The sequence below is a fragment of the Cibotium barometz genome, chromosome 11, assembly GCF_041138505.1.
Source record: "Cibotium barometz isolate CiBa-2024 chromosome 11, ASM4113850v1, whole genome shotgun sequence".
Classification (NCBI taxonomy): domain Eukaryota; kingdom Viridiplantae; phylum Streptophyta; class Polypodiopsida; order Cyatheales; family Cibotiaceae; genus Cibotium; species Cibotium barometz.
In genome coordinates, this window is record NC_141056.1 from 34,506,394 (window position 1) to 34,557,981 (window position 51,588).

At 39.8% G+C, this 51,588-nt stretch overlaps 1 protein-coding gene and 2 pseudogenes across 1 annotated transcript; 1 reads left to right on the forward strand and 2 right to left on the reverse strand.

The window, feature by feature from the left end:
- Positions 1-1,807: 1,807 nt before the first annotated feature.
- On the reverse strand, positions 1,808-2,669 carry LOC147634100 (serine/threonine-protein phosphatase PP1 pseudogene; annotated as a pseudogene).
- Positions 2,670-7,727: 5,058 nt separating this feature from the next.
- Positions 7,728-13,030, reverse strand: LOC147634101 (ABC transporter G family member 11-like). The gene is made up of 10 exons (XM_086805214.1): positions 12,338-13,030; positions 12,002-12,081; positions 11,428-11,889; positions 10,833-10,955; positions 10,535-10,663; positions 10,009-10,203; positions 9,810-9,896; positions 9,176-9,448; positions 8,651-8,758; positions 7,728-8,510 (listed from the first exon to the last, which is right to left on the reverse strand). Exons 1-10 carry the CDS (start codon positions 12,693-12,695, stop codon positions 8,166-8,168), a joined length of 2,160 nt encoding a protein of 719 aa, XP_086661340.1. The 5' UTR covers positions 12,696-13,030; the 3' UTR covers positions 7,728-8,165.
- An 8,600-nt stretch (positions 13,031-21,630) lies between these two features.
- On the forward strand, positions 21,631-29,572 carry LOC147634102 (uncharacterized; annotated as a pseudogene).
- Positions 29,573-51,588: the final 22,016 nt, after the last annotated feature.

Genomic DNA, 51,588 nt, shown 5'->3' on the forward strand with positions numbered 1-51,588 from the left:
AATGGAAATGGGATGGACAAAAGAAGAGCGGCTGCAGCATGGAAAGTGATAAAGATACCACATCTCACTCAACTGATTGATGTTGATCAAATTTTCTTTTTGGATTCTCCTCGCTACTACAGGTATTATCCGGATGTGGATGCTAGCAATGAAGCAAATGAAGAAGATGATGGAAAGCCCGAGTTCAAGAAGCAACCCCATTAATCTTGAAAGTGACGAAGATGTGTTCTTTTATGCAGAGGGTGGTTCCTTGTCTGAAGAAGGGTGGTTCCTTGTCTGAAGAAGGGAATCATGGATCTTTTCTAGATGGCTTCAATTATGTGCCTTTGTTCCATGCTTGCAAGTCAACCAAACATGCTGTTATCATGTAACTTTCAAGAAAAAAACTGTTTGATGTGAATATCAATTTTTAGAATGCAATGTAAATAGTACTTCAGCCTTGTACATACACGAAACAATAAAAGTCCCCTAAAACATATTTTTGATGAATATATGTAATAACTTTTTGAAAAATGTCTACCTTTTCAAATTTTGTGCAAGAGAGATTTTTTTTAGCAAACCATTGAATTTAAAATATTTATTGCAAACCAAGGTTAAACCTATGGAAAAGAATACTAAGGTAAGAACCTTAATAAAACAAAGTGAAATTTTCTTTTTAGCCCTTAATTAATGCCATTTTTTTGAGTCAATAGGCATGCAAAATTTGTGAGTATGTGAAAAATTACTAATGTGAGTATCCGGATCCTAGCGCTTTTCCTTGAAGATAGGATACTTGATTTTTATCACGATTCTGCACCATTCGAAGGGGTGGAAGACAACCTAATATTCCCAAGGGCTTTGACAAGGCGGAGAGGAGAATGCAGAGCTACCAACACTGTAAGACAAGAGGAGTCCATTTCTGTGGATCCACAGATGGAATAATGTCCTTCGGCACAGTGTCAGAAATAAACTTTTTTTCTAACTAGTGAAAAAAAGGATGACCTTCAAGGTCGACCAATTTTTATTGAAAAAACGCATAGATTTAATCGTTTTATAACTAAAACTTCAAAAATTTGAATCTTTAAATTCAAGGCTAAGCAAAATTATGACCGATTTTTCTCAATTTCAACCGTGAAAATTACACTAAAGGATAGTTTTTTTCTGACACTACTCCAACATACCTTTTGAAGGTTGGCTCTCCCAGTGTCGAGAAACTCTGTGAGTCTATAGCATTGGATTATGCATTACCCGTGTCGAGATCGGCCTTTAAAATGTCGGTGATCTCATAGAACTGATCCATCTTGTCATAGTAGGCTGTCGGGCTGCCTCCTCATGCTAGAGTAAATTCTCCTCCCGCGTCCGAGCATGTTGCTCAATGGCCATTCATGACATGACGTGGTTGACCATAATTAGTCAAAAAGTAAAATTGAAAGGGGCAGCCCCAATGACAACCCTATCACCTTGTCGTGACGTGGGCGGTGTCGCTGGGAAAGTGCGAGACTTCTGGCTGTGAGAGTATGTGGTTGAACTTCAAAGGGCACCACATTTCTATAAACATCATCACAATAAAAACCATGAGCAAAGAGAGCTCATAATCCCATAAACACCTTAAACCATAGCCAACAGGCCCACAGAAACCTGTCACCTTCACTATTCACAGGCTTCCTAAAAAGACATAGATGATCATGGTCTTCCTCAGCAACATACTTCCAGATGACGTGAAAAGATAAGGACAATTGACACTGTGTAAGCCACCCTTAGGAGCTCCACAAATACAACCAATCTTCCTCTACTAAAATTTGTCCATGATTACTTCCAGCTCCCTGGACTACTCCACCTGCAGATTTAAGTGGAAAGCTGCTGCTAGTAACGGAATGCACATAAGGGATTCATCCACGCTCATCATGGCCCCAGCATTGTCAAACTCGCCGCAATAATTTGGTACAGAAAAGATGTCACCAGATGCCTCTCTGCAAAGAACTCATATACTCTATCAGTCCCAAAAGTGTAAGAGACCCCTCTGTCATTCTCACCCCAACCTGAGATGTCTTTGTCTGGGTCAGACCATAGTAAATCGCACAACAATTCCTGATCCGGAACATCTGTGGGACGTGGAATACTCTTTATTTGTTCCAAACTACTCAAATCAGGAGAAAGCCCACCATGCATGCACAGTATCTTCTCATCAATGAGAGCTGCTCCACGGGTAGGCAGTTAAAGCATTCAGTGAATGCCTTCCACAGCCTTACATTGAATCGCCTCTTGCATTCATCATAGAAACCATAGATTCGGTTGATTGAAGCACATTCATGGTTACCCCTCAGCAGAAAGAAGTTCTCTGGGTACTTGATTTTATAAGCAAGGAGGAGGCATATTGTTTCAAGGCTTTGCTTGCCTCGATCAACATAATCTCCTAAAAATAGATAATTGGCCTGTGGCGGAAAACCACCATATTCAAAAAGCCTCAACAGATCAGAGTATTGTCCATGAATGTCACCACAAATCTTGATCGGGGCTTCGAGCTCCAGCAGGTTGGGCTGCTGCATGAAGATGGTCTTGGAGGTAGAGCAGAGCTGCCGGATCTCATTCTCTGAGAGTTGCCCCTGCTTGCCGGGGCGGGAGCTTCGCACTTCGAGTAGGCGAGCCATGATGTCGTCCAGGACGGCAGGGTCCATGAAACGCTGCTCCGGCCTGGTTATTTCTGGATCCTGCCGGCAAATCGGGCCTCTCCACACCTTTTTCAGCTGAAAACACGTTTATTCCGTTTTGAAATTCCACACTGTCCTCATTTTTCTCCCATTTTTCTTGGATTGATAAGTATCACATTCTTTATGGCTCCTTTACACCATATCTTTGCTTAGGGGCTGTTCCCATGCATAACATCAAAAAGACTCATTTGGCCTCATTTAACATTTGCTATCCCCGCATTATTTTCACTGCCATCAATACTCATTTAGTCAGGACCATGGCCATGACCTTGACTAATCATACTGCCTTCAAGTGGATCGTCGTGGTTCCTCCTTCCCCTCTCGTGAGCTTGATCCTTCCACTTCCAATACGGTAGGAGCATAAACAAATTCACACTAACCTTCAACATCCACTATGCTGAGAGTAGAACTTGATGGTTCGGCCAGGCATGTTCTCACTCCTCCCAAAGATCCTTTTGTGCTTCGAAATTTGCACGCCGTGAAGCAAAGAGCTTGATCGTCTGGTACTTACTTGATAATCCTTGTTTTTGCTTAATAACCAACATGCTATGACTCCAAAATCTACGACAAAAAATGTTGTGGCTATTCTGCATGCAAATCAAAGGCTTCATTAAGTTCTGTTTGCCATGCAGACTTGCCATGCGCATATGCAGCCACAATTTATAATTGATTCTTACTTTAAACTAAATTAAATTGTGCGCTACAAGATATACACAATCCGATAGAAAAGGGAAGAAGCCCACGACAAATGGAAAAAAAATGCACAATCTGAGCTGTCTATCCACAAGATAGGGCGATTCCTGCCGGAGAAGAAAACCAAACTTTTCGAAGTGTCGACGACGGCGGTAACTGTTGGTATTGCCAATGGAGACATTAAATTGTCATGTTGGGAACCATTAGAAGAATTTATAAGAATGGATTGTTTAATAGGGTTTTTTGCATTAATAAAAGGTGGTACTCTAAACCACTTGCATTTTCAAATGGTCAGTTTAATGGCTCCGTCTCATCATTGATTAGTACAGGCAAAACCATAAAAAGATATTTAGGGTGGGACTTTTTAAAACCAAAGGGTGCTCTGGTGATGTGTAGAGGGCTTAGGCAGATTAAGATGCATACATTAGAAGGAATGATAGGATACTGCATGAAGGATTTACATAAACCGCACTTTAAATTCTTCATGCAAAAATTTCACGCAAAAATCATCATCTTCAACACCTTCTAAGAAATTCAAACCCTCGACATAAAGTGGCCATACAAATCTATTCACTTGCTCTTTGTTGACAACTATGACCCTTATAGACTGAAGGATCATCATCACATGTATAGAAGGATGGTCACAAAGGGACAATATTGGTTTGGGTTTCATTGAAAGGAGGTGCCTTTATGCAAGCTAATTTGATTATCGATGTCCCAATTATGCTTAATATTTCATTGCTTCTTCGTTCATTTATGAGAGTTGATTTGATCGATGACCTAATTATGCGTAATCTTTCCTTGCCTTAACCATAGTTGTCCTGCATCATAAGATATTTGCCAATAATTTCCTCCATCTTCAATTACAAACATTGTGGAGAATTTGCATTTGACAATCTAAACTTTTAATTCTCATACAAGACCCAATGGCTTAACTCACCTTTAATCTACCATTTTGACTCAAAATGCAATGGGTTCCAACTCTTTGATCCCCAATTCCGTCTTCATGGTATCTGAGAGAATGTTTACTTTGCATCTGCCATGCACCAATAGGACTTGGGGAATATGCCATTGCTTTTATTGTTATCATTGCTTTTGGTAGTGCAACATCCCAATAGGGTAGCTGTTGAATCAATAGATTTGGAAACCACATCCACCTTGTTTTAGTGTGCATTAGTTTACCAAGAAGTTGTCCATGATAATTTGACATAAGGTTAAGCAATGGTCCAATGGCACATTAAGCTTCATTGTTTTTAAATCTTCCCACAAATCATACTGTAAGTTTTTTTGGCCATTTGTCTAGCCCTTTGAACGAGTGCTTTGCGCTAAAATTCTACCTTTAATTGGTCATCATGGACCAATATAAATTATTTTTTGATCACCTATATTGTTTTGTTGTGCTGATTTTAACACATAGAGTGGGTTACCTAATGTTTGAATGAATTCCACCTTGTGTGAGGATCAACTTCTTAGACAACTTTATACACTATTTGCTCTAGAACAATTTGAACATTCACCACCAAAGCACATTTTGTCAGATTTAGCAAGCCATTCGGCACTTTTTCAAGCATAACCTCAAGTGGAGAAGGTGTTTGATTCCTTTACAAAGACACTAAAATTATCCAAGAACACTTGTGTGAAAACCTTGCCAAGTATTCATCAGAAATCTTCTACACCATCCATTGTAAGGTGGCTGAAGCAGTCATAAAGTTGAATGTCAATAACATTTGAAGCAAACACTCCCCATTCAATCATAAAAGATGTTTTCTTGTGATCCTCTAAGGCCATGATCACCTCATTATATCTGCTAAAACATTGAGAAATGAATACATCTCATGACCAGCTACAACATTCAGCAGAGAATCTCTGAATGGGAGTGGAATGAATATGTGATCACCATTTAGCTTTTTGTAATCTATACAGACTTGTAAGTTGCCATTCTTTAATTCTTATTGGTGACAGTCAACTAGACTTATCCACTTGATAAATAAATCCAACTTGTTATCGTTTGTCAATCTCTTACTTGACCTGCTTAGCATATAATTCAGGTTCGTTTTATACTGCTACTGCTGGTGGGATCAAAACTGCATCTTCATTCAAATTAATATGATGTTGGTAAAATGTGGATCAATTCTTTTTATGTTGGTGTAGCTCTAAGTGCGCACATATCTATTGAACTTTAGTAATTTGTGGAGCTCTACATTAAGTTTTTCTCCCAGCTTTTAGTGTTCATCCTTTCTTTCCATGGATTATCTATATCTTCTATATATTCATGTCCTCCAATTCATCTACTTTGACTCTACAGATTCTCTGCATTTCTTCCTTACAACTTCTGTAGGTAGATATGATTTATAGTCGTATGGGTCATTACCGGAAGGCTTTTTTCTCCTCATATGTTGTGTCAACATCATAATCCCTTTGTTGCATTGCTGAATCATTCAAGTACTTATGCTGGACCCTCAAAGAAGAGGGATCATACCAGGTGTGACAATCTGATCAAAATCTAGTTCAAAGAGAGATACCAAAGATGGATTTTCATGCAATTTTTTTCTTCCTAATCATCTTCAAGACCTTCTAAGAAATTCAAACCCTCGACATAAAGTGACCGTACGGATTTACTCACTTGCTCTTTGCCAACAGTTATGACCCTTTTGAACTAAAGGATCATCTCATCACACGTATAGAAGGATGGTCACAAAGAGGCAATCACTTTGGGTTTCATCAAAAGGAGGTGCCTTTGCGCAAGCTAATTTGATTGTCAATGACCCAATTATGCTTAATATTTCCTTGCTTCTTTGTTCCTTTGTGCAAGTTGATTTGATCGATGACCCAATTATGCTTAATCTTTCCTTGCCTTAACCATGCTTGTCCTACATCATAAGATATATGTGCCAATGATTTCCTTCATTGTCACGATTACCATCACTGTGGAGAATTTGCATTCGATAATCTAAACTTTTAATTCTCGTACAAGGCCCAATGGCTTAGTGCCATTTTGACTCAAAATGGAGCAAGTTCTAACTCTTTGATCCCCAACTCCATCTTCACGGTATCCGAGAGAATGTTTACTTTGGATCTGATATCCACCAATAGGACTTGGAGAATCTACCGTCCTTTTATTGTTATCATTACTTTTGGTAGTGCAACAATATGGTACCTGTTGAATCAATAGATTTGGAAACCACATCCACCTTGTTGAAGTGTGCACGATTGGATCCATTAGTTTACCAAGAAGTTGTCCATGATAATTTGGCACAAGACAAAGCCAGTGGTCCAGTGTCGTATTAAGCTTCATTTGTTTTAAATCTTTCTATAAATCATACTATAAGTCTTTTTTTACCACTTGTCTATCCCTTTGAATGAGGGCTTTGTGCTGACGATTCTACCTTCATGGACCGGTACTAACTATTTTCCGATCACCTCTACTATTTTCCGATCACCTCTACTGTTATGTTGTGCTCTGTCTGGTCTGAACTAGAACCACGTTCTATGTTTGATCGTTCATGCGATTGGGAGGTCCATCCAAATTGACTATTGTAATAACACTTGGAGTGATTGATAAGATTATAGATAATGTAAAAGCTTAACAACTTACAGTCCTCCTTGGCTTCAGAATTCTGAGTCGTTTTTATCGTGTGCCTTTTTCAGTCTCTAGCGCTAATCTTCATCATATGCATGTTGAAGATCGACTTTGAACGTTGTTCTCTCTCTTCTATACTATCCTTAAGTATGCCTTTGGTTCCTTCTTTAATGATATGCTAGTATGTATAACCAGTCTTCTTTTGTCCAAGTAAATTAAAGACTCTAGCCATGTTGGTTTAAAAGGATTTTGTGGCAAGATGCTTACTTGATTGATAATTCTAGAATATGTTTTCTATTTTCGCCTTGAAAACCCTTCAAATCAACATGGCAAGAGCCTTTTATTTCTTCTTATAATTCATGGATGATGTAGGCATGGATTTTTTTGTGAGTTTTTTTTTTTTGGGGTACATCGATCCTTCGGTATCTAGGCAAGACTATTAATAACATATAACATACAACCCTATATATAGTATATATACATATATAGTGAGAAGGATTCCCTTGCTTATATAAACTCAAAGGATGATGTAGATGTGACAAGGATAATATTAACCCCCAATAAAAGCTCATTGAAAATAGTCAATAAACAAGATCCTTAATCACTAATTTAAAAGATGGATTAAAATACGAGCAATCTTTGACCATGTTCCACTTTGAGAGATCAATGTGAAAGCATGCAAGAAAAACACTAGTGCACTAGTATGTAGTTTTACTCAGATTGATAAACATGAAAATTGCAAAAGCTACCAATCCTCGTGAAGGGGCAGATTAAAACAAATTTATTGGCGAAGGTGTAGATAGTAATGCAAGGTCAAACCTTAGTTATGGTTGCATCACCCAAATCATGCCTCCACACTCTAACATCCCCATCCCAATTTTCCTCGACCCCTCCCGAGAGAGAGAGAGAGAGAGAGAGAGAGAGAGAGAGAGAGATCCTCTATACTGTCATGCATGTTAGTCCCCTTGCATAGACATAGAGGGGAGCCCCACCAATGACTTACAAGGTGGTTATTGAGAGTCCCGAGGTCATGGGTTCTACCCCCTCTCGGAGTGGTGGCATGTATGGGTGTGTTCTCTCTGATAAATAAATAAAAACCCTCTTCTTATATATGGATGCGAAGGGTTGGTTGTATAAATAGTGTCAAGGTATAAGGCTTGCCTATATGGGGTATGTTACATTAATTAATCAAAAGGAGTGGGGAATCATTGCCTTCTGAGATCTTTGAGACTAGGTGGGATCACAGACGTGGGCCCTTGTGATTTGGCACGAGAACTGTGGACGGCAGCGGACGTCTTCAGTAGCCGAGAACGCTGGGCGAGCTTGCCTCTTACCCACGGACTGATTCTCTCCTTTACCTCGATCATCCCCAAGAAGAGGAGGCGGTACATGACCACCATGGCAAATATCACTGTTAGGTCCACCCACTTGTTCACCCTTGTATCTATCTGAAAATAGCTTTCCACTATCTCCTCCCCTGTCAGCTTTGCAGGATAAGCTGATAACCTATTGTCAAACTCCAACCCAAGCAAGTCATTCTGGAACTGACCCTGTATCATATCAATCACATTGACAAGTAATCAGCGCATCAGTACACGATGAATAGATGTTGCTAATCTAGCTCTAGAGAGGTTTTAACGCATGATTTAAGCCCTCCAACCTAGCCAGGATTAGAAGGTAATAACATCACCTGTAGTGCCCAGTAGTCAAAGCTGATGTAGGACACAGGGTACCTCCACACTGGCTTGGGAATGTCTCCTGGCAAGCGGAAGTATCCAGCCACAAGCATAAAAATGCCCTGCATCAACCAGTTTCCAATCAATCAGAATAAACTATCAAATTATACAGCTTAACTTGTGTGTATAATGTACTTGTACATACGCATGCAATCTTTCTTTTACTTAACTCACCATTAGAATATGATTTGCCTCCTTATACATGCATGTACACTTACATGTATACTACTTCTGTGCATGTGTCTTGCATGTTATGAATGTATCTTAAGGATGTCTGTATATGAGAACAACATTTCCTATGCATGTAATCTTTCTTTTGCTTAATTGACCTTCTCACATGAATTAGAATATGGTTTGCCTCCATGTACATGCATGTACACACATATATTGCATGTATGCATGTGTGCAGTATGTCATGTGTATGTATATGAAGGTATGTTTGTATATGGGAACACATAACAAGAAGAGAGATGCCCAACCTGAATTCCAGCGCCAGTGATGATCCCCATCAAGAAATTGGGAACCACGCTCGCTATGGCCATCATCAGACCTTCCACCACCATCACGGATGCGTACAATGTTAGAGTGAAATACAAGAAGTGCTCGAATCCGGCATGCAGACGAATCATGAAGTAGCATATAGAAGAGGAGGCAACAGAGATGATAAGCAAGAAGGGCATGGAAGAAAGGGAGTTTCCCATCACAAATGCTAACACCCCATAGTGCCCATTCATCCTCTCTCGTTGAAACACCTGCCAAATTAGTGAGATGGGTTTAAGCGTGTCAGGTTTAGCCATTCATCTCAACAAGATAATCTTATCTGGCTCAAACTAATCAATTACGTACGATTACCCATTTGAGATTTAATTAACCATCTCAACAATGACACTGTTAATCAGCTCAAGCAAACTACGTCGGCTTAGGCATGAGACCCTGTCTAAATTATGTCAACGCAAAAGAATCCTGATCAAGCTTAAGTTCATATAGTTGTCATTCTAATTAAACAGTTCAGATGCGTTTAAGCATGAGATCTACTCTCATAGAATTTAGTTTAGCTATACAGTAATGATTGCAATGCGAGGTTATGCATATGATAAGGCCTTTTCTATGAACCTTCATGTCTTCAACAAAAGATGGAAAGCCGCCGATTGACATGAATGTGATGAAACCGAATACGAAGGATGCACAAGAGGCTCTTGCCTGCAGTGGACGAATGGAGAGATGACTCGGGTGAGTTTTAGATCACTAATCAGTGGTAATTCAGGTAGAATTAGTATGATGATGAAAGGTCTAGTGCTGGTTTAGAGCTAACCAAAATTGCATTGTAGCTAGTTCCCACGTTGTAGTAGATGGTTCCGACACAGAAGCTGACGACAATGTAGATGACAAGACGAAGCCAGTAATAGCCCACATCTCTTGACATGTTGGTGAAGGAACGTCTTGTGAGAGTCCACATCTGCATCCAGAAACTGGCTTGGCTGCCACTGGACTCCAGGACAGTCCCTTCCTGAGAAATAAAAACATTTGTATGAGAAAGGATTGCCATTAGTAGCTGTCTCTCTCTCTCTCTCACTCTAATCTCACACATACTTTTTTTTAAACACGATCTCTCACACATACACAAGGCAATCTCTCTCTCTCTCTCTCTCTCTCTCTCTCTCTCTCTCTCTCTCTCTCTCACACACACACGTGCTGTGTGTGTGTGTGTGTGTGAGAGAGAGAGAGAGAGAGAGAGAGAGAGAAAGAGAGAGGGGCGGCATTTACTGTTTATAATGTTCAGGAACATTTAAATTATAATCAAATATTCATATCAATCAAAAAGAGGTTTGGGGATTTACAATTTGAGAGATCTCGTGGACTTGGGCAGCTGCCTGCATGGCATACTCCGACGCGTGGTAGGATTCTAGAAGTACGTCGATGACGTGGGCAGTCGTCACCCTGTCGAGTGGATCAAAAGTTTCGTGCTCCTGTGTGCGTTTCGAGTAAATCCATTATATTAACTGTAACTTAAATAATGTGAGCAAAGCACCAAAGCTTGCAATCGCTAATCGGTATAATCTGCTAGCATTTAATTTTCTTGTTTATACACGCAGAGTTAATCAAGGCGCGTGAGTGTTATTAGGATTGGAGCTTTACCCGAATTCGGAAAGAGCCCCTCATAGTGGCTTTAACTCTGTCAAAGTCGGAGTTGATGCACCGTAGAAAATGATCGGAAGGGTTCCTGAGAGCAGGGCAGGGGAAGCCGGCGCTGGCGAAGAACTGGAGAAATCATCAAAAAATCAAAAGAAGTAGAGGATTAATTGGCGGGCGCATAAGAGGTACACAGGTTAAGTGATGCATGAATTAGGTGTAGCATCAGATGTTATAGCAATATTATGCTTAAAAGATATTATTATTAGTAATTAGACGTTTTACTCAGAAAAATAATTATTCTTATATTTTTAAGTGAAACAAGTAGTGATGGAGAGAGAAGTAATTTAATTACACCCATAAGTAAAATAATTAGTAATTTAATTACACCCATAAGTAAAATAATTAGTAATTTAATTACACCCATATGTAAAATAATTAGTGATTAAGTAATTAGAGGTTTTATCAAGAAGTAATTTAATTATACCTATATTCTCAAGTGAAATAACTAATGAAGAGAGTGCTAAAGATTTGAATTTTCCTTTACTTTCTGTAAGTGAGGTAATTAGTGTTTTTTTAAAAATAAAAATTTGATTCTTACGTTACAGGCCTCGGAGGCTTGGCCGAAGTAGATAGTCCTGCCACCAGAGAGGAGGTAGAGGTTGTCGAAGAGTTCGAAGACCTCGCTGCTGGGCTGGTGGATGGAGGCGACAACAGTCCGCCCATCCCTTGCCAAGGTTCGGATGGTCTGGGTGACGAAGAAGGCGGAGGCGCTGTCTAGGCCGCTGGTGGGCTCGTCAAGGAAGAGGAGGCGGGGCCGCATGAGGATCTCGATGGCAATGCTAACCCGCCGCTTCTCGCCACCGCTGATGCCACGCAGGTGCCAGTTTCCCACGGGCGTGTCCCCGCAATCCTGCAGCCCCATCTCCGTCATTACGCTCTCCACTATCGCCACCTTCTCCTCATACGCCATCTTGTCCGGCAGTCGCAGCTGCGCTGAATACTTAATGCTCTCTCGCACCGTCAACGTGCCAATCAAGTTGTCTTCTTGGGTCACATATGCCTGCATCAATATATTATAAAATAAATTATCCCAATTAATCAAACAGGAACATGAAAATCATGTGCGTGTACTAACAAAACCAACACACACACCCAGACACACACAGGCTCACCGCAGTCCCATAGCAAAGCTTTCTTCTCCTTCCATTCAACAGCACAGTACCTGTCTGTGTGGCGTTGGCGGCCAATCTCCCTACATCAGAAATTAATTCAAATCATCCTGTCGAGCGTCTCAATTTAATATGAAAATAGTTAATGTAATTCTGCCTTTTCAGAGTATCACGTGTTCTCATGAGCCTTTCTAACAAGTGAAAACGAAACACAACCTTAGTATAAAAATGATACTAATGAAATAGCTATACCACAATTTTGGATAACGAATTATTTTGGTGCTACAACATTCGATACTAAGGGGTTAAAGAACTATATTTTGGACTTCCAGCTTATACCTGCTAATGTATCAAGTAGAGTTGATTTGCCTGAGCCCGAAGGACCCATAATGGCCATGAAATGGCCAGGCTCTGCATAGCCTGTTAAGTTCTGCAACACTGTTTGAGACTCCCCCTTATGATTCAACACCTTCACCGTTAGATCTCTCCACGCCAGCCGTGCAGACACGTCGCCTATAATGCTCGTATCAGTGGTCATCTTCCATAAGCTTTCACTTAAGGGGCTTAATCCACTTAAACCACGCACTAATCCATTAGCTTTGGGCGCTTCTAGCACAGTGAGAGAAGTGTGCGAGGTGCCATAGCCAGGATCAGAGCTTGGTTCTGATTTAGAAGTTTGAGAAGACGAGGTAACCATTGCTAAGCGAATGAGATTGCGAAGGGAGGCTAATGGTAGTTCAGAGTGTAGTTACACTTCCGTAACCGGCTAGTTAGAGGGCACGATGCAGGCAAGCTTTCGAGATATAGTTAAGCTGAGTTTAGGCCCTAATTGGATGCCAAGGCAGGAGGCTGTACAATGCAAAAATACTAAGCGTACAAGCATTGATACTTCTTGGAGCTGAGAGATCTACTGATTGTGGATGTGTGCGATGCATGGAAGGCTAATTTATGTGAGCAGCTTCAATAGACTGGTCGGTTGTCGTGTGTTGAAGTTGTTAGTTGGAACTTGGAAGGAGAGGTGTGATGGGGGAGAATTCTCCCGGGATTTCTCAGCACAAAATAAACGAGTAACGAGTTGACAGAAAAGCTGGTCGGCACAGAGAGAGAGAGACACACACACACAGTACACACACCAGCAATGCAATTGGGTTGAGTTGAATCCGTAGTGGGGGTAGTTTTACTGCCCTGCCGGCAAAAGCGTACATTAACTCTATTGACCGACAGTGGTACAGTGCCGCTAAATATGGAGTCTCCTCTCCACTCCACCCCACTTGGCGGTGCTCTACCACATTTGGTGCCACCAACTTACAACAAGCACCTCTCATTCCCCCCTTAAATCTAGCGGGCGCTCTGGCAGGAAACATTACTCTGGTCACTGATTAGCTCGAAAAAACGTCTCAATTTCTTACCCTATTAATGACACGGGAATTCGGCGAGACTATTTTATTTCGTACTTCTCTTTACAAGATCTTGACTAGCTTGAGTGTTGGTGGCAGTCATTTAATTTCATGCCCACGACAAGGTTTCATTTAATTTTAATTTTTTTTCAACTTTTTGGGCGTTAAAACTTGATATGACACTTTCTTTCTTTTAAAAAAAAAAAGTTGAACGATTTTTATTACATGGGGTCCCGCATACCCTTCTTTCAAACACACACACCCCTACGGGTTTAGGAGGTACAAGGTAACACCATGCAATGTAGGGCGCCATGCAATGTTGGTAGCCGTAGGAGGTACAAGGTAACACCATGCAATGTAGGGCGCCATGCAATGTTGGTAGCCGTATCGTACCCATCACCTTGGGTTACAAGCCATCCACTTCAACCAACTGACCTACAGATTGTTAGTTTGTTTTTCGTTTTTAGTGAGCCGTCTCCTACCCTACGGGCAAGAGATATTATTCAAGTGAATTGAATGAGACACTATATAAGTAGAATAGTTGTTTTCCTCTGTCAACTACTTATTTTTGCATAAACTTCTCAATACTTGAGCAAGAACAACACAACAAAATTTATACTCAATAATCACATATTTGTTATCTCTCTATCACTAATTATGATTACTTGAATAAATTGTCCCAAAAAAAGTCTCTCCAAAAAATTCATTCATAACCAAAAATATCCTTCCTCTCATGAGCCACATTAAAATGCCAATAGTGTCAATTTCTAAAATAGCACAAAACACTCCATCATCATTGGCTCTCATGTAAATAAATTTATAAGTCATATATATATATATATATATATATATATATATAACTCTTTACTTTTGTTCATCTCGTTAAGAGAAGTGTGTTGTGGCGAACCTCTAGAAGAGTCTTCGAACAAGCGGGTGCCTTCTCCTTCGAGGCGTGTAATCATCATGTGGACCAACCCAACTAATATTTTTTAAAAATTAATGTTAACGATTGTAAGACTTTAATGTTTAAGATGGAAAATTAATGCCACCTCAACTTTTGACATGCATCCGATGCCGTGCCAGCTTACACCTGTGGATGCTGCACCAGCTTTCAACATTCGACATGTGGATGTTGTGCCAGCTTCCAACCTGCGTATGCCGCACCAGCTTTCAACATGCGGATGCCGTGTCAACTTCTGACCTGCGGAGTCAGCTATTTGAATCAACTATCGGAGTCAATTGTCGGAATCAGAAAGTAAACCCGGCCAAGAAAGTAAACTCGGTCGTATAGCCCTAGTCTTATAAGTAAGTGTGCCTTTAGCTAAGCACTGATGATGGCTGAGCAGAGATTGTGCATAGATGATAGCCACCTCTTTGAGTGTGCTGAAGGGTTTGGCTTAAGGTCGGCAGACAGGAGATCACCGCCACATGTTTAATAGGCTAAAGAGCCTGGTAAGAGGTCACGCTTGATAGGCTAAATATGTTTTCTAGACATAGTGCTTTAGTTTGTGTGAGGATTGCAAAGTGTTGTAGCACGCTTTATAATGTTTAGAGAGCTAAAGATAGAGCGTAATCAAGGAAAGAGACCACCACTTACTCGAAGATGTCCGCTACAAAGATGTTGGCTGAGAGATGGGGCATCACAGTGAAGAAGAGGTGCCACTTGGAGATTGGAGGCTTGAAGATGGGCCGGCTTGCACAAACAAAAGAATAAAAAAATCAGAACCGCGCGTGCACGCGAGAGAGAGAGAGAGAGAGAGAGAGAGAGAGAGAGAGAGAGAGAGAGAGAGAGAGAGGGGGCTTACCCCACAGACAACAGATGCAACACAAACGCTAACCAAAATTAAAGCAAAAAACAAGGAGGACACTTGAACTTGAAGTGCTTGATATTGAATTTGCATGCACATTAAAGGATGGTGACTCGTAGCAAACATCCAAACTGATGGAGGGTAGCTCTGCAATTAGAACTGCATGTCTGGACTTTGGAGTGCATGCATGCAGAGGGCGGTGGGGTGGCGACAAACTACCATGGGCCCAAGGAAGCTGGCGTGACTTATAACTGGCATACAAGTGATGAGGGCCCAAGGAAGGCTTAAAAAAAGGACACGTGGCATGAACGAAGATAAGATTAATTATTAATATTATTAAAAAGTTGCATGTAGTCTCTCAGCACTCCATCGCATTCTTTTTGGACATGTAACAAGGAGAAAAACAATCTCCTTTATATATAGTTATAGATTATAGATGCGGCCTATATAACACATGGCCCATTAGAAACTCAAACTGGCCCGTAGTCATGGGAACATAGGCTTGATGCCACTTATAAGAAAACTTGTTAAAGGAAAAAGGCGTAAGGTTTTCCTTTAAAAAAATTTAATGATGTTTAACTGTTGGCTCGCAAGCTACTAAAAATAATTAATGTTTGCAACTTGTAAGAGAATGGTAGGGGCACAATGCAAACTTTTGCAATGGACCACCGGGGCCAATGGGGGGGGAGAGAGAGAGAGAGAGAGAGAGAGAGAGAGAGAGAGAGAGAGAGAGAGAGAGAGAGAGAGAGAGAGAGAGAGAGAGAGAGAGAGAGCAGGTTCTATGGTGGGCCACTGGTGGTGGCACAACTGGCAGAGAGATAGATAGAGTGATTAGGATTGGTTCAACTCACAGAAAGAGAAAGTAGGACTCAGGACTATGTGACACACCATGTGTCAGCAGGGATCCATGGCTAAAAAGAGGTGTCACGCGAGGATCAGCATTGAATCGGTGCTGTCAGATCTAAAGTGATCTAGGGGTGAACTCAGGGTGAACTAGGGATAAAGTGAACTAAGGGTGAACTACGATGAACTTTATCCAATAAAAAAGTGAACTAAGGATTGCACAAACTTTTAGGAAGATTGCAAGGGAATAATTTGAGAGGAGATTTTTTAGAGGAGCCTTAAAGTTTGTAACTAACATAGGGTCTTTATAAAAGGTTTGGGACATGCCTATGTTTCACACAATTAAGAGACACCACTAAGGTATGCACTCGGTCCCATTCATTGTTATTATTCAAGATAAGTGGATGCTAGACATGGCAATGTGTTTTTCTATGCATAATTCATGGGCTATTGATAATACTTTTAAGACAAATATGTTTGGTCTTCCATTATATGTCGCAGTCTTTCCAAACAAACATGGTATAGGTATAAGCATTTGGCTTATGATGTGCACCAATGATCTAAGCTCATACCATGAAAGTATTGCCCTAAAGATAATCCTTAATATAGTGCTCTCTAGAATGAAAAATGTTCAAAATATGGCCCTTGTTATTGATAAATCCCAAACAGAGCTTCAAGCTTTTGATGAGGTGGTCAAAGAAGACCCTTATTGTTGGAAGTACGATAGCTTGGGACTTCGCCAACAAGTCTCCTGTCATATTATTATGTGTTGGTTTTATACAAAGAAAGCATGGGTGGAGAACCTTCTCCCAAAGGTATGGCATGGTTTGAATGTGTGTGCCCTTTGTTTCTGTCCCTCAAGTATCTTTTAAAGGTATGGCATGGTTTGAATGTGTGTGCCCTTTGTTTCTATTGTACAAATATCTTTTAATTCAAAAACCTTATAAATGTAGGTTCCAAAGGAGTTACAAGATCATCTCTACTCTTCAATGACGAGGCTTATGTACAGTGTCACTGAATTTGATTTTGAGCAAAACTATCAAGGGCTTTTGCAATACTACGCTGCGTATGGGAATGTGCAAAGATATGTTACAAATGGGTGGTGTGGGCATGATTGTCCTTGGCGCAAGAGATGGCCCAAGGATGGTCGTCTATTCAGTTATGGAAATGTGGACACAACCAACTTGGTTGAGAGATTATGGCAATATGTAAAGTACACTCTATTGGATGCACAAGTCAATAGGTCTTTCCTAGATCTTCTACATGCTATTGTGGGTGATTCTACTAGTGGCACTTGCATGGGTGGCACTTGCATGGGTGGGACTTTGTTGGAGTTTTTAAAGCAAAAACAAGAAATAGGTGACTAAATTTTCTAATGTGTCAATTGCTTTGGGATGTTTGCTTCTTATAAAATGTGGTTTTGATGTTCTAATTGACTCTGGGCACATTAATATCCATGGATCGTCAAAGAACCACACTGCAAGACTACAAGAAGGCGAGAAAATATTATAATGATATGAGAATGATCCATCTTCTTTGCAGATTATAAATGCCTTGAGATTATTGTTCAAGATCCAAAGTGTTTCTACTCCAAGTCATTGGTACTATGTGAGCATGCAGTGCAATTATTGTGATTGCCCAGATTTGAAAAGTGCTTGCAAATACCTCTATGCATTACGTCTAATCTGGGCAATTATTTGTGATTGCCCAGATTTGACAAGTGCTTGCAAATACCTCTATGCACTACATCTAATCATAGAGAAGCACTTTCCACACTTGCTTCCCATTCTTCCAATTATGGACAATGCACATGGCAAGGACATGCAGGACACAAATGCAGACCATGTACAAGATGTTGAAAGTGCTATGGCGAACAATGTGGCAACCTCAAGTTGTGGTGTGGATAATAGTAAAGTCATGGTTTGTGTCAACGAAGTGAGAGACATCTTTCAAAGATTGAAGGAGAACTAGAGCACACTGATTCTTCTAAAGAAATTGCCTTCATGCATCAACTCAACGCTTGCAAGGAAATTCTGATGAGAACTCTTTTACCCAAAGTGAAAGAAATGCCTATGAGAGGAAGCATTTGCCAAATACAAGCAAATGTGACTCAAGGAAGGCTTGGACATGGAAAGAAGCTAAAGTTGTGTGCTACATCAGAAGAGCAAATTGAGATAGGGTCATCCCACCCACGAAGAGAGATTCTGTAATAACTGGTGTATTACGAAGAAGGAAGCATCAACGTGGCAGATATTGCGTCAGATTTCAGGAGAAACCACGGATTTGGTGTCCACATTGTTGTACCCAAACTTTTATGGTAGACCCTAGGGTTACCATCACATGCACCACATGCCATGCACTATTGCCCCTAGCCAGCAAGGCATGCTCCAATTGGTGTAGAGGGATTTCTACTTAATAAGCATGTGAAAATATGTGATATCGCAACTAATATATCATGCAAAATTTCAGCATGCAAGTATGGGGAATCCCCAAATGATGAGAGGTGCTTCACACTAGTTCAAGAAGATGGTGGCGTCCTTTGTAATGTTTTTGCATCCGAATGGAGGCTTGTACTCTTGTAATGGTTTTTTTGCAATGCCACTCTTAAGGTGAATTGATTGTCATTCTCTCTCTCTCTCTCTCTCTCTCTCTCTCTCTCTCTCTCTCTCTCTCTCTCTCTCTCGATCAATGTATATTTCCAGGCTTACCTTCACATCTAGTTTACCCATAGTTCCCCCTTAGATCACCCTTAGTTCAGTTATGGGTTTATCTACCCCTCTATCCCCCCACCAAGCATACTTCTTGGTCAGTGTATATTCCCAAGCTTTCCCTAGTTCACTCTCAGTTCACTTCTTTACCCTTAGTTCAACCTTGGTTTACTTATGGGTTTCCCTTAGGTCAGTGTATATTCCCAGGCTTACCTTAGTTCACCCTTAGTTCACGTCTAGTTTACCCATAGTTCACCCTTAGTTCACTTCTGGGGTTATATACCCCTCACCTTTCGGTCCAGTGTATATTCCCAGGCTTACCTTAGTTCACCCTTAGTTCACGTCTAGTTTACCCATAGTTCACCCTTAGTTCACTTATGGGTTTATCTACCCCTCTATCTCCCCACCAAGCCTCTCTTTCGGTCAGTGTATATTCCCAGGCTTACCTTAGTTCACGTCTAGTTTACCCATAGTTCACTCTTAGTTCACTTTTGGGTTTATCTACCCCTCTATCTCCCCACCAAGCCTATCTTTCGGCTTACCTCCTTAGTTCACCCTTAGTTCACGTTTAGTTTACCCATAGTTCACCCTTAGTTCACTTCTGGGTTTATCTACCCCTCTATCTCCCCACCAAGCATACTTTTTGGTCAGTGTATATACCCTTAGTTCACCTTTAGTTCACTTCTAGTTTACCCGTAGGTCACCCTTACTTCACTAGCAATATTGAATCTTCCTTTGATATACCTCCAAGATCTCCTATGGATCCAATGTCTTTCTTGGCCTCTCCATAAAGTATTTTAGATGGGTGTTTGAGCAATTTTGAGAGATGACTTGAAGTGCACTAAAGTAAAAGTGACATAAAACATTAGAAAAATGTACGATGTATTTTGCATATACAAAGTCTCAAGCATAAGTACTTGCCTTACCGATTCACAATAGGAAAGTGATGTTGAGGGTCGGATCTAGGCAATGAATTGAAGTATATAACGCCATGATCTTCCCATGGTAAACGTACAAATTTTTCATGTGATTATTGTACATCACAAAAAGAACCCAGTGGTCAATTCAAAAGAGAACCAAAACCATGCATAAGAAACAACCAAAACATAAAATACTCATAGTAGAAACAAGAATCATATAACCATACCTATCAACTATGGGTAAGAAGAGAAACAATTTTGTAGCATTACGAGAAATGTGGACTTAATTTTGGGCCTTGTAAGTAAGAAGTGCCAACTCAGCTTAGAGAGAGAAAATAAAAAAGGTTTAAAACATATCCAAATTTGCAATTCGGCTCATTTTTTATTATTATAATAGTAGGTTTAAATATATTAAAATATACATTCTTTCAATGAGGTTTCATCATGAGGCGGCATTCTTTATTGGATGCACGTAAAACTTGTAAGAACTAAGATTTCACAGAATTTGAGGTAGTTGTGCATTTAAAAGATTCAAGGAAAGCTTTAATCATCATCTCGACCGTGGGGGGTTTTCATACTGAAACTTTAAAAAAAACGTCCTTACTGATCGAGTTAATTCTTGTTCAATTCTTTAAGTTTTATGATGACAGAAAATACTAGCTTTGCAAATGAGAACATTAATCCAAATTTGGGGATTCCAATTAATCCACCTTCAACAACACATGTAGACACTAAAATTCTCAGTAATAACAGTAGTAGAAATGGTGCATGTAAAAGAACATATGATACTTACCATCTTCACGTGGACATACAATCTCAGTACCAACCTTTGAAGAAATGAAATAAGAGTTTTTTTTAATGTAATGAGAAAAAAGAGCAAAGGAGGAATAATGGAGAGCGTCATTTGGACTTGTGGACTGATGGCTCAATGTATCCCAAGGATCCATTGACAATGCACCACCTCCATTTTACAACATTACAAACCTACTACATTTCACTGGTGATGGTAGACAAGGTTTCCTGGGTTATGCCCAACACTTGGAAACAAAAGCGATGGTTGCAGAACAATAAAGGGATTTTCTCAGATAGAGAACATTGAAATAAAAAAACTAAATGGGTTGTATGCAGAGAAGCTTATGGCAAACAAAGAAACAATTCAAGACTTGGAGAAAAAGATTGATGTTTAAGGAGAAAGGACACAGTACTAGGGCCACGTAAAAGAAGAAGGCAACTTTGCAACATAGAGAAAATGAAAGAAGTGGAGGGATGAAGAAGCGAGTACAGGCTGTAAGGTAATGTTAACTCTTCTTTCATATATATTTCTCTTTTTAGATTAGGTTCTTTTTTTGAAACTAGACATAAGTAATGAGATTTGATGTTATTCTATTTTTAGATCTTTACTTCATCCAGAGTCCAAGGTACATTTCGAAGCTGGAGTGCATTACATTTGGTACCAAAAGGAATAGTGGAAGAGATGCTCTATTAAAAGAAGTTTCAAAAAATCAATGAGAAGCATGTGTCTTCTTTTATGAACAAGAACCAGCTCGATGCAACTCAGGTGCAAGCAATGCTGGATGAGACTTGTATCTCTCAGAAAGCATATAGTATACTGTTTAAGGCACTAGCAGAGAAATGTCAAAGTAAGAAGCATAAAGGTTCGTTACTTCCAAAACCAATGCAAGTAAAGTCTAAACGAGAACATGTGAACTCAGAGGTGTTTGAGAAGCTTGGTTCACCAATACATATTGAAGCAAAATTCGTTTTGCTAAAGACAGAGAGGTACTCTTTAACCAGCACAACAATATTTTCTTTGATCTTGAAGCTTTGCTTAGGTACGGAGTTTAGTTCTTTGAGATTAGTCAAGAAGAATGTGAAGGAGTTCTAAAATTTGTTTTGAAACTGGATGAGGTTGAGATTTTAAAGAACAGAAAAATGGAGAGGGTTACTATCACTCTAATGAATAGGACCTTACACACATCTATTACAAAAGATAATGCAAGATATTTCAGTGTTCAATCGGAGAATAATATATTGCCGCTTGCATCTTTTGAGGTATCTTCTTTATCATTGAATATGACTGTGTATTATGTTGAAATAATTTAAACACGAAACTTGTATTAAACATGAGCTTCTTTCTAATGACACAGGTGGATAAAGTGTTAAATTTGCAGCAATGTGATAAGCTATGGTGGATCAAATGCTAGAATCAACATCATTAGAAAAGAGATTAGATGATAATTAAGATGTGATTAGTGAGCAATTAACTGATAGCTTAATGTAGGCATGGATAATAAAAAACTAGCAAATTCTCATTAGGCCAATGCCTCAATTTATAGAGTTTACATCCAAGCATCTAATCCCACTAATCTCTCCTTGATTCACTCCACCTCTTTTGCTTGATTCTCTCCACCTCTTCCCAGAATATCTTCACACCTCCTAAATCTCCTCATGCTACCCTTTATTCTCTCCCAGTAGATACTTCTCACCTTTTCACAGCTTCTCTCACATTTACAGATTCTCTTTTATAGCCTCTTGCTAAGGGCTTGTTCCTGCACACACCCTATTTACTTGTATATTTCAACACCTCCCCTCAAGTGAATACTCCTAGCACACGTGGACCCTATACCAAGTTTCCCTCTTACTTGATAGTCTGCGAGGCCAGTGCCTCAAGTCTCTAAACTCATAGTCCTTGACACTCTCTGTCTCTCTATGTGTCCAAGGCTACTACAAGTGCCCGTGACCTTGACTAAAGTGCTCACACATACATCTACCACATGGCTTACATCATCGGCGGTGGCTCAGAGGTGGTTTTACTCTGTTGGGGCAGGTTACATTGGGTTGTGGGGTTTCTCTCTCTCTCTCTCTCTCTCTCTCTCTCTCTCTCTCTCTCTCTCTCTCTCTCTCTCAGAAAAGATGATGTGACTCCACTTCCTTAGGAGCCTCCATGAAGTTTGTCGATGTCGTTCCTTCTCCACTAGGTTTGCTGTAGCAGTCTCTTGCCATGTGTCTTGGCTTTCCACAGTTGTGGCAAGTGAAGGTCCTTCCTCCTACTCTGCGTCTTCCTCATCCTCGTCCTTGAGAGAATCCTCCTCGAGTGAAGAATGCTTTTTCTTCTCCAGTCGTTGAGTCCAGCCATTTCTTCTCTTTGACTCTGGTCTCTTGCTCTAGTAGAGCTCCTTCTATCTCATGTAGCTTCAATTCAGGTACATTCTTTAATGTGGCTACAATGTTTTCATATTCACCTTTGTCCACACTCTTCAGAAACACTGCTAGTGCCTCATCATCTTCTACCTTTTTGCCAATAGCTGCCAGTTGTTGCTTAATGCTTTTATATTTGTTCAAGTGTGTGATTAAAGGTTCACTTTCCTTCATATCCAATTTGTAGAATTGCATTAGCAGATTTATCTTTGAATTTTTTGCTTGAGTGCCAAATAATTTATTGAGTTCATCCCATGCATCTTTTGCCCATTGTATCCCTGTGATGTGATGAATGATTTCATCATTTAAACTGAGTGCAATAAGTCCCAATGCTTTCTCATTCCTGTTCTTCCACTCATTTTCCCCTCTCACCTCTGGGCATTCATCTCTTCCCTCAACTAGCTCCCACAGATTTTTCCTCATGAGCAGATACATGGTTTTTGTATGCCATGTGTAAAACTGTTCCCCATTAAATTTGGCTATCTCTTATGCCATACTCATGATGATGTGAAGGGGGTCTTACCTCTTGATCCAATTTCAAGATTCAAGGGTAGTGTCTACCATTTTACGACTCAATCTGGTGTTTAGGTGATGATTACAACATATTTATCAGCATAATTTTACCAGAAATTACATTAAACCAAGGGTAATAAATCTGTACGAAATGGTTGGAGTATCAAACCATCTCCGAATTGAAATATAAAGTTATAGGGATCTATATAAGATACCCAATGGTTAATTTGAACCCTTAATTGTACCAAAAAATAGTGATTAGTACTGATTAATCACTAATTAGCAAATTAATCCTTTGAACTTTTGTGTGTAGAAAACAGAGTATGCGTGGAGTCCAGATCTGAGTCCTTAGAGTTCAAATGAGCTCAAATCCTTTCAAGGCCATCAATAGCAATTAGTCTAGTAGAGGATTAAGCCAAGAAACACAAGATTTTTACCAAACATTGAATGCTTAATCTCTGTTTTACCAAAGTCACCTGCAGAATTGACACTCAATTTATATCCAATTGGGTGTGAATTGAGCTCAGTTGTATCATATTAGGCTCAATTGACATCAATTGACACACAATCAATCACACAATTGAGTGCAATTGAGCCCAATTGATATCAATTGTGATCAATTGACACCCGATTGATGTTAATTGCATCCTATTGGGCTCAATTGAGCACAATAGGATGCAATTAACACCCAATTGAGTGTCAATTGAGTGCAATTGAGTCCAATTGAGCTCAATTGATATCAATTAACACCCAATTGATGTCAACTGAGCTCAATTGAGCTTAATTGATATTAATTGTAATAAATTAACACCCAATTGAAGTCAATTGGGCTTAATTAATATCAATTAACATCCAATTATTATCAATTGAGTCCAATTCGACTCAATTGATACTTAGTTTACACCCAATTTATGCAAATTGGGTGTAAATTGGGCTCAATTGCGTCGAATTAGGCACAATTGACATCAATTGACACCCAATTAATATCAATTGAGTGTAAATCAAGTGTAATTGAGTCCAATTGGGCTCAATTGAGTGCAATGATGTCATGGACAATTGAGTCAATTGATGTAAGTATAGTTAGATTTAATTGGTGTGTCAATTGAACTTAAGGCCAGCAAATTATACAAAACTTTTTTTGTGCCAAGAATTTTGAACTTTTGACATCATAAATGAGTCCAGAAGGCCCAAAAATGGTAAGAATGATTGTGAACATGATTTTTTTATTTTTTTATTTTTTATTTTATTTTATTTTTTTAATTTATCCACCGGGAAAATGGGTTTTCCCGGCGGGCCCGTCGAGAAATGATATTTTCCCGGCGGGATTACTGGCAGAGAAGGTTTTTGCAGGTCATAAAAAATGCCCGTGAATATACATTGTGATCACAAGAATTTTTATGTTAACAACAGGTTTTGTTAACGTGATCACAAAATTGTGAAGACGTTAATGAAATCCCTGGTTTTGTGTGTAGAAAACAGAGTATGCGTGGAGTCCAGATCTGAGTCCTTAGAGTTCAAATGAGCTCAAATCCTTTCAAGGCCATCAATAGCAATTAGTCTAGTAGAGGATTAAGCCAAGAAACACAAGATTTGACCAAACATTGAATGCTTAATCTCTGTTTTACCAAAGTCACCTGCAGATTTGATGAAGAGCTTGGATCTCATTGTAGACTTGATCAAATCAAAAACTGTCTTCACCAGCTTATAGAGAACCCTTGAAAACCCCTAGGGCTAAGAGGAATTAGAGCCATTTCATCTAGAGCAGCAGAGATCTCATTTTTTCCTTAGAAAACAGGCGCCTGCAAATTCACGAATTTTGGCAGCTACTACGAGTGGCGGTTTGGCGCGTTGTTTGAATGGGCTGAAGCCTTGGGAGTATGACTATGTATGGCTAAGATCTTGGAGGCTATTGTTAAGCCTGGAGGGAGATCAAACCCCTCCACTAGCTGGGGGTGTAGAGATCAAGCCCCTCCACTAGCTAGGGGTGTAGAGATCAAGCCCCTCCACTAGCTAGGGGTGTAGAGAGCTTGTTGAAAAAGACTAAAAAATTAATTATCTACTAATCCTAATTAGCTAGGTGATTAGCAAGATAATGGGCTCATAAATTTGATGGATTCTAGGCTAGGCTCTGATACCATGTTAAATTTGCAGCAATGTGATGAGCTATGGTGGATCAAATGCTAGAATCAACATCATTAGAAAAGAGATTAGACGATAATTGAGACGTGATTAGTGAGAAATTAATTGATAGCTTAATGTAGGCATGGATAATAAAAAATCAGCAAATTCTCATTAGGTCAATGCCTCAATTTATAGAGTTTACATCCAAGCATCTAATCCCACTGATCTCTCCTTGATTCACTCCACCTCTTTTGCTTGATTCTCTCCACCTCTTCCCAAAATATCTCCACATCTCCTAAATCTCCTCATGCTACCCTTTATTCTCTCCTAGTAGATACTTCTCACCTTTTCACAGCTTCTCTCACATTTACAGATTCTCTTTTACAGCCTCTTGCCAAGGGCTTGTTCCTGCACACACCCTATTCACTTGTATATTTCAACATAAAGAAGAATTTGAAATTTTGCATTGGGTGTTTCATTAAACTACAATTCAATCACTCATTAGTGAGCAAAGAAATGGAAGGGCCCTTCATGTGCTTGGGTTCGGTGACTATGAAGTGGAATGGCACATGGCAGGTGATTTGAAGACTCTAAAATGCATGTATAACATAAGCAAAGGTGCAAATGCAAAGAGTCCATGTCTATATTGCATGTCAAGTGCCAAGACTTTAGATCGTGTACTATGGAACAAAGCTCCTGATAGGCATTTAAAAGATAAAGATTTCAAAGCAGTGCTTGATATTCCTCTATCCAGAGTGCACATATGCACATTGCATGCACTATGTAGAATTGTAGAGAAGCTGGTGTATTTGTACATATGCTTTGCATGGACGTTAAAGCCTAAAAAAGAATCTCTAAAAGCAATCAAAACAATAGAAAAAGTGTTGTCATACATTGGCTTGCATGGGGGCATGTTAAAATTGAGGAGGACGACAAGTAGTCACAAGGGGGTAGCAAAGTACCAAGAAAACCATCAATAGGTGGTGTGAAAGCTAAAAGATTTTTGTCATACTACCTCAAAGACTGTCGAGATAAAAACAAGCAAAAGATGTTTAATCGATGGAAAGATCTACATAGTGCAGTCAAGTACATTGGAAATGAAGGTTGAATCCAAAATCGGAAGGTAGATGTGTGGATTTCACTTGACGAGATCTTTGCATTCATGGAGAAAAAGAGCTGGAGCAATAGTGAGATAAAATTATTTGAAAACATATTAGAGACTTGGAGGAAGGCATTCATTGCAGGATGGAGTGATCAACATGTAACTCATTACATGGTAAGAACTTTTAAAACTGCTGCAATCTTAATACTATGAGACCAACTAATACATACATCTGATTTTAATCTATTGTCATTGATTGCAACATATACTATATAAGCATACACCATATTTTGCAAATACATATGGTTCTTTTGAGAACTCCTTGTGAAATATAATGATCTGCGTATTAAAATTGCAATCAGACATAAAGATATTGGCAGAAATAGTGTCTTCATACTCGTGCTCACGACGGTCACCGAGAGCAATCCTATAAGAATTAATGATGTTATCAAGAGAAAGTTCCTTGTTGAACATTGAAGACAACTCCGGAATACGCTCGTGGGCTTGTGCATTGTACAAGAACATAAACAGATTTTCTACACAAGACCGACTGCATCAGCCTCCTCAACGCCCCCCAAACTGAGCCAAATGCCATCGGCCTCTATATCCATTATAGGTATTTCAGAGTTCTTTCAGACCCTCTATCAATGTTTTGCTGTCTGTTTTGTGAATGTTGATAATAGTGTCTGTACAAAGTGCTCAGTGTTTCATCGGGGTCCTTCTTGTCCCATATCGCTTAATACTGACCCCCTTGACTCACGTTGCCCACGAGTCTAGTACCAAGCGATATTGGTACCTCTGGACTATTGGACTCCTGTTTGGTTCATATCGCTTGGTATCGACCCCACTTTAATGACATTGGACATGGGGTCAGTACCAAGCAATACAAAAGCCTCCAGGATCCTGTCTCCTTTATATCGCTTGGTACCGACCCCACTGTGAGTCATGGGGTCAATACCAAGCGAAACAAAGGCCTCCGGGATCCTGTCTGCTTTATATCACTTGGTCCTGACCCCACTATGAGTCATGGGGTCAGTACCAAGCGAAACAAAGGCCTCCGGGATCCTGTCTCCTTTAGATGGCTCATACTAACCAAGACAACTGCTCGGAGGCTTGAAAGACCTATCGAGTCATTGCAGGAGCAAGGCAGAACAAGGAGGTATCAAGCTCATAGGGTAGTTTTGCAAGAGCTTCATCCCATTGAGCGACACATGCAGCCTGCGATATCCAGGCTCCCTTTCCAGAGGATTGTGAGGGAAATTTGTGAGCAATGGAGTATCGGCACATGCGGTGGCACTCATCTGCATTATTGTGTCTTCAAGAAATCGCTGAGGACTAGATCATCGCCGAGTTTTTTGAAGATGCTTACTTTCTCGCCGCTCATGCCCATAGGTTGACAATAATGCCGAGGGATTTTGATACCCTTAGTCGATTGCAGTACAGATACGACCAGATGCTTATTCCTGTTTTTGTAAGCGATCCTCGAATGCTTGGTATCCTTACAGTTCCCCCCCCCTCCATCCTCGTATAAGGCCATCTGAGAGCTCCCGTGCTTCTCACGACAGGGACACCCATTCTCAGAGTAGGTTGAGACTTGAACACTTCAGTGATGGTGCCCCTCAAGCAAAACCTCACAAACAACTAGAATCGGAGGCTACTGTAGCATAGCCACAGCCCTCCGCTGAAGTTGAAATTGTTGCAGAAGAAGAAGATGCAGACATGATAGAGAGGAAATTAAGTCTGATTGAAGCAGACAATATCAGAGAATTGAGAGTTTTGGAGGGTGCTGCGCACCGGTTAGAGCGGCTTTTTCACTTCGGGGCCAAAGAGTTGTCAGGCATATAGATGCATACGATTTAAATGTTTTGAGGAATGACGCATTCGAAATCACAGATAACATTGTTCAATATTTTACTATGGTATGTATAGTTAGTATATACAATGCATGATGTATATAATATGATGCGTGACTAAGCTGTAAGTACCAATGGACTAATTCTTTGTTCTTTTCATTGTTGCCTTTAGGTATTGTATATTACTACTACCAGAAGAGGTCCAAAATTGTATATATACTGTGGATCCTCTCATTTCTATAGCATTACAAAATGAAAGCTCAACATTTTAAACCTTATGTCCTAGTTTGTACCAGTGAACCTCGACTTGGCAAGACTTGTTTTCACGGCTTATCACCATGAAGAGTGAGCCTCATGTTAAGTTTAAATTTGACATCAAATATTTGGTAATCTATATGTGTTTTCTTTAATAACACCTATGTCCTCTTTGTTTTTTTCAGCCGCCGACATTGGAGTTTATTGTTGTACGATATTGAGCAAACACATGTTATTTTGCTAACTCTATTCAGCAATATCATGGCCGCGTTAGAGAGTAAGTCCCTATTGACATTTCCCTCTTCCACAAGCATGTATATTTATTTAAGCAGGATAAGCTAATGCGGGTTTTTGGACCTCTCAGATGTGCTCAAAAGTTTGTATATGCATTGAAACATCTCCTAATGGAGCCGAACCTTGTTCAACGCATGACATATCGTAGGATAAGGGTGCCAGTCCAGCCAAATGATATCAGCTGATGGATGGAGGACGGCCCTAAACGCCTATCTTTTTATAAAGAAATATTTTGATATTCCTGATGTAAGTGATGTTTGTAACGTAGACTTGCATAATCAAACGTAGCTTTAATGTCCCTAACAAAGCTTTTCTCTGTGTATAGGAAATAAATCTGAACAAATATGCTCCGTTGCACGTAAAACAATTCAAGACAAAATCTGTACAAAGAATTATTTTGGCTGTCCATGATCGTGCAGAAGAAGAGATTAGGAGGGCGGACAAATTTGCAAGGGAAGCTGCAGAGAGAATATGTCAGCGAGACGAGGAGCTGCAAAGACAAGTCGAAGAACATGTAGCTGCCTTGAATGAGTATGAACAGGCTACAAGTGGAGGTGGATGAGTGGGTGGACAGGAGGCAGGTCGAGCTGTAGGGGCGACGAGCTGTAGGCGGAGAGGGAAAGAGAAGAAACACTATGGGAAGAAATGGAAAGGCTGCAAGAGGAGCGAAATCGATGACCCCCTTAGTCCCAAGCATAGTCGACCTCTCAATCACGACGTCGCTCCCGTGCCCCTGACTCTTATGATCGGCGTCACCATCATTAGACTTATATTTACATTTGTAATATTAATATTAATTTTGTAAGAGGTCTGACATTGTTTTGTAAGAAAAAAATCTTTTATATATAAATTGCTTTTATATATAAATTGCTTTTATATATACAATTGCTTTTGGAGTTACAATGTCTCAATACTGTCATCATTCAACGATTAATCAAGTGAATAGTATGAGAGACAGATTCTTTGCAAAAAGCCATTTTCTCTTTTCACCTTGGCACCTGTAAAAAAGGGGTTTTGTTAGTGTTATATTACATAATGTTATGCACAACACACTAAATGGGGTGAATGTAAATATAAATGGTTTACCTTTTTAGTATCCATTGTAAATGTATAATCTTTTGGCAATTGTTCAATCTCCTCGTATGTAAGGTCTTCTCTAATTTGAGAAAGAGATATTTTAGATAGTGTGTTCAGTATTGTAAGCAATTGCCCTTCCAAATATATCTCCATTACTAGAGGCGTATTCTCGAGATCTGACTCCAAATCTTGATCTAATGGAACAAGGTTTCCATTAACATAATGAAATTTGTCAACCTGAACCTCCAAGCATGGAAGTTGTTCTTATCAAGCTTCTCAGCAACAATCTGGTTTATGCCATCATTTGACATCTTGCCAAACACACAAATTTACCAGAAATAGCACTCTGGTTTGTCCTGCACAAACTGTTGTATTTTCTGCAGCGGTACCGTACTACACTCAAATGTCACAACCAGTGACATTTTCTGCAGCGGTACCATACTACACTCAAATGTCACAACCAGTGACCTCAATGTGCATACATACACCCAATGGCAACAACTGTTGACCTCCTTGCAGCATACACAATGTCTGCACAACTAATCTGTCTTCCTACAGTTCTTAAAACAGAGTTCTGCAAGGAATCGATGACTTATCCACAGTGCTCGAAATCATCTGCTTTCCAAAAAACGGAGGTCCTAACGCGCCCGAAACGCGGTTTTGGCCCAAAAAAGTAGTCCAATATAGGATGCTATAGTTTCCCTATAACTTTACTCCCGCGAAGAAAGCTCCTCAATCAGAGATCGTTTGTCGGTGCCTCCCGTAGAGCTCCCGACAAGGGTGTAGTCTCGCCAACACAAATAGGGAAGAGTAGATGAAGCTCTTACCCTCATACTACTTCCTGTGCTTCTCTTGCTTGCAGCTCAGCCCTTAGCATGAACCAGGCTCTGATACCATGAAAAGATACAGGGGAGAAGAGAGCTTGAGCTCTTGCAAGCACACACACACTCACAAAATCCTAAAAGAGAACATACAAGGTGAGAGGTTGAAAATCTTCTTCTTCTTCGTCACACAACACTTAACACACCATATACAAAGATAAGAGTACACACAATATGAAAAGGTACTCAACCAAATACATACTAGGGTTCTCTATAGTGTGAACCCAACTAAATGAGCTAGTGCTATAACTATGCCAGTCTCTAGAATGGCTATCACACAGCTTATCATCCCACTGGCCTCGCATATCTCCCATGATCTCACCAACCATGCCAGTGGTGTAAGTATGGGGCCTATCCCCCCCAGGCGGGTCATCAGTGTCCACCACCGCCTCACTAGATGAGCTCAATATCTCAACAGATAAAAGCATAGAAGCTCCTCGAATCCATAAAAACCATAGTTGATCATAAAAATCAATGCATGCCATCTAATGGTCATTAATCATGCCAAAAGAAGCATTAAAATTAGTGGCCAACTCATCAATCCAGAGTATATGAACATAATGTCGTTCAAACAAAACTCCAAAGCAAGCAAGTGAAACACATGTGTGTAGCACTCATTAAAAAATCCTTAGATACAAGTGATCTAGGCAGAACCTGATGAGTCCATATAAAACTTGAAAAACATCCAATAAAATCCACCAAAACAAACCGATCAACTAACCCATGATATAATTTGTCTTAAGCTTAAGAAATTAAGCACAAACCACACTTAAATAAGTGCAAAATAAATTATCATGGAAAAGTGTCAAAGGTGAAACACACTTTGAACATAAATTATAGCCATCAAAAGAAATTAAGAAACGTGTCCAAAAAGAATGGCTAAACAATGGCAAAAAATCATGAAAACATCGTTTAGAATTAATCCAAACAAAAATAACTACTAATACGAGGTATAATCATATTAATAATATGTGAATAACCCACATCTATCTAATTTCAGCACGAGAAAACGTACTTCAACATTAAATAACTCTCGAAAATATTAAATTCTCGAGAAAAAGAATTATCATGATTTTTTTCTAATTTTATAGGGCCTCAAAATACAAAATTTTTGAATTCCACCAAACCTATCTTATGGCATTCCAAACCTATATTTTTCTAGAAAACTTTTAGCAATTAGATTTGCCAAAATGCCATTGATATTTTAAAAATACCAACTTTTAGGATTTCTAAAAATAATTTCTAGAATATTCCTTATTTTTTCTGAGAATCCCATCATTCACGAAATTTCCAATTTCGCTCAACAATTCTCAAATCCAATGAAAATTTATAATTTAAATGGTTTTTTTTTTAATTTTCAGGGTTAAAAAATATATTTTTTAAGGAATTTGAATGGTCACGGGAGCCCGAATGGACACACCACATGCCAAACAGCAACCCCACATTTTCCAAAAATTTAAAATAACCTTTGTCTAATTTTCCACTAATTCTCAAGAATTTTTTAAAATTTTTAATTAACCCCGAATGCATTTAGAATACGAACGGTCAAAAAACTTTGGAATCCCAACGGTCTTGCCGGAATACAGAAAGCCAACAGTTTTGGGAAAATGAAAAGACAAAAAAAAAATTGAAATGTGAATGGTCAAAAGTTTTTGGAATACGGAAGTTCAGAAGATTTCCTGGAATTCGAAAAACCAAAAGGATTCGGGAAAGCGAAAAGCCAAAAGGTTTCCCGGAAGATGAAAAGCCAAAAGGTTTCAAGAGAAAAAATTTCAGAAATTTCCAAAGATTTTTTTTCTCAAATGTCTAATTTCCTCTATTTTTAGGCTTTTTCCAAGCTTTTTTTGAAAAAAAAATTCAAAAACTTTTTTTTAAAACTCATTTTTAAAAAAACATTTAAAAAAACAAAGCTTTATTAAAAATCTTATGGAAATTTTTTTTAGGGGGGGACATTTTTCCGTCGGCGGGCTGTTGCACCCCCCTAGGCATGTGCGCAAAAGCATGGGAGAGAGAGAGGTATCCCTCTCCACTCTCCTCTCTCCTTCTTCTCCAAATAATCTCCTCTCTCCTTCTTCTCCACTCTCCTCTCTCTCCACCCAAATAATCTCCTCTCTCCTTCTTCTCCAAATAATCTCCTCTCTATTCTCTCTTTTAATCAGAGAGATTAATTTTTAATTAATCTTGTTAATCATAATTTATTCATAATTATGATCAATATTAATAAAAAATATGTTTTTTAAAGAGGTGTTTATACACGCGAGAGGAAAATTCAGAATTGAGAGACAAAGAGGGTCCCACTTACACAGGAGAGCATTCAATGCATCAACATGCTGCCCCCTACTACATTTTAGCAAAAAATTGACAGAAATTTGATCGCATATCCACGAAAAAACCCACAAAAATGTATTAAAAATACATTTTTAACCATAAAAATGCTCAAAAATTTTCTTAAAATTTAGGAAAAATTTCCTAAAAATTCTAGAAATTTAGGGAATCTATTCTACCAAAAATATCCATAGTAAAATATGTGGTATTTTTATAAAAATTTTCATTAATATTTATTTTAAACTATAAAAAATAGAAAAAATAGCAGTAAACTCGCAACGTCGATTCATCCATTGAATAGTAGTAACATGTGTTCCAATCACCATATCGATGATCCATGTACAAATCATCAACACAAATCAATAAAATAATATTTTTATTAGTAAATATTAAGATTTACTTTAAAAAAATACCAAAAATTACAATAAGAAAGAAAAATCAACAAGAATTAACTAGAGTTAGCTCTGATACCACTGTTAAAACCCCAAGATCTCTCTAGATAATTGCTATGCATAAATGAGGCATAAACTCATCCACCCGACCACCCCCGAGCCCAAGGGATGCACACATGAAATATAATGAAATACATCATACCTTTACCTTGATGTCCCATACCATCAAGAGGTATAACTCCAATCCAATAGCATGTAGGTATAGTGTGAAATGGTAGGTGAGTAGTTATGATCCTCTACATAAGAGAGCATAACATAACCTAGCCTCAAGCTAACATCAAGAGACCATAACCTAAGCCTCAAGATAACATAGCCTTGGCCTCCAAGTCCCCAAGCCTCCCTTGAGTGTGCCCCATGCCCCTATTATATAGGAGGGCCCTCAAGTGACTCTTGACTCTCCATTTCCCATGTGTGACCCTTGGATGATGCATGACCCTAACCTTAACCTTATATTTGGTGTAGTGAAAAGTTGCAATGAAGTTTTGAGAGCCAATAATGTACTTGCAAAATATTGACTTCTTCTCCAAAACAGAAATGATGCCTTCTTTCTTTCTCCTATCCCAACCATTGTCCAAAAAGTCTAGTGCCTTACTTGACTTGCAAATAAACATTGTTGAAGTATTTCTTATTTCTTCATCAAAGAAGAAGTCAACAAACACTTCGATAGGCATAAAAATAGTAAGTTTGACATTCTTTGTTGCAACATATGCCTAAGAGACTTTTATATGTCGTGATACAACCTGATCCTACAACTTTCACTAGTTTGTGAAGTTGGCAATGGCCAATCTTTACTTCCAAATAATGGGAGGGATAATGGAGTCAAACGACCCCATCTAGAAGACATGTTTGGTTCTAAGTACTACATATCATAGAAAATTATGCTGTGGTCTGCAAGATCTATATGAGTTCTTTCTTTGTAAATTTGTTCTTCTACATATGCATGGAAAGCGTCAAAAATCCCTCTCCACTGGTTTCCAGTCTATCCTATTGGATGGATAAATATCTGCATAAAACCAAATGATTAGACATTTTTAAAACAACAATTAAACACTTTTAAAACAGTAAGGAGACATGATTGAATGGATAAAAAATTGCATAATAACAACAATTAAACACTTTTAAAACAAAATAAGCTTTAACTAAGATACTCACAGTTGGGAGATGACATCGTGGAAGACCAAGAGGAAATTTTTTAACCCTCAATTCTACATGTTGGAAAACATGTTGTATTAGTACCTCTGTCACACGCTTGCTCGATTCACATACCTTGAACTCTTCAACTTGTCCCTTGAATGGCTCCACAAATTCATTAGCATTTCTCCTCTTCCTCTTCCTTCTCTATAAAAGTACCCAGCTCCTGATCGTAATTGTAGATGGTATCCATGTCCCATCGTCCATATTATAACTATTGAATACAGTAATAGCTGAAATGTTAGTACGAGGATTTCTATAGGTTGCCATTTTGTGTAGCAAAAGACACATGGAAGAAGAAGACGAGAGCTTAATTTGGAGAAGACTTAGAAAAAGAAAGAATGACTATGTTGGAGACGAAGAAGATTAGAGCTAGTTTTGGGGGAAAACTTAGAGATTCTCTATCATTAACTACCACTATCTTTTAGCATACGTGCAAAGATTCGGTAGTATTATTTTATTATTATTTTAAGTTGAGTAAATATTATTTTAAGATGCATTTTGAGCTAATTTTGCTCTATTTACTTGAATTCTTGCTTTAAAATGCCGAATTATAGAAGCCTCCTCCTCATTGGTTGAGCGCCACTCTCTCTCTAGAACTAAAAGGCCTAAAATTGAGTCCACATTTCTCCTAATGACATATCTATACCGCCAAAAAAGTTTTTGACGCGAATGCTATCCTTGTGGAGACGTGGCATTAACTAATCATGCCATAAACTATCAACAAACCAGACCTTATCAAGCACCTCTTTCGGCAACGTGTTTTCAAGCCACCTACTACAAGGGCCCAAAACAACCAATGGTTATGTAGAGTCTAAAGAACAACCCTAATCTATTAAGCACATAGAAGGATGTGAAAATAAACTCATAGCATGAATAAATTCATGGTCCTTGTTGAGGTCTTTTCCTTCATGATTGCATCAAGCATGATCACATCAACCTCGAAAACCAAATTAGATCTTTGAGATCTAAAGTGTATAGATAATCCACTTTCAAATCTACAACAAGAGAGAAGTTGAAGACATCATTACAATAATGTAAATAATCACAAGTAGCAATAGCTTAAAGTTAGATGAGATAGAAACTAAGTTACTAACACTTACTTTTCTCGTATGACCCCAATATCATTTTGAATGTTTTTAGAAGATCTGAAGTGAATCCCACCATTAGAGATTATCAATGTGAGTGGTATGGTAACACTCAAGGAAGGAGAGTTAGCAATAGTCACATGAGGTTGAGAGCCAATAGCCCATCGTATCTAAAGATAAAAAGAACAAAGTTTCCAGTAAGATACACCCAATTCCAAAAAAGGTAAGGGTCTCATCAAAGGTTTAAAAAACAAATGAACCTTTACTATCTGCCATCACTTTGACTTCTTGTGATTGCTCCCTTTTTATGATTCACTTCTAAACAAAGAGCACAATATGTGGGAAAAAAGTAACTAAAAAATGATAGAGATAAGATAAAATGAAGTTTGTGGAGTTTCACTTACATGTGCATCGTAGCCTTCATCAATCCTTCGTTGAATGTCTCGCATACGCTCTTCTTTTGTGTCCATATATGCATTCAAAGCTCTCATAATCTCCCTTTCAAGAAACACATCACAAGGCCCCTTTGCTTGCTTTTCGACATCCGTAATAGTATCCCACTCCTTGCATTTCGCTTTCTTTTCAAATTTCTTCTTGTTTCTCTCAAACTTATATTCCACATTTGTGAAGCGAGCTCGAGTTTGCTTCTCGTACCTGGATGATCTTGAAGCACTATGCACAAGCGAAACCAGGGGGCGACCCACTTTTCGAAATTGAATGATGCGCACAATATTGTAAGATTCCTCCCTCCAGCTTTTGTGATGTAAAGGTGTAAGAACCTCCCCTTCTGTCTCTTGTAATCATCCCCCCTCAGAAATGGAAAAAGATTTTGTTTTACCCTGTTTTGGCCTAGAAGAGAGAAAAAGAGAGAGAAGAGAACTTTTTAACGTCGTAGGAAACTATCCCAAGAGACCAATTTGATCTATCCGACAAGATTTGAACTCAAGACCTTTGATTCAAGAGGAAAATGAGCTAACCAATCTACCACACTTGGGTGATATAAAGGTTAGCCCATTTTCCTCTTCTTATTCACACACACACCCACACACCCACACACACATTGAGAAGAGAACTTTTTAACGTCGTAGGAAACTATCCCAAGAGATCAATTTGATCTATGCGACAAGATTTGAACTCAAGACCTTTGATTCAAGAGGGAAATGAGCTAACCAATCTACCACACTAGAGAGAGAAAATATATAGAGAGAGGTAATTCAAAATTAAGATATCTTTGGATACAAAAATTCTCCTAATGTCTAAAATGGATTCCCCTCTTGAACAAAAGTTCAAAATGAACTTTCCGATGTGCATTAGGAATTAATTGAAAATGTGGATAAGGGACCTTAGCCTAAGGGTCCACATTTTCAGAAATTTTTGGATTATGGTCCAATAGGATTAATCCAAGTGTTGGGATGAGATAAATGTAAAGAATAAAATAAAATACCCAAAAATGAGTAGATGCTCACATAAGATGAAGAGTTGAGTGAGTACAAGGTTTATTAGTTAAAAATTAAGATATATTAATAAAAAAATGAGATATTTTGGTGAAATGATGCATTTTTGACACCTTGGTAAGGAGAGGAAGACACTTGAGGTAGGTGCCTTTTTCTTCATGATTGTTTGGGTTTTTTAATTCAAAAAAATGTGATATTTTTATCTCTCCTCTCTCTTGGAGCAAACTAGATAAAAAAGGGAGTCAAATTGATCCAAATCTTATCCAAATTGGGTCAAACTAAAGCTAGAAGGCTCTAGAACCCAGTTGGACTTGGTTAGTAGCCTCCTTCACGTATATAAATAGACCCTCATTCCTTTGTATTTTCATCTTTGAGCTATACCATGCCAGTATTATCTTCAAAATTAGCATATTTCTATTATCTCTTTATTTTGCCTCTCCTCTTGGGAGCTTGGAGCTTCTCTCTCCTCCAACCTCTCTTGGAGATTTCTCTCTCTCTCTCTCTCTCTCTCTCTCTCTCTCTCTCTCTCTCTCTCTCTCACTTGATGGCCAAGGACTTGCTTGGGGGCTTCACTTCTAGCCAAAGAATCAAGCCAAATTCAAAGGTAATCCTATTTTAATGGTTTTTTTTCAATTATCTCAATGGTTTTCTTCTTCTCAACCCCTCTCAAGCTTGAGAAGCTTTCAAAGTAATGGTTCTTTCTTCAAATCAAGCTTTCCAAAGATTCATAATGTCTATTTATAATTATGTTAATCTTTATGCTTAATTATAATATTTTCTTTAAGAAAATCTCTCTTAAAAAGATTAATCATCTTTATGGCTAGATCCTTAGTAAAAGGATGATTTTCAATGATAATCTCTTGTTTCAATCTAAATTGTAGGCTTGATGAGCTAGAGAATGAGAATTGATATTTTCATGATTTTAATTTAGTAAAAATGATGGTTAAGTTTTTTTAGCTTGATTAAGAGTAGGAAAAATCACATTAACTCATTCTAAATTGAAAGGGGATTAAACTAACAATTTTAGAAATGAGGAATGATTATTCTAGTTTAAGTAAGAGAAATAATCATAATTATGCTTTTAATTATGGTTATAATTATGCTATGTATGCATAATTTAATTTTAAGTCTGAAAGAGGAGTTTCTATCATATTTTCATTACAAGTTTTCAATTCAAATAGAAAATTGAATATTATCAGTAATTGCACAGCGAAGCTATGGTAAAATTTTCCAGAAAAAAGATAAATCTTAAATTTATGCATATTTTGATTAAAGCAAAAAGAGGAATTCCGGATATTTTATGCAAAAAGAATGATTTTTATCATGTTTATGAAAAATAATTTTTAGTATTTATGCATAATTATTTAATTAAGAGAAAAGATAAATTTTTTATAAATCTATTTTTATACATAAGAATTTTGATGTATAAAGAGGAATTCCCATGATATTTGAGATCCAACCAGTTAAAAGAGGAATTTTTGGCATAATTCAAAATATGAGTACTTATCAAAAGTAGATTTTTGAGTATTATCATTTTCTTAAGAAAAGTGGGTAGAATTGATTTTGTAAATCCCATCAATCTTTTATTCAAAAAGAAGAATATTGAACATATCTTATTTTGAGAAATTTGAGAAAGAATGTGAAAATATCCATCGAGAAAACTTGGATAATTCTGAATCAGAAAAGGAAATGTGGAATCCCTGAGAGAATCAAGGATCTAATAAGTAAACAAAATTTTAGATTTAGTCTTCATTAATGAAGCTTAAGGAATGAAAACACAATACGTAAATGCTCTTTCTGAGTTTTTACTATTAAATTATGATAAGGTTCATTTTTTTAAAACCTTCAACAACACTCTGATACTTAGATTTAATGGGATCGAGAAAAAGTTACCTTTAACTAAGCCAAGCAATTGGCAAAAACTTAAAAAAGTTCTATCAGTATCGAAAGTAGAGTAACCATACTAAATGGATGTGATGTGATGTGGATGGATGTGAATGGACGTGATGTGAGGTGAATGGATCTGAATGGATGTGAGTAGATGTAATGTGAGATGAATGGATCTAAATGGATGTGAGGTGAATGGATCTGAATGGATGTGAATAGATGTAATGTGAGATGAATGGATCTGAATGGATGTGATGTGATGTGGATCTGAATAGATGTAAATGGATGTGATGTGGATCCGAATAGATGTAAATGGATGTGATGTGGATCTGGATAGATGTAAATGTGGATCTGGATAGATGTAAATGGATGTGATGTGGATCTGAATAGATGTAAATGGATGTGATGTAATGTGGATCTGAATAGATGTAAATGGATGTGATGTGATGTGATGTGGATCTGAATATGTGGATCTGAATAGATGTAAATGGATGTAATGTGATGTGGATCTGAATATGTGGATCTGAATAGATGTAAATGGATGTAATGTGATGTGGATCTGAATAGATGTAAATGGATGTGATGTGATGTGATGTGATGTGGATCTGGATAGATGTAAATGGATGTGATGTGGATCTAAATAGATGTAAATGGATGTAATGTGATGTGATGTGGATTTGAATAGATGTAAATGGATGTGATGTGGATTTGGATAGATGCAAATGGACGTGATGTGATGTGGATGGATGTGAATGGACATGATGTGATGTGAATGGATGTGAATGGATGTGAATGGACATGATGTGATGTGAATGGATGTGAATGGATGTGAATGGATGTGATGTGAGGTGAATGGATATGAATGGATGTAAATAGATGTAATGTGAGATGAATGGATTTGAATGGATGTGATATGATGTGAGTGGATGTAAATGGATAAGAATGGATGTAGGACGATAGGAATGGATATGAATGGATGTGGAATGTGCGATGTGAATTAATGTAGAAGAATGCGGAATAATGAGAAATGACGTGGGGACAGATGGGAGTTGTTGGAATGGGAGTTATTGGAATAATGAGAAATGATGGAATGATGTGGACAGATGGGAGTTGTTGGAAACTGTAATTGTATATAAAACATGTTTTTAAAAGACTGTTTTATGTCAAGAATGCTGGGAAGCATTTTGACTATCTTGTTGATTAAGGTCGTGAGGACCTAAGTGATAAGATTGCAACCAGCTGCCGAAGAGTCAATGAAGGACGTCTCACGTGGCAAGGTCAGCCGAGGTCTTGACCAGCCTCAGTTCGATTATGTAACGTACCCATCTTCACTAATAAAGAAATGTCCATGTAATTATGAGTTTTTATGGTATAAATATCAATGATTTTATTATTTGAGTCATTTCTACTTGGAATCTTCAAATTTTGAGTCCAAATTTGGAATCTGCGCGTGATTTTACCCTAATATAGGATTTTACAGCATCCAAAACGGACACCGGATCAAGCCTATACGCTAATTTCAATCATTTTAGTTAAAAAACGGCGACCTTTAAACCTTAATAAATGCACGACCGCACGTCCGATTGACGAACGGTCTGAACCCCTGCGACCAAGAGAACCTCCCGGACAAAAAAAAAATTCGCCCCCCGGGGTGGTCCGGCACGCAAATCGAGGCGGGCGCCCCAAATTTGGGTACCCCGTCCCAAAATTTGGTCCGTACACACTTACTAGGGTGCCCGTACAATGGCCGCCCAAGAACCAAAGGATGGCCGCCCACTGTATGGTCCACGTGTACCCTTAGCAGACCAGATAGGGTACATGCGTACCACTCCTTTCCCGGACAACTGACACCGTACCTTTCCCGTAGACCCATGTAGGCCACTGATCCATAGCCTTTGTAGGTACACCGTCCTTTCGTCCTTGCTTTGCGTAGCGCCCGTACCCTCACCCCTCTGCTAATATAAACCCCCGGGGTGCTCCACAAACGGCACGCATTTTTGTGTAGCGTATGCCCTGTTGTGCCGCCGTCCGTACCGCAGTCCGTCCCTATGTAGCGTACTTGCTGCAAGTACAGCCGCCCTTGCAGCCACCCCTCTCACACCCCCTCATTTGGCTCCTTTCAGATAAGCCAATTTTCCTCCATCCCCCTCTTGCTAGAGGCCAGTGTCCTTAACTCTTCTCCCCCCCGTGTGAATAGACTTACAGAGAGGCTTGCAGCAACCCCTCCCAGCCCTCTCCACGTTTTTGCCTTTGCCCTTAAGGACATCTCACAATCCCCCCCCATTTGCGTAGACTTTAGTAAGGGTTTTTTGACTCAAGCAAGGGTTCGTGCGCCATATTCTTTTGCTCGTACGGTGAGCAAACGAGCTCGGAATTCAGATCCGACTGAAGCGTTTCGATTGTAGCAGCAAGCTCTACAAGGCGATGCCTAAGATGGCCTCATCCCGGAGACGACAAAATATTGCCTCAAGAGGGGCACGTAACAACGAGATGGAGGGAGATGCGCCCAATGCGGCTCCAGTCCTCCCTTTTCAAGCCCCTCAAGGAAACGGTGGCCAGGTTAGCTTGGTTAATTTTCAAAAGAAGAGATTTCTCCTTAAATTAGTATTAATGAATGGTGTCTTTTCCTTTTAAAATGACGGCATAAAAATTATATGAAGTTACGACTTATGTGATGTTGTATTCGATAAATTGCGTTGAAATTGTTATCTTCATGAATTGTGAATGCTATATTTAGAAAATTGCATTGAAGTTGTTATCTTTAGAATTCAAGAATTTTTTTGGCTTCAACGCTAACTCCGTTCCGTGCTTGTGTAGCCGGGCGGCGTCGTTAGCAAAGCCCGGGAATAGCCCAAGGTATCCCTCATGCCTTTGGGAGAATAAGGATCGCCGATTGAGGCGAGAGATTATGAGGCTGCCTAGTTCTGAGGGCCCAGGCTAGTGCGGTAAATAAGCCCACCCTAGTGTGCAGACATCTCTCTGAGGGGCGAGAGGATCGAGCGATGGAGCCTGAGAGGGCGACAGGCCGGCTTGAGTCCTCGCCAGCGGCGACCGACGATGAGGTGTATGGTCCCGTAGGGTTTTGCCCAGCATGTAGAGGCTGGAAGGCCGAATTCTAGATCATCGGCAGAATAAGAATAAGAGAGCCGGTTTGGCTTGTATGGAAATGGAATCATGTATAAACTTTTTATATAATTACATCTTGTCTTTGGTATGATTGTATTGTGTAAGAAGGCTGTTTTAACGAACCTTGTGAAGAAGGGCCTTAATTAACGAATATGTTTATTTATGTCAAACAGTGTGGTAGTATTAATTAGAAAACAAATTGATGCGTGAGTAGGGTGGAAAGTGGGAGGATGGAATGCCCTGACGGCACCATCCTATGAACAGGTGGACCCGATTAGTCGGGTAGCTTTCCAACAGATTAAGTGAAAGCCCTACGTTAGATAGTTAGGTTCTTGGGCAACTCTATTCTAGAAGACTAGGCCAGCGGCTGTGCCTTGCATAAGATGAGGAAAAAAGCGTTGTCTCTGGAAATCAAGTCTAGTAGTTGCCCAATTTTTTATCAATTGCCCTATGGGTGAATTGATGTTTAGAAAATCACGCTCCCCCTGCGGGGTAGAGCTAGGTCATACCTATGAATCGTATCCTTGAATCTCTACAGGGTCAAGGTGTCGATGAATAGGAAATTTTTCCTAAGATAAGACTTAGCATAAGTGTTTCTCCCATTTTTAAGGGGAGGAACCTTACAATTGGTATCAGAGCAAGTTTGGCTCCTAGGAATTGCAGTTTAAGGACTGTTTTGTAATAAATGTTTTACCTAACATAATGCTAATTAGTAAAGACATCCTACTAAAACAAATAAGTTAAATTGATGTTTGAATGATTGTAGGAAGAGGAAGATGCCTACTCCAAATTTCTAGTTTTCCAGTGCATCTTTGAGACTGCTAGTCACTCCTCGAATTTCGAGTTCCGCGACACCATGGTGCAGATATTAGAGAAGATATCCCTCCCTCATTTCTCTCGTATTCAAAGAGGATGGGGTAGAGATTTCTGGAGTCGCGGGCCGAGATACTTCTTCATCCGAGCAGATCAGACTGGGAACCTCACCACCGACCTTAAGCGGACTCGTTGGATTGAGAAGCTGAAGATGATCCGCTTATTTTGGTTCGTCGGTACGCAGGACCGACACCTCGGTGACTATAGATGGGGTTCGCATACCTCAGGATCGTTGGGTGTATGACAAAGTAATGCAGGTCTTACCTGCTGATAGAGTAGCGGTGTTGGGATCTACCCCAATCCAGAGTTTACCACCCTTACCATCAGTTTTTAGAGTCTTAGAAACTACAATGGAACCCCCATATTTCACCTATGTGGACCGCTCTACCCTTATGTCATAGTCAAGCCTAGGAATTTCCCTTCATAGCAAATAAGACTGATTATAGTCTCAGAACTTTGTAATAAAACTTGTCCTTGTAAATATTTGGAAATAAAATAATTTCAATGTTTTACTCTTCAAAAATTAAGCGTTGTGCAAATATGAATCTTAAAATTATTTTTACAATGATGGCCAGGACGACCACCCTCCACTTCCCAATGCGCTTTACACCGATACCCAGGAGAAGAAGCTCCTGCTCAAGCAAATGCAACCTCCCTCCTTTAAAGGAGAAGGTTCAAAGGTTGAGAAGGATGCTGAAGTCTGGATTGAGGCGATGGACGATTATTTCTCTGCTGCCGGTACTGGAGTAGCAAATCAGTCTATGCTCGCACAGTTTCGCCTCACTGGAGATGCTAAACTCTGGTGGAAACAGTGGTGCCGTGACAAGGAAGTCACCGAGCACTCTCAAACGTGGGAAGACATCAAGCAAGCAGTGAAGGAAAGATATCTTCCTCCATCCCATGAGTCCATAAAGATGAATGAGTTTTTTAGTCTTAGACAGTGCAGCTTAACTCTGGAAGACTACTATTCCAAATTTATTACCCTTCGGAAGTATGCCCCAGCTATGACTACTTCCCAGCAAGTGGCTCGTTTCTGCCAAGGGCTAAATGAACCCCTAGATTCCCGCCTTGAAGCAATGAGGCCAAGCACATTACAGGATGCTCTCATACGAGCAAAGCCCCTTGTGAAAGAAATGAAGGCTAACAAACCGAAGAATCAAAAGAGATCTTACCCTGAGGCAAACCTTAGAGATAAACCCTACAAGAAGCCTCAACAGAATTTTCCCTACTACAACAGAGGGCGACAAGGCAACTCTTTTGCCCCCCGCTCGTATGCTGCTTCTTCCAGAGAAGGCCCTCTGTGTTTTGAGTGCAATGACCTGGGACACTTTAGAGCCAACTGTCCCAAGATGGCAACATCATTTTCCCAAGGTAACAGAGGAAATCAAGCCGTGGAACCCCTACCCACCAAGGTGCAAGAGGCAGTGGCCGTGGCAGAGGCCACGGAGGAACAGTTGCTAGAACTGCCTGTGTCATAAGTGAAGAACCGACCTTGGAAACGGTTGAAGAAGAGCGCGCCACCGTCCATGCGGCAGTAGAACACCAAGGTCCGAATAAACAATTTGGTGTAATCCAAACCCCCGCCACTCATCACGGTAAGCCATTTCAGCTTTTGATTGATTGTGGCAGTACCCATTCATTCCTTTCTCCTAGGTGCTTGCAAAAATTAAACTTGAGTCAAAAAACAGCTAGAAAAATGATTGTAGAGTTAGCCAGTGGGAAAGAAGTAGTATCTCGCCACTCTATAGGAAACCTTGATTTTGAGCTGGGTAATGAGCAAACTCATGGTCACTTTAGAGTCTTGCCACTAGGAATTTATGATGGAATCCTTGGGATGGATTGGTTAATTGCAAACAAAGCTAGCATTCATTGTAACCAGGGGAGTATCACTTTTGAAAATGAGCATGGCCAAGTAATATCTGTTCAGGGGATCACAGGAAAACCTAAGTCTAGGGTAGTCAAGGCAAAACATCTTCTCAAGGGGACACGTAAGGGTCAGCAAGTTTTCTTAGTCAAACTCAACAAAGTCATTGAACCTAGTATGGAGACAGAACCCTCTTGGCTCCAAGAATTCTCTGATATCTTCCCTGACGAGCTTACAGGGTTACCACCTCCTCGAGAAGTCGACCATGAAATCGAGGTGATCCCTGGAGCTCAACCCGTCTCAAAAACTCCCTATAAGATGTCCCTTCCTGAAGCCATTGAACTTAAGGAGCAACTTTCCCAACTCATTGAACAAGGATTTGTACGCCCCTGTAGCTCTCCGTGGGGGGAGCACCTGTTCTTTTCCAAAAAAAGAAGGACGGGACTCTCCGCCTCTGCATTGATAAGTCTTCTCAAAAATAGATTTGAGGTCTGGATACTATCAGATCAAAGTCAAGGATGCAGATATACCCAAAACAGCCTTCAATACCCGTTATGGCCACTATGAGTTTACTGTAATGTCATTCGGGTTAACCAATGCTTCTGCAACCTTCAACCGCCTAATGCAAGATATATTCCGGCCGTACTTGGATGAGTTTGTGCTTGTTTTCTTTGATGACATCTTAATCTACTCCAAATCAATGGGAGAGCATGAGGAGCATGTGCGTAGAGTTCTGCAATTGCTGCGCAGACACAAACTCTATGCCAAGAAGAGCAAATGTACCTTCTTTACTCATCAAATTGAGTATCTTGGATTCATCGTCTCCAAGGATGGCATCTCAGTAGACCCCGCCAAGGTCAAGGATATTCTAGAATGGCCACCCCCTAAATCAGTTCGTGAAGTTCGTGGGTTCTTGGGAATCACGGGTTGGTATAGGATTTTTATCAAAGATTATGCCTTGGTAGCCGCACCCTTGACAGATCTTCTTAAGAAGGATTGCAAAATAGTGTGGAACTATGCCACCCATGATTTGGAACTCTTAGCAGTTGTTCATTGCCTCAAATTATGGAGACATTATCTCTTGGGAGGCAAATTCCAGCTTGTAACTGACCACAAAAGTCTAAAGTGGATCTTCACCCAGCCTAACCTCAACATGCGGCAAAGGAGATAGATTGAAATTCTACAAGAATATGATTTCGACATCAAATTCCGCCCTGGGAAAGATAATGTGGTAGCTGATGCACTTAGCCGCAAATCTTTCTTGAATGCAATTTCAATGCCAAATAATCCCATACTGGTCAAGGTGGAAGAAGTCTCATCTCATGACCCAGATTATCAGAGGATGATAAAGTTAGTAGAAGAAGGGGGACATTCAGAGAAAGAGAAGAATCTAATCAAGGGATACTCCACTCATGGAGGAAGCCTCTATTTCAATCACAGGCTATGTATCCCTAAGGATCCTGCTTTAAAGAAACTAATCCTCCATGAAGCTCATGATAGCCCTGCTGCAGGACACCCAGGTTATGCAAAAACATTAAATGCGGTAAGAAGGAGCTTTCATTGGGCAGGCTTGAAAAATGATGTGCTTCGGTACTTGAAGCAATGTCTCTCATGCCAAAGGATCAAAGCTGAAAGAGTCAAGATGCCTGGAAAACTTCAACCCTTAGATATTCCCCAAATGAAGTGGGAGTGCATTAGTATGGATTTTGTCACAAGTCTCCCCACTGTTCAAGGAGGATATGACTCCATTCTAGTAGTAGTGGACTTACTTACCAAAGTAGCTCACCTTATACCAGCAAAGAAGACCTTCAAAGCATCTGATGTTGCTCGAATATTCATCAAGGAAGTCCTCAAACTTCATGGTCTCCCAAAAAGGATAGTAAGTGATCGAGATTCTGACTTCACCTCAAAATTCTAGCAGTCTTTATTTCAAGCTCTGGGAACTCAACTTTGCTTTAGCACAGCCTATCATCCAGAGACCGATGGCCAGACTGAGAGAGTCAATCAAGTAATTGAAGACATTCTCAGAGCATGCTGTGGACGGGAACCCAGAAGGTGGATTCAATACCTTCCTCTAGTAGAATTTGCCTACAATGCGTCTTATCATCAAAGCATAGGAATGTCACCATTCAAAGCACTCTATGGGCAAGACTGCTTGTCTCCTCTAAATTTCTCTGATCCGGCCATAAGAGTTGAGGCATCTAGGAAAATGCTCGAAGAGATGGAGGAACAAACCAAGGCTATCCAAAAGGATATTAAAGCTGCCCAAGATCGACAAAAGCATTATGCTGACAACAAGAGGTCTGAAAGGATCTTCAAGGAAGGAGACAAAGTTCTTCTACGAGTGCGACCCAAACGAAGTTCTCTATCACTTGGGAAATATAAGAAGCTCAGCCCTAGGTATTGTGGTCCTTATACAGTTATCAAGTGTCTAGGTAAAAGTGCCTATAAACTCCAACTCCCAGCCCATATCAAAGTCCATAATGTATTTCATGTAAGTTTGTTAAAACCATATATCCCCAGTCTCGATCATATTCTTGATGATGAACAAGTTGTAATCCCTACTCAAGGAGTCCTTGAATTACAGCCCAGTAGCATCATAGATTCTAGGGAAAGGCAACTCCGAAATAGAACTCTTGTAGAACATCTAGTTCAGTGGAAAGATTACCTTGAAGAGGATGCAACTTGGGAAGATGAAGCTACACTCTTAAAGGATTATCCCCAATTCATGACGAGATGAGGACATCTCGATTTCTTTAAGGGGGGAAGGATGTAACGTACCCATCTTCACTAATAAAGAAATGTCCATGTAATTATGAGTTTTTATGGTATAAATATCAATGATTTTATTATTTGAGTCATTTCTACTTGGAATCTTCAAATTTTGAGTCCAAATTTGGAATCTGTGCGCGATTTTACCCTAATATAGGATTTTACAGCATCCAAAACGGACACTGGATCAAGCCTATACGCTAATTTCAATCATTTTAGTTAAAAAACGGCGACCTTTAAACCTTAATAAATGCACGACCGCACGTCCGATTGACGAACGGTCTGAACCCCTGCGACCAGGAGAACCTCCCTGACAAAAAATTTTTTTGCCCCCCGGGGCGGTCCGGCACGCAAATCGAGGTGGGCGTTCCAAATTTGGGTACCCCGCTCCAAAATTTGGTCCGCACACACTTAGGGTACCCGTACAATGGCCGCCCAAGAACCAAAGGATGGCCGCCCACTGTATGGTCCACGCGTACCCTTAGGTGGACACCCAGACCAGATAGGGTACATGCGTACCACTCCTTTCCCGGACAACCGACACCGTACCTTTCCCGTAGACCCATGCAGGCCACTGATCCATAGCCTTTGCAGGTACACCATCCTTTCGTCCTTGCTTTGCGCAGCGCCCGTACCCTCACCCCTCTGCTATATAAACCCCCGGGGTGCTCCACAGACGGCACGCATTTCTGTGTAGCATATGCCCTGTTGTGCTGCCGTCCGTCCGTCCCTGTGTAGCGTACTTGCTGCAAGTACAGCCGCCCTTGCAGCCACCCCTCTCACACCCCCTCATTTGGCTCCTTTTAGATAAGCCAATTTTCCTCCATCCCCCTCTTGCTAGAGGCCAGTGTACTTAACTCTTCTCCCCCCCGTGTGAATAGACTTACAGAGAGGCTTGCAGCAACCCCTCCCAGCCCTCTCCACGTTTTTGCCTTTGCCCTTAAGGACATCTCACAATTCCCCCCCCCATTTGCGTAGACTTTAGTAAGGGTTTTTTGACTCAAGCAAGGGTTCGTGCGCCATATTCTTTTGCTCGTACGGTGAGCAAATGAGCTCGGAATTCAGATCCGACTGAAGCGTTTCGATCGCAGCAGCAAGCTCTACAAGGTGACGCCTAAGATGGCCTCATCCCGGAGACGACAAAATACTGCCTCAAGAGGGGCACGTAACAACGAGATGGAGGGAGATGCGCCCAATGCGGCTCCAATCCTCCCTTTTCAAGCCCCTCAAGGAAACGGTGGCCAGGTTAGCTTGGTTAATTTTCAAAAGAAGAGATTTCTCCTTAAATTAGTATTAATGAATGGTGTCTTTTCCTTTTAAAATGACGGCATAAAAATTATATGAAGTTACGACGCCCACCCTAGTGTGCAGACATCCCTCTGAGGGACGGGAGGATCGAGCGATGGAGCCTGAGAGGGCGACAGGCCGGCTTGAGTCCTCGCCAGCGGCCGACGATGAGGTGTATGGTCCCGTAGGGTTTTGCCCAGCATGTAGAGGCTAGAAGGCCGAATTCTAGATCATCGGCAGAATAAGAATAAGAGAGCCGGTTTGGCTTGTATGGAAATGGAATCATGTATAAACTTTTTATATAATTACATCTTGTCTTTGGTATGATTGTATTGTGTAAGAAGGCTGTTTTAACGAACCTTGTGAAGAAGGGCCTTAATTAACGAATATGTTTATTTATGTCAAACAGTGTGGTAGTATTAATTAGAAAACAAATTGATGCGTGAGTAGGGTGGAAAGTGGGAGGATGGAATGCCCTGACGGCACCATCCTACGGACGGCGGGTGGACCCGATTAGTCGGGTAGCTTTCCAACAGATTAAGTGAAAGCCCTACGTTAGATAGTTAGGTTCTTGGGCAACTCTATTCTAGAAGACTAGGCCAGCGGCTGTGCCTTATATAAGATGAGGAAAAAAGCGTTGTCTCTGGAAATCAAGTCTAGTAGTTGCCCAATTTTTGATCAATTGCCCTATGGGTGAATTGATGTTTAGAAAATCACGCTCCCCCTGCGGGATAGAGCTAGGTCATACCTATGAATCGTATCCTTGAATCTCTACAGGGTCAAGGTGTCGATGAATAGGAAATTTTTCCCAAGATAAGACTTAGCGGACTATCTTAAGTGTTTCTCCCATTTTTAAAGGGAGGAACCTTACAGATTAAAATGGTGAGCTTCCAGTACGGTGGATGAGAGACCAAGGAAGCGGCCTGCTATGAGTGAAGTGTTAGGTGACCTGCGAAGGAGCCTAGAGGGTGCTGACCATACGGTGCTCGGGCTCTGGGTCACTGAAGATACCCACGCGTGCGTCAGGAAAGAAAAATGAGTTGGAGTTATTTTCTGATCACGGGCATGGATCTGGTTGATTAACCTTTCTAGTCTTCAAATGGATGAGTTCATGACCCTTTTATATGGATCTTGTTGATTGATCTAGCTGATCTTCAACGGAGAGCCCATTTGGATTTTTATATGATTATATTCTCGGGTACTATGAGCTAGGAACTATTGAAAAGGCCCCTGAGTGAGCAGGCGATGAGCATTCTGGTTGCCAATGATGCCATAGGTACACCGATGAAGGAATGATTGGAAATTGGAATTCAATGAAAAAGAGTAAAATTGGAATTCCTGGAGGAATCACCTATGCCTTTTGGGCGAGGGAAGTTTTTTCGAGTCGGTTTTGAATGAACTGAGAGATTAGTTTCTTGTCCAGATATTCGTGGGCGAGGCCCCAAGCGGGAGACTCTGTCCTGCGAAAGAATTGCTACTTCCACTGTAGCACCCCAGAATCCATTGTGCAGAGGGGGCAAGGATCTTTCAGCTGGTATTAGAGCAAATTGGCTAAAGCTGATCAACCAAGAAGCAAGAAATGTGAAAAATTTATGAGTTACCAGTAAAAGATTGTAATTGTGTAATGAAATTCATACAAATTGATATTCATAATGAAGATTCATAAATTGGGAATTGGATCTTCAGATGGAAGTACCGCAATTGTGTGGAATCCCTGACTTGCTTGAGATCTAGATATAATGGTATTTACCTTATAGTTCCAAGGACTGTGATTACCTGTATATACCGTGGGTTTAATTGCAGCTCTTTACTGGCAATATATACGAGTAAATCTAAGACCTTGAAGTTATAAGCAAAAATGCTATCCAGATGATGAATTCGAATGCTGGTTGATATGATTTTAGAATTCTGGTTGAGAATTGATGAATTGATTTGGATTCTAATTGAAAGATGATGATTTTTGAGTTCTGGTTGAAAGAAGATAAGTTGAATAAAGCCACAATGAGGATGAATGGAGAGAATCCCAATGATGATGTTAGTAATTGGAACATGATTATGACTTTCAGCAGATCACTATGAGATTAGCAGATTGTGCTGGCAGATTGTTCACAGTTTGATCGTTGACCGAGTGGACCTAATTAAGGAATGACAAATTGAGAACCTGCATAACTAAAATTCCCGTGAGGGGAATGTTCAGATGGAATTTTCGATCTGATGAACCATTATTGTGTTAAAAATATGAATGAACTATTCTCTGATAATGAGTTCTGTATGTTCTTCTTGTAGAAGGGATCTTTATCC

Coding starts and splice junctions, on each gene's coding strand:
- LOC147634101 (XM_086805214.1), bottom strand. CDS start 12,695: ATGGTTACCTCGTCTTCTCAAACTTCTAAATCAGAACCAAGCTCTGAT. Junction 12,082..12,337: donor TCTACTTGATACATTAGCAG/GTATAAGCTGGA, acceptor TTTCTGATGTAG/GGAGATTGGCCGCCAACGCC. Junction 11,890..12,001: donor AGCTTTGCTATGGGACTGCG/GTGAGCCTGTGT, acceptor ATATTGATGCAG/GCATATGTGACCCAAGAAGA.